The sequence below is a fragment of the Quercus lobata genome, chromosome 1 (genome assembly GCF_001633185.2).
Source record: "Quercus lobata isolate SW786 chromosome 1, ValleyOak3.0 Primary Assembly, whole genome shotgun sequence".
Lineage (NCBI taxonomy): Eukaryota > Viridiplantae > Streptophyta > Magnoliopsida > Fagales > Fagaceae > Quercus > Quercus lobata.
In genome coordinates, this window is record NC_044904.1 from 22,845,859 (window position 1) to 22,915,215 (window position 69,357).

At 35.3% G+C, this 69,357-nt stretch overlaps 3 protein-coding genes across 3 annotated transcripts; 2 read left to right on the forward strand and 1 right to left on the reverse strand.

Annotated features, from left to right (window-relative positions):
- The first annotated feature begins 8,894 nt into the window (after positions 1-8,894).
- Positions 8,895-12,988, forward strand: LOC115951011 (aluminum-activated malate transporter 8-like). Its single transcript, XM_031068323.1, has 6 exons — positions 8,895-9,186; positions 9,279-9,428; positions 9,523-9,792; positions 10,004-10,134; positions 10,278-10,418; positions 12,650-12,988. Exons 1-6 carry the CDS (start codon positions 8,895-8,897, stop codon positions 12,986-12,988), a joined length of 1,323 nt encoding a protein of 440 aa, XP_030924183.1.
- A 40,195-nt stretch (positions 12,989-53,183) lies between these two features.
- On the forward strand, positions 53,184-54,389 carry LOC115988422 (fasciclin-like arabinogalactan protein 11). The gene has a single exon (XM_031112019.1). It carries the CDS (start codon positions 53,406-53,408, stop codon positions 54,078-54,080), a length of 675 nt encoding a protein of 224 aa, XP_030967879.1. The 5' UTR covers positions 53,184-53,405; the 3' UTR covers positions 54,081-54,389.
- Positions 54,390-57,818: 3,429 nt separating this feature from the next.
- Positions 57,819-60,547, reverse strand: LOC115983736 (zinc finger protein BALDIBIS-like). Its single transcript, XM_031106503.1, has 3 exons — positions 60,059-60,547; positions 59,547-59,943; positions 57,819-59,347 (listed from the first exon to the last, which is right to left on the reverse strand). Exons 1-3 carry the CDS (start codon positions 60,186-60,188, stop codon positions 58,315-58,317), a joined length of 1,560 nt encoding a protein of 519 aa, XP_030962363.1. The 5' UTR covers positions 60,189-60,547; the 3' UTR covers positions 57,819-58,314.
- Positions 60,548-69,357: the final 8,810 nt, after the last annotated feature.

Here is a 69,357-nt window from a genome sequence, read left to right on the forward strand (position 1 = left end):
GAGAAATTTTGCACGGAAGTTTAAACATGTATGTGGTGGGCAATATATATTTTACTATATCTACATTATCCATCTAAAAGTTCAGAGAGATTTCCTGTTGAGAAAGTAACTGTGGGGTTGGGTTTATTGGATTAGATCAAGCTCACAGTACATCGATTATTCATTTCACAATGAATTGTATGAATTTTTTTTTATGTGTATATTAATCTATACTATTATCTATATTCTATATCATATCATATACTATATAATAAAATTTTAGCTTAGAAATCATGGTTGCACCAAGTGGTTTCAACAAATTGAAGAATTTTTTTTAGATTTTTAGGGCAGAAATTCTTTTAGATTTTAATATTTTTCTTCTCCTATAATTTCTAAGTTGATAAAAATCTTAATTTAATTACAATCCAAATTCTTCATCTATTCCATCTAATCTTTATTTTTTATTTGTAGTGTATTATAATCCAAAATTTTCATCTAATCCATCTAATCCTTATTTTTTTAGTGTAGTGTATTATAAAAAAAAAAAAAAAAAAAAAAGTGACTTTTTTATTGTTTAATTACTACACTACACGTATTTATTTGGTTTTTTTCTTTGAGAGGTAAATTTAGTTGGTTAGTTCCATACAACTACAACCTACAATTGTGTCTATCTAAATATTATAAACAAAGTCTAAAATAATAGGATAGAAAGAAAAACAAAATTCAAAGCGTAAAATATTAAAATGTGTAGTTGTGTGCGTGGAAGTATAGCTAATCCCAAGAATTAAAAAATAAATACATAAATAAATAAAAATTTCATTGGGAGGATATACACACAGGAAGAATTGATAATAAATTTATTATCTACTTTTTTTTCAAATATTTTTTTTAATTTATTTTTCTGGATAAATATAAAATTTTTGGATTAAAAAAAGAAGCTAATAATGTTAACAACTTGATTTTTACAATATAACAGAAAAAATATTTCTAATTACGTTAACAACTTGATTTTTATATCAACTTTTTCACAACTTAAATTTATTGTTTTAAATAGAAACAACTTTTTATCATTTTTTTTTTGGTTGAAGTTTACCGTGGTTGAAATTTTGTTTGTTAGATAAATATAGGAATGATTATGGATAATAGTTTTATTATACCATGACTCTCATATTCATATTTTCAGGTCACTGTAAATAATAAGGCCAGATTCATGATTTTTCTTATTAATATTTTGAACGTCCAAGTATATATCATCACTTCAAAAAGTAAACTCCCAATTTTTTTTTTCTTTTTTTAGGGAGTTTTCTTAAGGTTTTGAAACACTCAATCAAAAAATTCTATTGTTATTGAGTTTTTCTCAAAAAAAATTCTTGAAGTTTATATTTACATGTTTAGTTTTGATAGGGTGAAATTTGGTGCCTCCTCCCTCACTTTCAAAGACAAAAAATCAATTCTTATGTAAGTGTATCTACTTTTATTTTTTAATGTTTAGTAATTTGGGTTGTTCATAATTCTTAACTATTACATTGAGGTTATCACTTAAATATGCTTAGAATATTTTTTAAAAATTATTGAATTCAAGGTTTTTCATTTAAATATGGGCTTTAATTATGCAAACTACCTTTATAATTTTTTTAGGCATCTTTTTTTTTTAATATTAGTTGCATAGTTATCTACCATATTCCATTCAATTAATTTTGGACTTATATATGATTTTTTTATTAATTAATAAAACCTTAATCTTACAAAATATTCATTCAATATATAACTTAAAGTAAAAGGTTACTTCGTTTAAAAAAGTAGAGTAAAAGATTACTTTATTTTTATTATCTATTTAATTTTAGTTAAAATAAAATTAATTTTTTTTCATTAATTTACACGTGATTCTTTATTAAACCGTGTATCGCACGGACATAATTCCAGTGATAAATATTTTAAACTTGTTGGACAATATTATGTGGTCCTAGATTTTTTTTTTCCTTTTTTTCTTTTAAGTTTGGTTAATGTATGCCCTTAGGCACATATTAATTATCTATTATGGAAATTGAAAAAATTTTCAAAAAAGTTAAGGGAAAACTACATAATTAGTCCTTAACCTTTACACAATATCTCAATTTAATCCTTAACGTTTCAAATGTGTCAATTTAGTCCCTAACCTTTTGGTATTGTGCTAAAATGGTCCCAACCGTTAAGTGATGGGTGGAAAATATTGACGTGGCTAACGGTCAAAATAATTTTTTTTTTTTTTTGTCACATAAATTGCCACATGTAATGCCACGTCAACATAAGCTTAAAAAATTAAAAAATAAAAACCAACCAGTACATGTCCTTCATTTTTCTTATTCTTTTTCCTTTCAGTTTCTTTTGCTTTGCTTTCTTGGGAAACAAACGTGATTAGAAACCCATAACTGAAAATTTATACTTCATTTTCCAAAATCAAACAAGGTAAAAGCAATATTAATGACAAAGCAAAAATTGCGAAACTAACAACAAACCCATTTAGGAAAGAAACTTCAAATACACAATATTTATGTTGATTACAGAAATTTAAAGGCCCTTCACAAAGTCCACTATTATTTTCATCGCTCACAGGCATAATTGTATTGATGCTGATAAAGTCTGATACTAGGCCTAACAACAAATTGTTAGTAAGACTACAGAATTTTATGGACTATTTTGATCTTTGGGTGGGACTCGGATTAAAGAAGAAATATAAAATGATGCTAACAAGCACAACACTTTGACAGTGTGTAGGAAGAGCAAGGGTAAAAGATTTGATCATTAATTGAGATTAATTAAAGAAGAGGAAAATTTTGATTCCAATAAGCACGATAGTGTTTACGGCGAGCAAGAAGAACATGGAAATTGAGTGAATGGCTTAAGCTTCAAAGTTTTGTTTTTCCCTGGTCTGGTTGCTAGGAAAATACAAGAAAAATAAAGTTTAATTTTTCAATTTTGGGTTTATAATCCTATTTGCTTCCCAAGAAAGCAAAGCAAAAGAAAATGAAAGCAAAAAAAAAAAAAAAAAAAAAAAAAAAAAAAAAAAAAAAATATGAAGGACATGTGACACTAGTTTTTTAAAAGCTAATTATACTGACGTAACAATACATGTGGCAGTCTATGTGACAAAAAAAAATATCTTTTATTGACCATTAGCCATCTCAATATTTTTCATCACTTAACAGTTGGGACTATTTTGACACAATATCAAAATATTAGGGACCAAATTGACACATTTAAAACATTAGGGATCTAATTGAGATATAGTATAAAGGTTAAAGACTAATTATGTAGTTTACCCAAAAGTTAATTAATTTTTTGCTTTCTTGTAAAAAATTCCTTAAAATGGTTTACTAACTTATGCCCTAAAGGTATACGTTAGTAAAACCTTTTTTTTCTATGCTTAATGGGTGGAGTCAATAGAGCTTCTTTTCTTTCTTTCTTTTTTCTCATACCGTACTAGCTTTAATATATTTTAACTGAATGCAAATTTTGACAAATTCACTATTAAATTAAATTATATCCGTATATTATCCATATTTGCAAAATTTTAAGGTAATTAAAGTTCAACAACTATATAATCAATCATTTGTTTCAATTGACATGCATATTATGAACATATAGATCATGTAATCCAACTGTTAGATTTTCAAAATATGAATTCAATAACAAGTTATTGGATGGTGGGATGGTGTAATGTTGCTTAAAGTTACATCATGTGTAACTTAAATCCAACCCATAATTTAAACAAATTATTAATGACATAGTTATTGATTCTTGATTACCTTGAAATTTTGGAAACATGGAGAATATACAAAGTTAATGTAATCCAACGATGGATTTATCAATATCCACATCCAATTAAAAAATATTGAGTGGTATAACACAACTTAAAGTTAAACCTAGTGTAACTTGAATTCAACTATATATATATATATATAAATATAAATATATATATAAATATTATATATATATATATATATATATATCACACACACATATTATCACTAGACTTTTTCTTCCCCTATTCACAAATGGCAATTCTATTTCCTTTTCCAACTTTGTAAGAGCATTAGTATTAGTTGTTTTTAAAACAATCTATTTTAACATACAAAAAAGTTATTTTATCTATTTTAACAAAACATTTAGCAATACACTTTGTGAGGGTTTCGAAACACGTTTGAGTTTAAAGTTTGTGTTTTTTTTTTTTTTTTTCCCCAGTGCGTGAACAATAACATCACATGAGTTATTGTGCAGGAGACAAAATGCACTATTCATGCACTATTCACGGGTTCCACTGCATTATTCACACATTAAAAAATTATTTTGCTATAATGTTTTCAGTTTCAACAAAAATAAGTTGTATTCAAATGGACCCTCTATATCTTATCTCTTACTTTTAACACATCACCATTAAACTAACCTAAAATAAAATCAACCTTTCATTAAAAAAAAAAAAAAAAAACTCAACCACAAAATCATAGACATGACATGTGAGAGGAGAGAATAAAATGAAAAGAAAGAATAAAAAAATAATAATAATAATAGCATGTAGTACCATAAACTAGGACATATGATGGAGCTCACTTTTGCTCTATGGTGCACTGAAGTGCTAAAATTTAGAATTTAGCATCAGCTATGCAAACAAAATGCTATTTTGACACATCAAAAAATTACTTTATCTATTTTAATACACTATTTTACAATATATCTTACATCATATCTTCTATTATTTTACTACTTTATGTAAATATTTTTTATATATTATTTTTTTTATTCATTCTTTGTTAATAGATGAGAGAGAAAATAATAAAATAATACATAAATTTTTAGCACATTAGTCTTGTAGTTCTAAAAGTAGAACATCACTATAGCATGTGTCAAAGTTTTTTGGCATTTGGCATGTGTCAAATCTAATTTTATTCCCTCCAATTCTTCCCAATTTAAGAGAGAATTTAAATTTGAGGTTCTGAGGGAATAAAGAGGAAGGAATGTTTCCTGTTACTTATTTCATTCTCTCTCACTTAAATCCTAAACAAGAGAATGACAAGAAAACGAATATTTTAAAATTATTCAATTTATTCCATTCAATTCTTTTCTCTCAAACAAATTGTCTAAAAAAAGTAACTGTGGCATTTACATAAATAAATAATAAATCATTTTTTAAACTTATAATATAAGTAACTCATTAAAAAAATATTTGGCATTTACGCAAAACTGAGGTCTGAATAGGTGATCTGCCATCCAGGGAGATGTTTTAGGAAGTTCTACTGGCACGGATAAGCATTGTAAAAACAGAAGTACAAAGGGTAGTCCTAAAATATCTAAGGAGAAAGCTGCTACCACTGCATTGAATGCACTGCAGTTAACTTTCTAGCTGCATTAATGTGAAGAAGACCCTTGAACAGTGTTGCATTGGCTACCCCAACGCACAGAGGGACTGAGAGGGTGTCCGATAGGACAAACACTCAAGTGGTGGCTTAGATGATCAACAAGTGAAGGGCCAAGATTGCCTAAGGAAAACTATATAATAGAAGAGACCCTCCATGGAGAAGAAACCAAGAAATCAAGAGAGAAACACTGTAGTAATCAAGAACCAACTTTGAAATCAAACTTGTGAGAATCATATAAGAACGGATCTCCTCAGACTATGCCGAGGACGATTTAGTTTAAATCAATCTATCTTTCTGTTCTTGTCATCTGAATCCACTTTATTTGTAATCTAACTCATTTTAACCCAGTTTTCCGATTCACTCTCTACAAATTCATTATTTTGGGCTTTTTGGGCCTAGGTCTATCCATCATCTGGGCTAGGGACCCAAATCTGGTCCTTACAAACATACGTATATATACATTTAAAATTAAACACAATTTTTATCTAAAAAATATAACTAATTAGTCAATATATATATATATATATATATATTTTAAAGTTAACGTAATTAGTCACATATTAAAATTCTTACCTAAATTTAATACTACCTATGATCACTTTTTTTTTCTAATTTTTAAAAAGATAGAATATGTGGTGATCTTTGTTATGTGGTGATTTTTATTAGTAAATGTGATTGTTTTTTTTATTTATTTAATTTTATAGTTCATTAATATTAGATTCTTAGTATTTTGCACTCATTAACTCACTTGACACAAAGATTAAATAACTTAAATGGATAATTATGGTGTGGTCCCCACACAAATTTAAACACATGGCACAAAATTGGATTCTAATTTCAAAATTTAATTGAACTTTTTCTAAGTTTTACCTATTAATATATATATATATATATATATATACACACACATATAGATATGCTTGCAAAATTTCAAGATGATATGAGATCAGCAATTATGTCATTGTTCAAATATTTAAATTTTAAGTTTTTATATTTATAATTGCGCATAAAATATGAGTTTATAGATCGAATAATAAATAACATTTGATTGACATAAAACTTGTTATGCGTGTTACAAACATAGAGAACAAATAATTTAATAGTGAAAAGATTGTTATATTAATCCAATAAAAAGTTATTAGGCAATCTAACATTACTTAAAGTTACACTAGGTGTAACTTAAACTTAATCCATATACATGTAACTATTCTTTGGATTTAATTTTTTTTATATATTAATTAGCCTAGCCCTTTTTAAAAAATTTATGGTTCACCTCTTGGCCTCAAATTGTATTGAACAAATCCTATTCAAAAGTTATCAAATATTAATTAATTGAAAAAATGGTAGGTGATAGCTGATAAGTAAACCTCTTTAATAGAGAAAAACACACTATGTATTGAATATATGAAACCTCCGTCTCCCATTAATGTGGATCCCACATTTGTGGGTTTCACCCTTATGTGAGAAGGAGGATTCATGCACCCAATGATATATCAATATGGGGTTCATTTTCATGTGAAAGGGAGGACTCATGCACTTGATGCATGATATATGTGGATCCAAAGTCCACCACTCATTTGAGAGGGAGGATTCATGCATCCAATGGTATATCAATATGGGGTCCACCCTTATGTGAGAGGGCAGACTCATGCACCTAATGAATGATGTACCTCCTCCTTTTTATTTTATTTTTATTTTTGATAGAGTTTCAACATATGACATCAGTTTCTGATGATTTTATTCTTTATTATCAGACCAAGACAATAATTGGTTTTTAGTGTAGGTGAAAATTGAAATTCAAAATCTCTTATTCAATCATAAAAGACTTTACCAATTGACTTAATTCTAATCCACACCTCCTCCTTTAATAGAAGCTTTCTCAATTTTTCAGAAACAAATGATTAGTAAAGGCAAAATAAAATATTTGGGGTTCAATTCCCGTCTACACCAAAAAAACGATTTGTATCTTAGTCTAATAATAAAGAGTTATCATCAGAAATGAATGTCATAGGTTGAAACTTTCTTTAAAAAAAAAAGTGTAAAGACAAAATAATAATAATAATAATAATAATCTAGCCCAAATATCTCTTCGCCCTCCACACAGAAAAATTATAAGATCCACATTGTAGATAAGTGATGTGGTCCACTATTTCACTAAAAAACTTCCACTTGTTTAAAGTTGTTAGTTAGAAAAAAAAATTTTAAAAGAAATTAATTACCGACTCAACAATTTTAAATAAATAGAAGTTTTTTAGTGAAATGACGGACAAATAACATAATGCACCAGAAAACTTTATAATTTCTTCTCCAAACGAACGTATATCTTTCCTAAGATTTCTTTCTTCGCCCTCCACGTGAATATATATCTTTCCCAAGATTTCTTTCTTCGCCCTCCACGTGAATATATATCTTTCCCAAGATTTCTTGGATCCCACATAAATGTATAACTATTGGCCCCAAGTGAATGTATCTCTAGGCCCAAAAAAAAAAAAAAAAAAAAAAAAACCCTCTGGGGCTAATATGTCATTGGCGATATTTTAATCACTAAATGCGTGAAAAGTGGCTGTTAAGAGCCTTTTTTTTTGGCTGGGTAAATGAGGGGTCCAAAACCCCGAGCTCATGGTATACATTAGACACTAGATGCCACTAGGATACAAGTCCCAGTCACGGCAGTTAAGAACTATGTTATGTACACAAATATTTTTTCAAATTATTAAGATGATAATTATAAGCGGTGGAGAATCGCTTTTACATGGACCCATAGCTAATATCATATTTATTTTTCATTACTTATAAAATGTTATTTTTTCACAAATGTTTAAACTGACAATTATGAACGGTAGAAAATCACTTTTACATTCACCCATTGTTAATATCAATTTATAGCATTCGCTTTTAGAACTTACAATAAATTATAAAAAGTTATAGAACAAATTGCATCACTGAACTTATTCAATTAAGAAATCATCTAATTTTAAATTCACGGATCTCCCTCTCCCAAAAAAAAAAAAAAAAAAACACTTTAATAATAGAATGTTCAAATTAAAAAAAATATATATATAACAGTTTGACTGTAGACTTCCCTCGTTTATTCCGTCCATTAATTAATTGTAGAATATAGAGAGTCAGCTTTTTCTTTTTTGTGGGTTGCATGCAGCATGCGTGCTTGCGTACGAATGCCATGAATTTGGCTTTCTATATCTTAGTAGGTTTTCTTTTCTTTCTTTCTTTTTTTTTTTTTTTTTTTTTTTTTTTTTTTTTTTTAAATGTTATTTTTCAAATAGTTGACACGTCGTGCGTACTTCGTAAACCAATATATAGCGATAGAGAACACGGTCAATAGAATTAAATTTAAGCCTCAATTCCATTTATTTCATTAACAAATGTTCTCTCTACTAGACATTTTCGCTAAACATCATAGCTCCCAAACCCTTCTATCTGCTTACTATTGTTGGCCTCTATCCTTATTATTATTTCTCTTTCAACCATAGAAACCTTGCCCTTTCAACACAAAGAGCAAAGATGATGAGTCCTGAGACTGCTGGACGTATCACTAATTATTATTATGGATTGCCATCGGAGCGCAAGCCATTGCTTCCGCAGTCATGGGATAACAAGGTATACCGGGTGGCAAGGAAGATTAAGAAAGTAGGACAAGATGATCCACGGAGAATAGTCCATGGACTAAAAGTAGGTCTGGCTATCACATTGGCTTCCTTTTTGTTGTTCTACACCAAACCATTCGATCTTGTTGACCAGCAAAATGGAATTTGGGCTATCATGACAATTGCTCTTATCTTTGAGTTTTCTGTTGGTAATTAAGCTTGCAACCTATTTATAGTATAACAGCTAGCTACAGAATTGGAGCTCAACGTTTTTGTTTTGTTTTGTTTTCATCTTCTATAGGAGCAACTCTGGGAAAAGGCTTAAACAGAATGGTGGCAACGTCGTCAGCTGCTGCTCTAGGTGTTGGAATTCATAAAATAGCAATTCGTTCTTCAGGTACTAATAAGGCAGGGAGGGCCACGGTGATTGGATTCTTCGTCTTTACCATGGGTAACATTTTACAAACATACAGATTCTGATATTTTAGTGTTAAAAGTTCGAACTTTTCAAACTCATTTCATTGGTTGAGAGGTGTGATATGCAGGTGCAATTTGTACATTTATGAGATTCGTTCCCGCGCTCAAGCCGTATGATTACGGGCTAATGATATTCATATTGACCTTCTCCATGGTATCTGTATCGGGTTACGAACCAGAAAATTGGTTAAAAGACGTCCAAGACAGGATAGTAACAATCATCATCGGTAGCGTTATCGCTATTGTTGTATGCATCTGTATATGCCCTGTTTGGAATGGAGAGGATTTGCAAAATTTGATTGCTAAGAACATAGAAAAGCTTGGGAATTTCTTAGAAGGTATACTTCTAAAATAATATTGCCATTATACTATTTCATATACAGTAATATATATTCCTAGAATCCTAGTAAAATAAATATGTCTATTCATGCCCCATATTCCTTTTCATTCTCTTTTCTTTTCTTCTTTTTTATTTCAATTTCTCAATGACTTTCTTTTTAATATTTATTTTAAATTTGAGAATCAGTATTGACCAATACAAACTTACAGGATTTAAGGATGAATACTTTCATAAGGGTGAATACTTTCCAAAATCAGAGGATGGGCAGCCATTGGATAATAAACCATTTCTTAAAGGATATAAAAGCGTCCTTACTTCGAAAAGCAGTGAAGAAACTATGGTGGGTATAAAATTGGTCACCCAAACCCTCGTCTGTACCCCAAAAATAAAAAATTATTTGAATTCCATTTTTTTAAAACTTTTATATATTTATATATATATATATATATATATTTAATTCTATATATTTTTTTAAACTTTCAGGCTAATCTAGCTAGATGGGAATGGCAATATCGTTTTGGGTTCAAGCATCACTGGAAACAATATGTTAAAGTTGGAGCTTTAACACGGGAATGTGCCTACAAAATTGAAGCTCTTAATAGCTACTTTAACTTTGAATTCCAAGTAAATCATTACTAAAATTCTAAATAGATAATTTATTTCCACAGGTCATCAAATATAGAACTATTTTTTTTTTTGGCAGATATAAAGTTTACCAAAATTTGTATACTCATGCATATATTTAATTTTTTCTTTCTTTTGGGTTTTTGTCACCAATGTCTTTTACACTAATAATATTAATAACATATACATCCCTTAATTATAAAAATTATTAGTTATTTTACAATATAGTGATGCGGTACTCATTCCTCACATAAATGGTACTATAAATTTAATCGGTGGAACTTACTATCATATGAAAAGAAAAGAAAAGAAAAAAAAGAGTACCACCAAGAATAGATCTACCTTTAGACCAAGGGGGGCCATGCCCATGGCCCCTTGCCCACGCAAAGTTTTATTAAATTTTATATGCTAGTTCGTAAAATTAAAATTTTTAGAGTGTTTAGCCTCCAAAAAAAAATATATATATATATATATATATATATATATATATATATATAAATTGCACTCCCACAAAAAAAGAAAAAAAAGAAAAAAAAAGTCTATTAAGTAATTTTTTTTATATATAAAAATAGCTTTTAAAAATTGTAGTATTTCATAATAAAATAACAATATTACAACTAGAATGTATAAATCGATTACTTTTGTAAAAATAATATTCTAATACAATTAAAAAATAACAAAATTACAAATAGATTATACAAGTTTTTACAAAAACCCACTCAAGTTCATTACTTTTGTCAAAATGATACATGAAAATTCTTTAGTAATTCTAATACAATTATATTTAAGGCAAATGGCTAAAGAAAATTTATTGTTAAATCCAAAAGAAAGTAAGTATTCAGTACGAGAAATAAATGTTTACATAATGAATTTTATGTTTTGTCAACCCAACTCTAACAATACACACTTTTTTGGAATATGTGTTTAATATGATTAGTTTTAATAATTTTTTCGAGTAAAAAAAAAAAAAAAATTATTTGTGGATTCCAATTAAATCAATCGGTGAAGTTTTTGATAGTTAAATAAAATATATGAGGTTTAATCTCCGCTAACATCAAAAACCGATTGCTATATTGGTCTGATGATAAAAAACTATTTTCAGGAACGGACGTCATAAGTTGAAACTCTAAAAAAAAGTCTTCAATTTATATTTATTTTATAGCTTTTAATATTAAAAAAAATTGGGATAGGAAAAAGTGCAAAATCACGTGAGATGTCAGTTGAAAAGAAAATCGAATATTTTTTAAGAGATTGATTAGAATGGTTGTTTACCAAATGATTTTTAATTGGCATATTACTTTGTTAATTATGGGTCAAAGCTTTTTTTATATATTCTAAGCATCTAGCGTATTCAACAAGTTTATTAATATTATGTGTGGTAGCTAAACATATTTTTTAAAAATAAAATTTCAAAAGTTTATAACGTTGAAAGTTTCAAAAAAGTAAAAAATTATCTTGTAACATGATAAAAATATATTACACATGCCATACAATTGACCTAAATTCACTTTTTTTCTATAAAATCTATATTTCAATTACCTTATAATATACTCATCACACGCACTCTGATGTGTGATAAGATTCTTTGAAATTGAGTAAATTGATGGATTTAGTATGTGCTAATTTTTAAGAAATAATGTATCAAACATGCATAAGATATATATTTAAATAAAGAGAGTGTGCTAATTTTTAGGAAAAAGATTTATCTAGTAGTCTTTTTTTGTTTTTGAATTTTGTTGAATTAAAATTTTAACCCATTTTTTATTTTTTTTAAATAAGGATCATCTAATTAGATTAGGGGTACTGTAGACATTTTTTGAAGTCATAACTAACTTTTTAAATCCTTTAATATATAGAGAAGAGATAACTTATTCAATTTTATATGAAATTTTTACATAACCATGATTTTTGGTAATAAAAATCTAACAATAAATTAAAATTTTACCTATAATTTTAGTTTAGTCATTTCTCACAAAATATGAAGAAATTTACTCTTATTTTCAAGCAAAGAATAAATACATACATAACTACATGGAGGGTGTGTGCGTATATGGTGATTTGAGTTTTGTACAATTTCATTTTGTTCCTAGAGGTTACCCTCTAAAGGAAAGATTCTTGGCTTCGTCCTTAAGTACCACATTGTTATACTCGTGCAATATTGAATGATTACCCTTTAACTTTAACTATATCATAAAGTGACTTCACTAACCTATTTTTTGCCGTCCTCACAGGCCTATGAGTTCAGAAGCAAAATTCAAGAGCAATGCAAACAGATTTGCTCAGAAACTGGAAAAGCTCTAAAGGAATTAGCATCAGCAGTTAAAACTATGACCAAACCAACATCGGTCAATATCCACATAGAAAAATCAAAAGTCGCTTCTCGAAAGCTAAAACTTTTACTTGATATAATCCTTTTGGAAGATTATAATCTGCGAGAGATTATACCACCTGCGGCAGTTGCTTTAATCCTAATTGATGTTGTACCATGCATCGAGAAGATTGCCAATGCAGTTCATGAACTAGCCTACCTTGCACATTTCAAGACACCAGACTCTATACTATCACCGTAGTGATATAAACATATTTTCTCCATGGTGAAATTGCTGAGACTTTTCGATGGGAGTTAATAGATTTTTCTGCTTAGTTCTAGTCGACCACAAGAGTATTAGAAGGCTCAACTTTGAGTTATTTTTTTTTAAGAACGAATAATGATTATCACACACTAACTATTGCATATCCACAATACATACACTGCTACTTAGGCTGAAATCTTGTTATGGACATACGATTTCACTAGGAATGTGTTCGATAAAGATTGTGACAGGATGTAACCTATTTTTTAACCTCAAGATAGTGAATAAGCTCTGTACGATGTATATAAGGAGATGCCGCTTGTGAGCCTTAGAAGTTAGATAAAAGAAATGTAAAGGAGATGATAGCATTTATAATATATTATAAAAGTTGGATCCCCAAAAGGATGTACACAACGATGACACATGTTCATTTAAACAAATTATCATGTCATGTCATCTCTTCTTAAAACTAAAAGACTCATAAAGAGATTTTATAAAAAATGACTATTTATGTACTACTAAATCATTTCAATTTCTTTTCTAAAAAAAAAAAAAAAAAAAATTCAGTTTTCTCTAAATTCTTTCATTTTCTTCTTCTTCTTCTCTCTCTCTCTCTCTCTCTCTCTCTCTCTCTCTCTCTCTCTCTCTCTCTCTCTCTCTCTCTCTCTCTCTCTCTCTATATATATATATATATATATTATAAAAGTTAGAACCAAAACTGGTTGACGTATATAATCATTTTGAACAAAATTTATGACTTCATTTTCTACAATAAACTAATTTATGCCCTTTCAAACTTCACTTATTTTTTTACTAAATTATTTTTGTAAGGTTGAATTTATTCAATCAAGTATTGTCTTTATTCCATGCCAAATTTGTTTGTATTTTAGCAATTAGATACCCTATATTTAAGTGGGAATAATGTAAGAGATGTGTGTGAGAAAGTATGAAGAAACTCAAGTTGTGTGTACTCAAGAGGAGTCTTGTGATTGGATCTCGTGACTGACTCATGACTGGCAAGTCGCCAAAGTGGCACACGTGTGAAGTATGCAGGGAACTGAAGGGTCATGACAGCTGGAGCACTACAAGACAAAATGTACAATTTGGCCAGGCAATTAGCTCGCGACTCAAACTTGCAACTCGTTCCAGTTACAAAATTAAGTCGCCAAAATACCCTATTTGGATGAAAACAGACTTTTCGCACTCCTTACATACACTACTATAAATACCCTTATACCCATGAAATGTAGAGAGCTTCCAAAGAGAATTTTGAGAGAGAAACCCTAGAGAAAAACAAGATTGACTCATCCACAATCTTTATCATTTGATTCTCCAAATTCCTCTACTCTTACCCTCTCCATTGACATATCTTGAGAGGTACATTTTACCAAATCCTTATCTCACCATACCCATATTAGTAAGGAGGTATTTTGGTACTTAGGAAGCAGTTCGGAGATGACCAATTTATTTGGTTAATGCAATGAGATTATTGAGGGATCCGGGAAGCTATAGAAGATAAGGTTAGGCATAACCCTGTTGGAGCAAGAAGCTTGGAGGGCTTAGGTGCATTAGGTAGATTAGGCTTGGAAGGTCTTCTGCTATTCATGTATCCCAACTTTATTCTTTAGTGGATCATTTGATCGCTTGGAGGGCAGCGGTGAGGTTTTTCACCGAGTTCTTCGATAACACGTGCCAATATTATCTTTGTGTTTGCATCTCTCTTCCTTTACTATTTACCTTTTATTTGCTACTATGTTTGTAATTAATTATGGTTTAGTGTGTTTTACCTATTTGGTTATAGCTTATATTCATCATTCCGCACATATATTGTTTGCGTATAAGCTTGTGTTGGTATTATTAAAATTTGGGGTCTAAACATTCATTAGTATTTTACACACTAATAGAACTTTCAGTTCTTTTTTTTTTAAGGGGGGATTTTAAAAGTTTTATACTCATGATTAAATTTATTGTCTAAGAAGAGATACAATGGATGTGTCTCTTCTTCTCTCATTCATCCTTCCTTGATCTATAAAAAACACAGAAACAAAATTAATTCTCACTCTCTATCATGAGCCTTCCAATAAACAATCCCTCAAGTACACCATGAAATGCACTTGCCTCATAATAAGGTGTGTGTGGGTGTGCGTGTGTATACACTTTTTCACATGTACAACACCTTTTCTTCTTCTTTAAAAAAAATAAAAAATAAAATAAAAAAACCTTTAGATATTGTAGACACCACATTTTATACCCTTTACGGCTCATGGTCGATTTCGGGCCTAATCAAGAAAAATTGACTTGAGGAAAGTGTTTATGGAAAATATAATTTATTTTTGGACCAAATAAAATATTTTTGGAAAAGAAAGACCACAAAAACCTTAGGGCATGCGTACGCATACATGTGCATGCGCACACATGCGTGCGTATGCCAAGGTTCTAGAAACTATGAAAGGAAAGGTTTTCTACATTAAAACTTAGTTTGGAACGAATTCCACATCGTTTGGGAGCCACCCCAAACCCCTATTTTTCGACTATATAAAGCCATAAAGGGTACATTTTCAAGAAGGACAAATTCTAATGGTAAAATACATAAGATTCACTAGAAAATAGTGAATCAAAGAGAGTTTTTCACAAAACATGCTCAAATCAAATTTTATTTTATTGGGACCTTTTCTGGTCTTAATCTTTAAGTTCTAAGTTTACTAACTTGTTTTTGAATTGGTTGTGACTAGATTGACTAAGAAGAATGGTCAAAATCAAACTCTTGAGAGTTCTTATGTTGAAGTAAAGTTTCTAACTTTGTCTCTTCGCTTTTGATTTTCTTGTTATATGCATGTTTTTTATTTATGTTTATATGTTTGTGATATATTTCTTTAGTCTAGGTTTACTTTGTGTTTGTGTTTTTAAGCATGTTAGGTTGTTAGATTCTTGGGTTTTTTTTTTTTTTTTTTTTTTTTTTTTTTTTTTTTCTAGGTTTTAGTGTTTTAGGTGTGTATGCATATGCATGTTTCATGCATGCGCATGCATACTCATGATATGCATACGCATTCAACTGAGTTGCGTACACATGCTCTATGTATGCACACACATATCCCAGCCTAAAGTACCCTAATTCTTTTTGCCTGTTTTCCTTTTATTTTATTCACATGTTTTAGTCTCGGTTTAACCTTTTTTGCCTGTCTTTGAGTCTCTATCTCTCTATCTTATTTTGTTTGTTTTACTCCTTTTATGCTTATTGGGGTTTTAGTTTGTTTGAATACCATGAACATGTATATGAATATGAACATGCATTAATACATAGGTGATGTGATGCAATGAGGTAAGCAAGATAAGCCATGCATTATCACATGAACATGCATTTGGTTTATGAGTATGATATGGATGATGAACATGATATGCTTAATCAAATGCTATGCCCTTGATGTCTAGATGCTTTAACATGTTTGTTTGATTCTGCCAAGCGATGTTTTTGCCCTAGGAGTTTTGTGTTTAAATGCCATGATAGATGAATGATTAGGTTTGGAATGATTATGCCATGTTGTGTGTTTTAGATGCATGCTAGTGTGTGTGTGTGTGTGTTAGAATAACATATTAAATTTGCCTTTAATAAGATTAAGATTTGGAACACAATAAGAGGAAGCCAACCTATGTGTCAAGTGAGGTTGGATGCCTAACATCTTCCTATCCCCATACCTAAACTTCGGACACGTGCTTTAGTAAAAGATCGGTCCTTCCATGAAGGGCATTATATTTATGGCTACTAGATTTAAACTATGTGGTGACTTCATTTACACCCTCTGCCATGGTCCACACTAGGCCAAGGCGTACTTCCCAATCGTGAGGATGACACCACGTCATGGGCACTTGTGCCCATAGTGGCAACTCTGCTGGGGATAAAGAGTTTGATTCCAATGTGTTCCATTTCTTAATCTTGATAAAGGCTTTCTTAATATTGTTTACGCACACTTTCATTTGATTCTTTTGTCCCTTGCCATGGTTGGTGATGAGTGGGAAGGTGAAGGCTCCATTCGGGCCAAAATCTTCTGAAGTTCATCCCACCAACTCACAATCCGTGTCATCACCTATAATGGGCATTGAGTACATTAATGGTTTACCACCAATCCATTACGGTCCATTTAGGCCTAAGGTTGGAATCATGGTCCACCTAGTTATGACTGGCCTATTGATCTATCCCTTTAGCTTTAAGGAGCTTACCCACATTTAGAGAGATCGTAGATCCTATCAAAAGAGGGTACCCTTTATATCTCCTATTTGTGCAACCATATACCTTGTGTTCACCTAATTCTAAAGGACAAATAAAAGATGTAAAAAATCTGAAAGGATTACCCAAAAGTTATGGTGAAGTAGAGCATGTACTGCTGCAATTTACGCGAAGCCCATGCTAGGGCGCAACATGTCTTTTCAATGGCAATGTAATTGATCTCACAACTGGTGAACTTCTTACTGAGGTAATAATCGCCTTCTCCTTTTGATTGGGTTCATTTAGCTGGCCTAACATGCAACCCTTGGACGTCTCTTGCACCGCTATGTAGAGAATCAACGGATGTCCCGGTGTTGGGGGAACCAGAATAGAAGGGTTCAATAAATACTGCTTAATCCTGTCAAAGGCCACTTGACACTCATCTGTCCATTCTATCCTCGTATCCTTCTTCAAGAGCTTGAATAAAGGATTGCACGTGGTGGTCAAATGCGCTATGAAGCGAGCATGCGTCGAACTCCAAAGCAACTTGTAAGCCTACTATGCACGCCTCATACTTCGTGACATCATTCATGCAATCAAAATTCAGCTTGACTAAAACTAGGATTTGCTGGCCCTTAAAGGATACTAGAACTGCTCCCACTCCATTTCCAATGCTATTGGCGACTCCTTCAAAATAAAGCTTCCAACGCCATGGTTCAACACTGCTTGGTTCCGGCTCTATTGCCAAAACATCCTTATCTGAGAAAAGGGATTCTGAGAAATCTAGATCATTCAATGGCTGATCTGCTAGGTAATCGGCTATGGCTTGGCATTTGATAGCCTTTCATACTACAAACACAATATTGAGTTTAGGGCAAGCTTCTCAAATCGATACTTCAATGGGTCCACTCTGGCCACTATCCATATTTGGAAAGGTAGGATAATATGTCTCAATTTCTGCATGGCCCACATAAAGACAAAGCATGACTTCTCTATGGGTGTGTATCTAGTCTCATAATTATGGAACCTCTTGCTCAATAGTATACAACTCTTTCATTCTTATCATCATCCTCTTGTGCAAGCATACTTCCAACTGCATTTGATAGGCCAAAAACGAATTGACCCCTTGTGATGAATTAATTGATTAATTAGCTAAGTTTATTAATTAATCAAATTAACATGCAACTATACATGGCCAACACAAACAAATCACCAATTAACTAAAGTATGCAGTGGAAAATAAATTGACACGGTGATTTATTTACGAATGGGGGAAAACCTACATGGCAAAAAATCTTACTGGGTGATTTTAAGGTCACCACTCCCAAGAATTTACTATTATCAAAACAAGTGGTAACAAGTAAAGGAATCCCAGTACCTTATATCAACCTACAGTTGAATCCTTACCCCAATACCCAATTGGACTTATTCTGTAGTGATAATCTCTCCTTTTCAATGCACGACTCCCAATACGTGACTAACCAATTGCACGGATCCCAGTACACGACTTCAATCACCAACTAGAGAAGGATGTTGGCTACAAAGTTCTTCAGTTCATCCAAACAATGAAGATCATGAAGTTGCTTTGTCATAAAACCTTATGGTATACAAACACAACAGCTTCTTCAAGAACTAAGACAAATTAGGTTTCCGGTCACAATCTTCTTCACTTTTGTGAAATTTGCTCTTATGCAACTTGTGTCACCTTTTATGGCCCTTAAAATAATCCTTACATATGTTTAGGGTTGTGAGAAAAGAATGCTCAAATATACATCCACGGATTGGATGAAAAACAGTCTTGAAAAACTGAATTTCATAAATCTCAATAGATATCTTATCTGTCGAGAAGCTGTCGAGCCACGGGATTTAGACAGCTCTCTAAGCCTCGATAGATACCAGCTATCGAGCTAGCTGTCGAGCTTTAATGAGCAGCACTTTCACACGGGATTTAGACTTGCATGGCTTTAACACTTGAACTTGAAACCTTGTTTCTTGAAGCATTAAACATATTCTAGATCTACTCAAATACAAGTAAAATGCGTTTTGTCAAAGGATTAGCCGATTACATAAAATAGTGACTTATGTTCCTAACATGTGAAACACATATTTCCTAATAATCTCCCATTTTGGCAATCCGTGACAAAACCAAAACAAACAAATGAACATATGAGAGAAGTCATAAATTACTCAACTCATACTCACTTGTTGAATACAATAAAATCTATCCTAACACAAACTTTTGAAAAATTTTGCAAGAAGAGAGTTTATGGCAAGTAGACTTTGACAACCTGTATTTCTAAAACACTTTAAATAAAACTCATCACGACATCTTAGTATGAAACAGAAGTAAAAGATTGCATACAATTAATAAGAAACATGTACATAAAGAGAGAAAAGAAACAACACATGTAAGATAAGTGAAAAAACATACATCAATATATAACGAATATAAGTACAATGTATGTCAAAATGGTCACAAGACCCTTGTACAAAAGATAAATGTATCTAAAGTAGAAAGAAAAGAAAAGGATACATGAAATCCTCACTACATCCCTCAAAATCAACACTCCCCCTAACAAAAATATCCTATACTAACCCTCCCCCTACAAGTATGACTATTCTCATATCCAAAACTACTTCCCTTTTTTGTCACAAGTGACAAAGGCTAAAAGTATCAAGTAGACATCTCATTAGCACTGGAAGAGCTAGCATCTCCAACCTCATCATCATCATCATCATCATCCTCAAATGCCTAATCGTCCTTAGATGCCTTGTTGTCCCTGGATGCCTCGGGAGGAGGAGAGGGAGACTCCACAAAGCCACCAAGGCGTGCCTGTCATCTAGCAATACGGCTGACACGGGTGTTCACCTGATACATCTCAGTAGTGAGTGTATCAAGGCGAGCACTGAAGCTATACCATGATTGCATCAAGGGTCAGACCTCCCGTAGAAGAAGAGAGAGCAGAGGTGGATGGAGCTGAAAGAGTGGGAGGAGTTGTCGATCCGGACCGCCTCGAATGAAACTGCGCCTTGCTTCATTTAACAATAACGACATCTATAGCACCCATAACATGGAAGTGGTCGAACATGGGAATGGGAACAGAAAAATGGCATAAAATCCTCGCGATAGCTGAAGGGAAGATGTGCTTATCACGAGTCGCCGAATCCCTATGTACATCTATGATAGAAAGAATGAAATGAGAGGGAAAGTCTACGAGAGATGCTCTAAAAGTGAAAGCAAAAACCAAGCACGGGGCTCTAAATAGAGTTATAGTAAGAAAGAGGATGTAAAACAAATGTCATGACCATGTTAAGAAATCTACGGTCTTTACCAAAGGCCGTACAATAGGTGAACTGACGATCACCCCAATCAAAGGGACACTCACAAAAAGAGGAAATGAGCTCATCTTTGGACATAGTCCTCAGACGATCACGACCAGGGTAGTCAGGATGCTCTACCCTCGGGACACAGAGTACATCAAATACAATATTCGGTGTGACCACAATGTGCGTACCTCGAACGCGAGTAACAAAAAGAGGTACTAAATAATCAAATCCATGCATGTTGGAGTAAAACTCTTAGATAAGCATAGATGGAAAAGTGACCAGGACGTCACACAGTGACTCACAACCCCTACTGTGAATGACAGTGGGTAGGTCAATGTCAAAGAAGTCCGATAAAATAAATTGGCATTCCAAATGAACGCCTCGTCAAGAGAAGTTCTCAAAGAAGTCCGATTTGGCCTTCTCATCACGGAACCAGATAGAAAAAGGTGTAGGATCAGAAGAAGAGGATGCCCCGGAATGAAGAGGGTTCTGGGACGGAGTAGATTTGCGTTTAGGTGCCATAAAAGCAGACTAATGCAAACAGAAGAGAGAGACAGAGAAAGAGACAATCAAAAAAGTCCCAAGCAGCAAAATATATCACAATGTATTGAATAGAAAGTATGTATGCATGGGAATGCATGAACATGTGACATGCAAAAGTAATTGCATCATGGGCTCAGCCCAATCCAATCCTACCAGCACATAAGTTTGCAACAAGGTAAACACATATCTAGGAATGCATGAAACATTGTTATAATGCAAATGAAATGTAATGCATGAAGTTTTAAGATTAAAAACACAAAACCCATCCCAAAAATTTTGCAAAAACCTCTTTGATTTTGAAAAACCCAAAATTTTTCATCAAACCCCAAAAGTTAGGTCATAAAAGATGAATGCATGAAAAAGAAGGATTAGGACCTTTACCAAGTGAAGAAAAACTTGATCTAGGTCGAAATATCCTTGAGAAAGAGGTTCGGAGTGAGTGAGAGAGGTTTTGGGAGGTGAAGAGTCAAGAAAGATCGAGAGAGATCGAGCGAAATGAGTCTGAGATCATGAGGACCCTTTATATACAAGCTTAGTAATTCTCGACAGATCGAGAAGTGTTGAGAGGTGCCAAGCTTTAAAGGGTTCGACAGATGCAGCTATCGAGTAGGTGTCTAAGGAAAAAAGAAGTTCGATGGATCAAGGATCTGTCGAGGAGCTATCGAGGGGACAGAAACTTTCTCGATCGATCGACCTAGCTATCGAGAGGTGTCGAGATTGTGATAAAAAGCAACTAAAGAGCTCGATAGATAAGCTAGGTATCGAGAGATGTCGAGTAGCTGTTGAGATTGCTTAAAAACAGTTTTTCAAGGATCCAAACAACATTTTGAACTCTCAAAATCATCTCTCAACAGAAAATAAAATAAAATAAAATAAAATGTTAAGCACATAGATCTCAAAACACACACACACTAAACAAGTCTAACCAATTTTATATTTCAAAAAAAAGTCAAGACAGTTTAGTGAGCATACATTAACACAAGTATTCCTTGTGATGGCCAAATCACATTGCACCTACACAGGTATCAAAAGTAGCAAAAAATATTGCGTGTTGTGTGCAAAATTTATCGCAAGATTGCATAAGCGTCAACATGTTATGACAATTTGAGATATGAGAAAATCACTTTAACTCACACACAATCATAACTGTTTGATGGGGACTATCACCTTCGAGGTACATCTTATAACTCCCACATCTTCTAGAATACACGCTTGCAATCATATATAAAGCATTTTTATTCTTTTTGCTTTTATTTTCTTTGCATATTTTTTTCTTTTAAACAAACCATGCATGGGCATATAAGAGAGAGAAAAGAAATACCCAATTATGTTAAGCATTTGACATTCCACTTTTACTATGCCGAAGCATACAAATGTCTTTTCATGATTGGCGGGCAGTAGTGGTGAAATGGTTATTTATGCCTTTCTCTTAGAATTTTCTAGTCCTTCTCATCAAAAAGAGTGATACGAGTGTTAAGTACAAAAGATTACTTAATTTCACTCATCACAAACACGAGCCACAAAGCTCACTTTCTTAGTTGTGCATAGAGATTCTTATCTAAGTTACAAAAGATACAAAGTTTAGAAAACTTTATTTCAATGGCCATCCAAGGTACACAAGTACCAATGTACACAAAACACACACTATTTTTGTATTTTTCTGATTTTTCAATTGTTATATGAAAAACAAAATAAACAAAACTGAAAACAAACAAAAACATGTTAAACAAAGCAAAATATAAAACTAGACTGACTCAAAACTTGAAAGTAAAACACACAAGTAATGCAAACACAAAAACAAGAAGAGAGAAAGAGAAGTAATAGAATCACTTAGAGCCCTTTTCCTTCCACACCTTGGAAGAACATTTCCTTTGAGTGAACCCTTGAACCGGCGGTAAGGGGGAAGAATCGAAATCGTTGAAGTTCGAAAGGAACATGAAGGCTTTGAGAAGATCTCCAAGGGAAGCAAAAGAGGATGGAAACTGATTCTGGTTTCCCAATGCGATCAAGCCGTTGCTCTGTTGAGTGGCTAACCACTTATAGCAATTAGGTCGAGTATGACCAGCTACTCCATAATGATGACAGATATGCTACTTCATCTGTTTAGGCTTTTGAGAGTTAGCCTTCTTAGCCCTAGGGTTTTTAATCTCTTTCTTATCAAATTTAGGGGGTGCTTCTAAGATAGATTTACCCTTATTTATGTTCTCACTAGCTAATTAATTTTTAACAACATTGTTCTTAGTTTTAATATTATTAGCAGGAGGAACAAAAACAGTAGTACTAGTAGAAGCAATACTAGGAGAAGAAAAATCATACCCTAAACCGATTCAATTGGAAGCTAATTTCTGAAGACTAAGCATCTCATCGAGCTTAGCGCTTGAAATTCTTTCTAGCTGAGCTCTGACTTGGAACAATTCTGGCTCAAGCTTTTTGGTTTTCTCAGCCAAGAAATTATTCTCAAACCTCAGTTCTCCAATAGTCTGATTTGCTTTATTAAACTTTGTAGAGATTTCTTCTTACTCAAGCTCCACATCACTAAGCTTCTTGGTGGCCAACCTATACATCTTCTCATACTTTTCTGAGACCTTGTATAACTTTGCATAGGCTGTATGGATATCATCTTGTTCATCCATCTTCTCAAACTTAGACTCTACCAATTCCTCTTATTCATCCACATCTTCAACAATCCCCTCAGTAGGATTGACAATGGTAGTAAAGGCATTTAGGATTCCATCATCCTCATTATCAGAATCATCCTCAGGCTCAATGTCACTTAACGTAGCAGCAAGTGCCTTGCTCTTCCCAATGGTCTTGAGATATGTAGGATACTTTTGTTTCATATGTCCAAAGCCTTGACACTCGAAGCACTTTGGTCCTGAGAGAACAGTGTACTGACTGCCATCCCTAGCATCCTTCTTCCCTTTGTCTTGGCTCTTGAACTGTGAGGAGCTAGATTGCCTACTGTCCTTGTCGAAACCCTTCCCATTGGCATTCTTCATGAACTTCTTGAATTGCCTTATAATAAAAGAATTCATCTTAGAATATTCATTGTCTAAAGACTCATCAATATCACCACTCTTGGCCTTCAATGCCATACTCTTGCTTGATTTCCCGATCCTTGTCAAACCCAACTCATAGGTCTGTAGATTTCTAACCGACTTTGTCAAAAGGATTTTGTCAATATCTTTTGATTCCTCAATCGCAGTGATCTTGGCATGGAATCTCTCGAGTAGAGATCTGAGCATCTTTCTCACAATCTTAGGTTTAGGAATGGTTTCCCCAAGATCGAAAGCTCCTCCCTTTTTCATAAATTTCCTGTTGAGGGTACCAAGATTCCTTTTGATTTCGCCGCAGCTTTCAAAGAATCATAAACCTTCCTTGGTCAGTTGAGTCTTAGAGTCGAGGAATTCAGCCACCCCTCTTCCTTCTTTTTCAAGACCCATACTAGGCATATACCCCATTTTCCTTATCATTGCAATTACCTCATGACTATAATACAGGAAAAGATCCATAGTGAACTTCTCATCCTTTAATCCATAATTAGCCATGTTCACGAACTTAAAGCCACTCATTTGAAGCTCATTCCCTCCCTCTTCAAGTCCATAAACGGGAGCTAGAATCTCACCATCTCCAAGTACTATAGCAATTCCTCATTTCCATGGGATCTTCATCTTTTGGTGCAAAGTAGAGGGCATAGCCCCAACAGGATGAAGCCATGCCCTTTCCAAGAGAAGGCTATAGTTGGGAGTGATGTCCATCATACGAAATTCCACAATTTTTTTCCAACGGACCAATATTGTAAGGAGCCTTGAAAGTTCCCATAACCTTTCTTGAAGTGTTTTCATATGCTATAATAGTCAAAGGAGAGGGGATGATTGTCTCCACATCCAAGGCAATTTTGAGAGTGGATGGTGATTTGCTAAAATCTAGTCTGAATGGCCCCTTCAGGAGAAATTTCTTCATCAGAAAAGGTGAGGAAAGGGTGAGATGGAGCCTTAACCCCCATGAGAGATAGCACTTCTTGAGGAGTAGTTTCGATAGGCACTTCTTTTCCATTCAAAGCATCCAAGAAACCGCTACAATGCTTGTGAGAAGCCATTAGCAAACCCCACACGGATACATGAGCTTGAGTCTTCTTCAATTGAGTCAAAACTCTATCTTCCTCTTCTTTTTCTTCCTTCCCTTTGAGTTCAACGAGCTTGGACCCTTCTTCCCTTTTTCTTCCTGCTCCTAGTGATGTTTGCCACATTGTCTTCTAAGATCCTCTTCTTCAATTCAATCATTCCTTTGGGGAGTATCCCCTATACAGCCACCACACTTTCAACATTTCATCTTCCTAAACCCACATTCCTTGGACTTCCACCGCACCTCCAAGGTTTCTATCAATTTTGAACAATCCTAATCAATCTCTTCCACTTGCACCCAATTTTGATATGGAGGAAGAGCTTGATGAAAATCAAGCAAAGGGTTCTTCCTAATGTTAGGCTTGGTGATAATGTTTTGATTTGGAAAGGTTCCATTGTCTATAGGGTCCTGTCTCTCATGCTTGAGGTGGAAACAATTGTCGGTTTTATGGCCAGATTTCTTATGGAAGTGGCAATATTCATTGAGGTTCCAAGTAGGACGTACATGATTAGACATAGGTGTAGGGTCTAAAGGTTTGATGAATCCATTGGAAGTTAAGTTCTCATATGCTTGGGCAAAGGTCATTCCTAGGTCGGAAAATTCTCAACGGGCCTTCTTGGTGAAGCTTGGGTAGGCTAAGGGTTGTTGAGGTATGATGACACTTATGTTTATAGGATTAGGTGCTTTAGAAGTGGCAACTCCTCCCCCATATGTCTTCTTGATTGGAGGCTTGCCCTTACCTTTCTCCAATTGCCCATTATTGATGGCATCCTCGATTCTAGTTCCACAATCACACAACTCTCCAAAAGAGCTAATAGGTGATGATAGAAGCCTACTATTATATGTTGGAAGAAAATTTTTGATAATCATGTTGATTTGGTCTTTCTCCATTTGGCTTATTAACCATCCTAGATGCCTTTCCTTTCCACCTTCTTATGTATTCGGAAAATGTCTCCTTAGTAGTCTCTAAATCCCTTAGAGCCACATTAATCATGGTATTGAAGATGAATTGATCCATAAACAACTCTACTAGCTCATTCCACACCTTGGTCTTAGTTGGGTCCAACCTATAGTACCACCTCGACGCACCTCTCATAAGTGAGAGGGGAAAGGCATGCAAAGTTTGCTTATCATCCAATCCTTTCATTTCAACAATGCTTAAATATCTCCTAACATGTTGTTTAGGATCTTTAGTCCCATCAAATTTGTCGGCATCCGAGATTTTAAACTTGGGAGGCAATGCAATGGGAGTTTTGGAGCCCACTCCACCCATGTTGTAAAGACAATCATCCATTCCTCAAGCCTTGTGAAAGGCTAGTTGTATCTTGTCCATCTTTTCCTTCATGGCCATGGTATCCACCTTCTCAAATTGCTTGTTTCTTTCATATTTGGCCTTATCTTTTTCATCCTAATCTTCCCCTTCCTCGTCATCATGTATCTCCACATGTATGGGTTTTTGGTTCTTGCTCTCCTCTAGCTAGGTGAGATGACCCCCCATTTTCTTGAGAACATCGCTTTGTTCTTCTATTGCCTTGAATATCTTTTGTGCAGTCGCATCATCAATTGGAGCAGCCATTACTTCTTGAGATGTTTCCTCTTGCAATGTCTCTTCTTAGGAAACTTCTTCTTGATATGTTTTCTCAATTTTGACCAAATGCCTTCCATTCTTTTCTCGGACCTAAATTGGAGTGGGGACATGCTTTCTTGATCTTGGTGGTGTAATGGTGTCTGAAAAAGAAGTCCCATTTTATTAAGCCCATGTCCCAATTAAAAGGTTCTTCATATTAACTTAGATGTTCTTAGAAAATCTTTAAGTCCATTTTAATGAAGGTTCAATTACAAAATCACTCACTTTCCTCTCATGAACCTTGCCCCTTGTTTCATTAGGCTTTAGTTCATTTACAATAAAGCTCTCATCTTACTCTCGTGGGCTTTCATTAGAATATGCTTAGAGGTTTTCAACCCTTTTTCTCAAGTATGGGCTTACAATGTATCTATCACCTTTGAGCTTTTCTTTTTTCCATTCATTATCATCATTTTTTTTTTTTTTTTGAAGTAGCCTTCCTTTCAAAGTCCATGAATTTCTCTTCATTTTGGACCTAGGCATGCAACAAGGAAGCCCAAGATTAGGGAATTTGTTATTGGCTTTATAGGATGTTGGATGTTAAGTCCATAGCATACTTGCTACCCTAGGCCCAAGGTTCATCTTTTCAAGAGGACTTTTAATTTGGGCTTATGGTAGTAATTAGGCTATGGTCTTATAAACCTTTCAAGTTAAGATATACCTTTTAGACTTTGGAATAAGCCTCTTACATGTAGAACTTCTTTTCTTTTATCCTAACATCTTAGGACATGCCATAACTTTTGGGCAATCCTCAAATTCTTTACATCTTTTATTTGTCCTTTACAATTAGGTGAACACAAGATATATGGTTGAACAAACAAGAGACATAAAAGGGTACTCTCTTATTGATAGGATCTAGGATCTCTCTAAGTATGGGTAACCACCCTAGAGCTAAAATGAAAAATGAGTAGGTCACTTACAACTGGGTGGGCCATGATTCCAACCTTAGGCCTAAATGGACCATTGTGGATTGGTGGCAAACCATTAACATACTCAAAGCTCATCATAGGAAATGGCACAAATTGTTAGTTAGTGGGATGAACTTCGAAAAACTTTGGCCCGAATAAAGCATACTCATCTTCCTACTCATCACCAACCAGGGTGAAAAGGAAAAAAGAACTAAGTGAAGTGTGTGCAAACAAATATTGAACAAGCCTTTATCAAGATTAAGAAATAAGATACATTGAAATCAAACTCTCTATCCCCAATGGAGTCGCCACTGTGGGCGTAACACTTTTGGAGGGGAGTACGTCTCGGCCGAGTGGACTGGGGCGGAGAAAAGATATTGGAGTCGCCACCTAGTTTAGGTCTAGGAACCATATATATAGCGCCATTTCATGGAATGACTAATCTTACTACCAGAGTATGGGTTCGGAGTTTATGTACGGCTTGGGAAGGTCACTACAAGAAACTTGGCCTTTTTTTACCCTTTTTTTTTCAAGGTTTCACTGAAGTTTGTCCAAAAAAATACTAATATGACACTATTACTAGACTTATCATAGCTATTTCATCTCATGTTTGTATTTTATAATAATGATTTCTAGTGTTTGATACAAATTTGAAGCTTGTGAGTTTTCAAGATTTCTCATTGGACTTGTTTTTTAGGTACAGGCAAATTCGGATTTTCAATTGATTATTGATTTAGAAGGATGATTAAGTGTTCCCTTGGTACTCTTTGTTCGTCATTGCCAGCTAGTTTTGTGTTTTGTCCAGACGACAATATGCTCATCCACCACTATCTTCATCCGAAGGTAATCAGTGAACCATTTGTTGTAGCCATACCAGAGTTAGATGTGTCTAAGGTGAAAGAGCTTAACAAAATTTGGAATATGATTTGGTGAATTGTGGCTTACAAAACTGTTAATCCAGTTCTTTAGCTAAATGAATTCATCTTCTATATTTGTATTTGGTTATAGTACATTGGAGTGTTGATGTGTTTGGTTGTATAAATTGGACTTTTAATGTTTTTTGTTGTATACATTGGACTTTTAATGAGCATGGTTGTGGTTTTTTTTTTTTTTTTTTTTTTTTTAAGAAACTCTTATTTTGAGGGTCAAGAGATCCTTAAATAACACCTTATTTATCAAGGGTTATACATGTAAATCTTTTAACCCTTGGTAAATAAGGTCATTTAAGGGTCTCTTGACCCTTAAAATAAGATAGAGCACTTGTTTTGAGGGCCATAAAGGCCTTCAAAATTTCATTTTTGATGATATAAGTTTCGAAGGATATCAAGGGTCGATTAGACTCTTAAAATAATTTTTCTCAAGGTTTTTTTAATACCTTTTAAAAGGATTTTGACCCTTGAAAAAAGTCAACTTTGTTGTAGTGGGTGTTAGGCACCCAAGATCATCCGACTTGTGGGTCGACTTCCACTCATTGTGTCTTACGTCTTAATCTCATTAAAGGCATACTCAACATTGTCATTCTATACTCATGCACACACTAGCATACATTTAAGTAGGGGTGTGCATGGGTCAGGTTGGGTCGGGTTGAGGGAATTTTTTGACCCAACCCACCATGGTGGGTCAAAAAAAATTCAACCCAACCCAACCCAACCCATATGGGTCGGGTTGGGTCGGGTTGAACCCATGGGTTTGACAATTTTTTATCTATTATTAAATTGAGTAGAAAAAAAAATATAAATATTAATATATTAAAAAAACCTAAAGATTAGTATCAATGTAACTTCTTGAAGGCTCAACACTAATGACTAAACAACAATAGTAATTTATTAGAATTTGTGTGAACTAATTGGCTTTTATATAGGATAGGAAAAATTGGTTATTTAAAAAAATTTATTAATTATATAATATATTATATATATATATATATTAAATTAGTATTAGTAAAAGGAATTGAGGAAATGCAAATTATTAAATATATAATATATATTTAAATATATATGTATATATATATATATATATATATAAAAGTGCCCTACAATTGATTTTTTTAAAAAAAAAATTATTAAATATAAAATATATTTTAAATATATATTAAATATGGGTGGGTCGGGTCGGGTTTGGCGGGTTTGTAATTTTATAACCCAAACCCAACCCGACCCACTATAATAATTTTTTTTGTAACCCAACCCAACCCAACCCACCAAGCCTTAAAAACTGGCCCAACCCGGTGGGTCGGGTCGGGTTGGGTTGGGTTTGGCGGGTCGGTGGGTTTTCTGCACACCCCTACATTTAAGCATACAACACGGCATTTTCATCCCTGAAAGCTTGAAAATGTGTTAAAACACCAGAGTTGTTTAGACCCCTAAATTAAAGATTACGACTCAATTGATTTTACTCTAACTTATACAAAGTGCGGAAAAGAGTAAATGCGAGCGGATAAATAAACAAACTATTCTAACCCATAATCATTATAACACAACAATAAAATCAAAGGTAAAAGAGTAGGGAAGAAGAATGCAAACACAAGATAACACATCGATATGTTATCGAAGAGGAAACCGAAGTACTCGGTGTAAAACCTCACCGCCGCCCTCCAAGCGGTAATCGATCCACTAGACAATCAGTTGGGATACACGAATAGCAAAAAACCCTCCATGTCTAGTCTACCCAATGCACCTAAGCCCTCCAAGCTCCTACTCCAACAAGGCTTCTCAAAACCGTGTCTTATCTAGCTCTTCGGATCCTGCAATATGCCCGATTGCATCCGCCAAAGCCTGACTTCCTCCAATGCTTCCCAACAGCACCAAAATCTCACTTGACACTCTGAAAAGGTGTGGTAAGTGTTTGGGTTATCAACCTCTCAATGGTATGGAAATGGAAAGGTACGAGTTGAGGAAAATCCATAAGTAATTGTGTAGAGAATTGTGGGTACAACAATCTCTAACTCTTAATGTTTGTGGCTAAGGTTTCTACTCAGAAGCACTCCTCAACATATGTAGGTAATGGGGGTATATATAGTGTGGGTAAGGATAGAGTGTATCAGAAATGACAATCTAGAAAAGCAGAATGTTCTGCGGGTGTCTCGCGGGAAGGCCTTACCCGCGAAAACCAACTGTCTCCATCCTGTCCTGACTCTTCGCATTTTAGTCATGTGCAGGGCACATTCATCACTTCGCGGGAAGCTTACTCGCGATCTACCTGCAAAAATAGCTTCAATCTTCAAGTAGCCTTGAGTCTTCACACTCTTTTTCTCTCACACACAACCCTTACAAATAAAACCCACATGATATACAGGGTACATAAGATTGAACAAAATTACAATCAAATTTGGCACAGAATAAAAGCCAACAAATACATAGTTATAAATTACAACTTTACAATCTCCCCCTTTAGCTATTCCATGACAAAACCCCTAAAACAGACTCTAAACTTAAACGTGAGTTTGGAAATAGTGGCAAAACTCACTCACACCTAATCTAGAAACTGTGAAACACTTGCATGTATATACTTGTAACCTAAAACACTCGCATACAAACAAAACTTTCATTAAGCTTATGACAAGTTGAATACATGGTACGTATATGAGCATATCTTGATCAAACATGTGCGATCAAGTTTGTAAACAAGTGTGATCAAGTTTGTAAACACTATATAACATGTAAGCATATCTTAATCAAACAATGTCAATCATTAAAGAATGATTACAATGAACATTTAGCTAGGAAATGCTCATCCGGACACGCAATGCAATAAAGACTAATCACAATGATCAATTGCATGTCCAACACACAACCAATGCAAAATACACAAAGTATTTACATCTAGGATATAAAATCCTATGAAGGTACAAGTATGAGGTACTTAAGATAGTTTTGCAACATCTAAAAATACTAAAGAAATGCTACAAAGCAGTGAGATAAACACAAGTACTAAATATTAAACAAAAAATTAAATCCAAAGTACTTAAGCATTAAAAGAAAGCAATAAAACTATCCAAGAGTTATAAAAACTAAAAGATTTTAAACCAAACATAAACAATGCTAAACCACCAATAATGGATCAATATATATGTCTAAGCTCTGCTCCCCCTCAACTGTGAAAGCTACCCCTCAAAATTTTCTCCCCCTTTTTGACCGGAATGGCCAAAGAGGCTAGAACTACTCGGACTCTGAATTAGATCCCTGCTCCATCAACATGTCCTCAATCTGTGAGGATAATGCAGTAATCTGGCCCTGGATGTATGCAAACTGGTCCGCAATGTGCTGCACATGGGAGTCTAGCATGGTATACATCTGCTCTACTTTGGCAATGAGGCGATCAAGTCTATCAGGTCCCGGTGCTAATACTTAAGATGATGGTTGAGCAGAAGTCTCTAGTGTAGAGGTGAATCTCTCAATCTCCTCCTCTGTATCTCCTCCCTCTTTCTCAACACGATCCCTTGGTATTTGAGACACACCGGTTTTGGATCCTTTAATGTGAGCTGTGCTTCGAATCACTGTGTGTGCACTAATGGAATAGTCTCTTTGTACTACGATGAGACCGCTCGAAAGTTTGAGCCTTGTCTTTGCAATGAGGCCGATAATGAGAGAGGGGAATGGCATGATAGTTCTGGAGTTCCTCTTTTCAAAGCTCTTGGTCAAGAGATGGCAGATGTGTCCACAAATGTCAATCTCCTTATGAGTGAAGAGATCATAAGAAAATTTTCCTTGGAGTGGACAATGTTGTCAGGTTGGTGACTGCATATAGATTGTGGATCATCACATAAGCTAGAGTCCTCATCTCCGGATTGAACGGAATTGTGTTCATGGACTTCTTGTTTAGTGTACCACTAAGAATCCATACCATCTCCTCAATAGATTCCAAACGATCATCATATTGCATAATGATTGGCTGAGAAGGAGGACGAACTTCAAGGAATTCTTGGATTGATTCCCTTGTATTCACAAATTCCTTGTGTCTCACCCAGCAATTAATATTGTAAGGTTGAATTTAATCAACCATCTTATTAGCTTTATTCCGTGCCAAATTTACTTGTATTTCAGCATTTAGTAACCCTGTATTTAGGTGGGTTTTGTTGTAAGGGTAGTGAGTGAGATAGAGTGTCGAATGCTCAAGAGTGTGTAGGAAAACAGAGACTCGCGGCTGGATCTTGCGGGTGACTCGCGGCTGTAAGCCACCAGATGCAGCACACGTACCAAGCATGCCAGAAGGTGAACAGTCATGCTAGTTGGAGCACTACAGGACAAAACAGGACAACTGGTTATACGGTTATCTCGCAACTGGATCTCGCGACTCAGTCAAGTCGCGAGGCCAAGCCGCAAGCCAGCCCTGTTTTGAAAAACCTGACGTTTCACATTCCTCTCTCACCCTAGTATATATACCCTTTATACCCAATAAAGAAAGAAAGCTTCTAGAGAGAATTTTGAGAGAGAAACCCTAGAGTAAAACAAGATTGATTCACCTACAATCTATACATTAGAGTCTCTTCAAATTCCTCAACTCTCTTCCTCGCCATTGTCAAACCCTTGAGAGGCATTTTACCAAAACCTTGTTCTCACCATATTCATTACTGTGAGAGGACTGTTTGGTGTTCTAGGAAGCAGTTAGGAAGGAACCAATCTACATTGGTTGATGCTATGGTCTAGTAGTGGAATCCGGGAAGCTAGAAAAGAAAAAGGTTCGGCACAACCTTGTTAGAGTAAGAAGCTTGAAAGGCTTAGATGCACTAGGTAGATTAGGCTTGGAGGGTCTATTGCTGTCCATGTATCCCAACTATATTTTCTAGTGGATTGTTTACCACTTGGAGGGCGGCGGAGAGGTTTTACGCCGAGGGCTTCGGTTTCCTCTTCGATAACACATCGCGTGTTGTCTTTGTGTTTGCATCTTCCTTCCCTTTTTATCTTTGCTTTTTATTATCTACTGTGGATTGTGATTTTAATTTGGCTTAGATTATTTTTCCAATTCTATATTATAGCTTTTGTTCATTTTCTGCACACTAGTTGTTTGACATAAAGCTTGAATTGGTTAATTTGTAAATTGGGGATCTAAACGTTCAAGGGTGTTTTTACACTATTGGAACTTTCAATTGGTATCAGAGCGGGTACACTTCTAGTGGTTTCATTACCATTGCGTGATCCTTGACTCCCTATTAAGATGGATTAGTCTCAATCCTTAAATCCACCTCTATATTTTGATGGTAGTAATTATGCTTTTTAGAAGGTTCGCATGAGAGCTTTTCTGTGTTCCATTGATGAATCTGTTTGGGATGCTGTTGAGATAGGTTGGACCAGGCCTGAGGAAGCCAAATCCTCATGGGATAAGGCAGCACTCACTGCATCTAATGCTAACAGTAAAGCACTCAATGCGATTTTCTGTGGTGTGTCTCCAGATGAATTTCATAGGATCTCTCACATTACCGTTTCTAAAGAAGCATGAGAGATATTGGAGACCACTTATGAAGGCACAAAGAAAGTAAAAGACACCAAGCTGCAGATGCTAACCACTCGGTTTGAGGAGTTAAAAATGAGTGAGGATGAGTCCTTTGACTCTTTCTATAGCAAGTTGAATGAGGTGATTGTAAGCAAGTTCAATTTGGGAGAGAAAACGGAGGATTCTAAAATTGTAAGGAAGATCCTTCGATCATTGCCGGAATGTTTTCGTGCTAAAGTGACAGTGATTGAAGAGAGCAAGGACCTTGATGACATCAAAATCCAGGAGCTAGTTGGTTCTCTTCAGACTTATGAGATGTCGCTGCCCAATCAACGGAAGAGTAAATCTCTTGCTCTTAAGACCATTAATGAGAAGGTGGAAGACCATGACTCATTGGGAGAAGATGTGGTTGATAAAGATGTTGCATACCTTGTAAAAAATTTTCGAAAATTCTTGAAATTCAAAAATAATGGCAAATTTGGTGATAAAGGAAAATTCCAAAGTTCAGGAAGGGAGAAAAGGGAATTCAAAAAGAAAGATGGAAAAGAATCCTAATCTACACAAGGTGTCACTTGTTTCGAATGTAACAGGCATGGACACTTTAAGAAAGAATGTCCAAATTATTTGAAATCGAAAGGCAAAGTGTATGCCACGACATTCAGTGACTCGGATTCATCCGACTCAGATTCTGAAGAAAACTGTGATGGAGAGGGGAACTATTCAGTTTTTATGACTATTGCCCATGTTGAGTCTTTAGACGAGTTGAATCTGCTTGTACAAGACCTTGGAGAACATAGTGATAAAGAATCACTAGGAGTTGTTGAAGAATCAGATACTAAAGAAGATGAAAGCACAGCCAATCTTCAAGAGAATTATAACTCACTCCTGGAGAAGTCGGGTGAGTACACAAGGGTGGCGAAGACAGTTGTAAGAAAAATGAAGAAGGCAGAGGAGGACTATAAAAGTCTCCTAATCCGATATAGGGAGGCCAAATGTGAGATAGAAATACTGAATAGTGAGCTGTCAGAAGCTTACACAAAAGTGAGATTTCTTGAGCAAGAGGTTGTGCAAGCGAATGCTAAAATAGAGAGGGTCACCACCAAGAAGCTAGATGATGTTATTTCGTCTCAAAAGAGCTTTTCAGATAAATCCTGATTGGGATATACTAGAGGAAGTAGCTCATCTGGAAATGTCACTAAAGAAGTGAAGTTTATAAAGGCCAAAGAATCAACTGATGTTGGTCCTACTGCTGAGAAGCCTAAGATAGAGGAGAAGAGAAATGTGGGGAACGAACGGTTGTTGAATTCACGTAATCAATCTGTGGGCAGGTCTGAATCTCGAGCCAAGTCTCGTCCACGACCACAAAGAGGTCCTAGATCAAATTATGTGTGTCATCATTGCGGACTTTAAGGGCATACTCGACCAAATTGTCAAAAGCTGAGAGTAATGAATAGTGCAACTCCTCAAAGGTCATGAGGACCTAGAAATGATAGAAGAAATTGGTCTGGTGAACCATCAAGAGATCAAAACGGTGATCCCGGAATGATGAACGTGATGAAGATGATTGGTGCATTCACCAACTGCTTGGAAAGCTTCACACGAAGGTTTGAAAGCCCTAACTCCCGTACCCAATTCTATAAGGAAATCACCCCAAACGCAAGTGACGTGTGGGTGAAAAAGGGTACTCATGCATAAGCATTACAACATGTCCATGCATTAATACTTCCTATGCTTTGTGACGATGTTTGATTGTTTGCTTGTTGTTTATGTTGAAGGTTGTTTGTTTGTCTTTTTGTGCATAATTTTGGTTCTCTTTTTGTTTTTTTGATCAATCTTTTTCTTCTTGTGTCAAAAATCCAAAAATCACATAAAAATTAGAAAATCAAAAAGTTTGATTGACATAGTTGAGTTTTGTCTCTAAACTTGTTTTGCCTTGTACCTTTGTGCTAATAGTTTTGTGCATTTTCGAGCATAGCTTGTTTCTTTGCACTTTTATCACTGTGGGAGAAATCTTGAAATCTATGTGATTGTTGTAAATAGATCTTCAAACTTGTCATGAATGATTAGTGTATGGTTTTGTTGATCTTGAGACATGCATAGACTTGTGTCTATATATCTTCCCACTCTTTATTTTTGTCTTTGCTAAAAAGAGCTCACCAAATGTAAATCTCCAAATGTAAAGAGATATTGAGCTGCAAAAGCCTGTCGCGCATACTAGTATTCGACTGGGAAAAAGGAAAAGCGACCAAAAATTAAAGTGAAAGTTTATTCAAAAAGCCAAAGGCTATCTCATCAAGGTGAAATATCAAATATCACTCTCACAATGAGAGGTGATTGTCTTGAAAGGATTTAAAAAGATCAAATGCAATGATTGAAAGTGGAGTCAAATGTAAATCTCCAAATTATGTTATCAAGTTTTGTGGGAGGTCATATATGCATATTTCTATAATTGAGATGGGTCACATGATCTAGTGCTAATTGTGTATGCCTTGGTTGAATTGATCATTGAAACTTCACATTAGACTAAGGACTATCTCATTGTTGATATCCACACACAACACACAAGTTTATGTTCAATAAATGCTATATTCATTTGTGTGATTGTACTTGATGAAATATGTTTTCACATGCTCAATCTCTGTTGAGTCAAGCACAAAAAGATTTTTGAGTGTTTTAGGTGTTTTTGGAAAGTATTTTGTTCCTAAAATCTGAAAATTTCAAAAAATCATTTTTGCCCTGTTTTGGCGACTCAGCGGGTTAGTCAAGTCGCAGGCCTTAGTCGCGAGTTCGCGAGTCATTTTTGGCGACTTGTTTGCGAGTGGAAGGTCCAGTCGTAAGGATTACTCAGAGATTTTCGCGGCTCAGCTCGCGACTCCCTCGCGGGTAGACCTTCCAGTCGCGAAAAACACTTAGAAAATTTTTCAATATTGTGTCTTTGAGTGTTTTGGCGGCTTGACCTGGCTTCTTGTTGGCGACTCATTTAAGTCGCGAAAATCGCGTGTTCTGCAAAATGAGCTCATTTTCAACACTTTTCTTAAAAAGGGGTTCTCATTTGCTTGTCTTGCACTCTGTGTCTGTTCATTTTTTGATCTTACTTTCACTTATTCATCATCACTGTGGTAATCTTCAAATTCTTTCTCCAACTTGTTACCATTCAATCTATCTTCAAGGAAAGGTATGGGTTTTGTTCTCTACTCTTTGTGTTCTCCTTGGTATTAATATTTCTCTTACCTGTGTTTGATCACTTGAGTGTATGATGTTCTCATTTTTGTGTGGTTTTAATCTGATCCACTCTATTGTGTAGCTACATTTGGGTCATTTTTGTCCCTCATTGTTATTTTCTGGACATTTCCATCTAGCTTTTAGGGTTTCTTCATTATCCCTAATTTGAAACTAACTCATTGCTAATAATGTCTGTTGGATTGTGTTCTTTCTTTTCCTCTATTCATGAATCAAACTGGAAATGTCACCATTCAAGAAAGCAGCTGTGAAAGGAGGCAGTTCCAAAGGGAAGGAATATGTCATTGATGTTGATGACTACTCACCTCAAACAAAAGGGACTCGTTCTTCATCAAAAAGGTTCGATCCCAACAAGTTCAGATCATATGTTGCCTTTCAGTCTCATGAGAATTATTTCCGAAATGCTACACCATTACTAGAAAGACCTGTTGATCAATCATCACTTCACGACACTGACATTCCGAAATGGTTTGCTCACAAGGATTGGAATTACCTTCTCTCTGATCTGGATGACGCGTATGAAGATTTGGTAAAGGAATTTTATGCCAACGCAATTGTGGAAGAAGATGAACTTAAGTGCTGGGTTAGGAAAAAGAGTTTTTCAGTCTCTCCTGCATATTTGGCAGAGATCCTTCACATCAACCGACCAATGCTTCGACACTCACCGGTTTATGATGATCTTTGTCCTAAGGAGGAACTTCTTAAGGAGGGTCTTGGTCAAGACTTGGAATTCTCATCCAATGGAAACTCCGCCAGTGTTTCCTCTCTTCCTCCAAAACTGAGAGTACTTACAATTGTGATGTTTCACAATTTGTACCCCTTATCAAGCACTGGGTATATGAACCTCGGACGTGCTTTGTTTCTTCATGACCTAATCTCTGATGTAGAAATTGATATATGTGCTCATATCTTTCATGTTCTGTGCAAAACGGTTCTACGAACTGAGTCCCGAACACGTATTCCTTTCTACTGTCTCATTTCAAGGATCTTGAAGCTCAAAGGAATTTATCCAACGGTAGATGAATCTCCTCACTCAAAACCAAGTCCAATCAACATGCGTACATTCAACGCAAGCATTGGACATAGTCGGAAGAGAACCAAACCAGAAACTTCCACATCTCACAGTGGCTCTCATTTCAGCACTCTCTCTCTCTTGATGAAAAACTTGATCACATTGTATCCTCTGTACACGAGTTGAATACAAAGATGTCTGGACTCACTTCTACTCTACACCATCACAGCACTCAATGGGATATGAAGTTTACCTCAATCCAAACTCAATTGGATCAGATTCAAAGAAGGCTAGAAGAGAATGTATGGCCTATTCCATGACAAAAAGGGGGAGTGATAGCTTGATCAGAGGGGGAGGATATTACCTAAGGCGGAGTGTTTCTGCATTCTTCTTCAATTTAAGCTGTTATATTGTGTTTTGTACCCATGTTGCTTATGTAAGCTTTTAGGGTTATGTTTTTATGCATTTTTGTAGGTTTTATGGTTTGTACCATGCTTTATGCAGCCTTTTATGCTTTGTTTAAATCAGTACTTCTATCTAAATGTCTTGCATTTTCTTTTAAGTACTGTCACTCTTATGCCCTTATAGGATTGTTCCTAGATGCATATATTTAGTGTATTATGCATTGGTTGAGTGTTAGGCATACAAGTAACTTGTTTCGTTCTTGTTAACTTGTATGTTCAAGTGTTCATTCCAAGTGTGAATGAGCACTGTGATCACTACCTTGTGGTGATTACTTGGTTGATCAAGCCATGATTTGATACTTCACTTCATCTTTGCTTGATCACCTTAAGCCTGTTTCATATGCATTTCATACTTTTCTACATACAATGATCATGGTGTATTGTTGTGTTTTAGGAGTTTCATATTCTTATGATTCAAGTGCTTCATAGCTTTCTGAGTTAGGTGTGAGTGAGTTTTGCTCAACTGTTCCCAACTCACATGTTAAGTCTAGAGTCTGTTTTAGGGTTTTGTCATGGAATAGCCAAAGGGGGAGATTGTAAGGTTGAATTTAATCAACCATCTTATTGGCATTATTCCGTGCCAAATTTGCTTGTATTTCAGCATTTAGTAACCCTGTATTTAAGTGGGTTTTGTTGTAAGGGTAGTGAGTGAGATAGAGTGTCGAATGCTCAAGAGTGTGCAGGAAAATAGAGACTCGCGGCTGGATCTCACGAGTGACTCGCAGCTGCAAGCTGCCAGATGCAGTACACGTGCCAAGCATGCCAGAAGGTGAACAATCATGCTAGCTGGAGCACTACAGGACAAAATAGGACAACTGGCCATACGGTTATCTCGCAACTGGATCTCGCGACTCAGTCAAGTCGCGAGCCAGCCCTATTTTGAAAAACCTGACGTTTCACATTCCTTTCTCACCCTAGTATATATACCCCTTATACCCACAAAAGAAAGAGAGCTTCCAGAGAGAATTTTGAGAGAGAAACCCTAGAGTAAAACAAGATTGATTCACCTACAATCTATATATTAGAGTCTCTTCAAATTCCTCAACTCTCTTCCTCTCCATTGTCAAACCCTTGAGAGGCATTTTACCAAAACCTTGTTCTCACCATATTCATTACTGTGAGAGGGCTGTTTGGTGTTCTGGGAAGCAGTTAGGAAGGAACCAATCTACATTGGTTGATGCTATGGTCTAGTAGCGGAATTCGGGAAGTTAGAAAAGAAAAAGGTTCGGCGCAACCTCATTGGAGTAAGAAGCTTGGAGGGCTTAGGTGCACTGGGTAGATTAGGCTTGGAAGGTCTATTGCTGTCCATGTATCCCAACTATATTTTCTAGTGGATTGTTTACCGCTTGGAGGGCGGCGGAGAGGTTTTACGCCGAGGGCTTCGGTTTCCTCTTCGATAACACATCGCATGTTGTCTTTGTATTTACATCTTCCTTCCCTTTTTATCTTTGCCTTTTATTATCTACTGTGGGTTGTGATTTTAATTTGGCTTAGATTGTTTTTCCAATTCTATATTATAGCTTTTGTTCATTTTCCGCACACTAGTTGTTTGACATAAAGTTTGAATTGCTTAATTTGTAAATTGGGGGTCTAAACGTTCAAGGGTGTTTTTACACTATTTGAACTTTCAAATATGATCTCCATCCACACTAGCATTCGAGAAGAACTCTTTGATGATTTCCGAGTACACAACTCCACTCAGATTCAGCAGCTTCGTCCATGTCCTCTCCTTGAACACTTCAGGTATGCAAGTGTCCTCAAGGGTATCCAATTTAACAACTTTTTCCATAATTATTGTGGCTTGTTTGTAGCAATCATTGTGAGCCATGTCTACATCAACTGATATAAAATTATCAGAATTTGTTCACGGATGCTTGGAGGATCTCTTGAAAGCTGAATGTTTAGTGGGAGACATTTGCACAAGGAAACACAAAACAAGACAAAACAGGTGCAAAAACACAAAAACAAAGCACAAACTTGATTAGATTCAAGTTAGTCCAAAAACATAAGTATAAAAACTTAGCATAGAACATAACAAAGTTAAAATAACATGCTTAAAGTGCTAAACTATGTGAACAATAGCAAAATGCAGGAAATTAGCAACTATGCATGTGTGTGCATCTTCTGAGCATGAGGTGTGCATGGTGTGTGCCTAGTGGGTGCCTAGTGTGATACATGGCAAGGCATGGTGAGGCACAAGTTGGGCAAAGTGTGTAAAACACACACCCAATGATCAAAACATGTCAAGCAAGTTCAATCAAGGGTAAACCCAAACAACGAAACTCAATTGAGTCCAAAACACCACAAAAATGTCACTTGAGCATTTTGTCAAACACATAGCATGCAACACTACAATATACCTATAGGCAATGCATGAATACATGGAAATATGCCTAAATATAGGTTTAAAATGCCACAAGGGGCCAACACAGATACACACAAAACAAATGGGACACAGCCCAATCAAAATTTTGAAAAAAATTTACCTAAAAACAACGTTCCCAACCCCTTTTTCAAAAAATCCCCAATTTTAGAACCCTAAGTTAATTTCTACATAATCTAGAAAAAAAAAAAAAAATGGGAAGAATGTTGAGAAAAACATACCTTTAAGTTGATTGTGTAGAAATCAAGCTTGAAAATGATGGGGTTTGATTAAAAATCAGTTTTGGGTTGAGAGAGGTTTGAGTGAAGCAATGAGAGGGAAATAGAGAGTTTTTTTTTTTTTAATCTGTCACATCAACCCTATAAAACTAAAAACACGCGTTTTTCATAGGTTAGATAGTCGCGAAATTACTTGCAAAAAACACCGTTGAAGCACAAGAACTTTCGTGGGAAGTGCTTGGTCGCGAAATAGTCGCGAGATAGTCGCGATACTCTCTGTATGAATTTTGAGATTTTTAGTTTTCCCTTAAACTCTTTTCACGGGAAGCTCTTAGTCGCGAGCTTCTCACGAAAATGCCTTTGAACAAGTTTTTTAAGAACAACACAAAAATGCATTTTGAACAAAAACTTAAAGCACGAAAGTATAAAATCACTTTCAAAAACATATAAAATACTCAAAAATATTTTTGGGTTTTATTGGTAAGCAATTGAGCATACACATCACATTTGAGCATGTACAATCACACAAATGAGATAAGAATTAATTGAACTAAACTTGTGTGTTGTGGGTGAGTATCAAATGTGGAATAATCCTTAGACCAGAGTGAAGCTTCAATGATCAATTCAATCAAGTCATACACAACTGGTACTAAGTCAAGTGGTTTATCTCAATTATAGAAATAAATATATATGACTTCCCACAAGAAAATGATGACAAATCTTAAAAGCTTTTCATTTGGCTTCTACACAAATCATAACATTTGATCATTTTTAAACAATACATCTCATTTTGAGTTCGGTGCTTGAAATTTTTGATATTTCAATATTGAGAGTGAGCCTTTGGCTTTTTGAGCACCATACATTTCAATTTAAAAGTTGTTTTCCCTTTTTCCTAGTCAAATACTAGTATGTGCGACGGCTTTTGCAGCTCATAATCTCTTTTTCATTTTGAGATTTACATTTGGTGAGCTCTAATAAAAAAACATAAAAGTAAAGGTAGGAAGAGATATAGGCACAAGTCTATGCAAGTATCAAGACTATTGACCAATCGTTCATGACAAGCTTAAAGACCTATTTACAACAATCATACATAGTTTTCAAGATTTCTACCACACAGATAGATGTGCATACATAACAAGGTAAGCTCATAAATGCACTATGCCAGTAGTACGAAGGTACTAGGCCAAACTCTCATGTGACATACACAACATAAGTGATCAAACTTTTTGAAGATTTTTCAATTTTTATAGGTTTTTGAATTTTTGAACACACTCAAAAATAGGATAAGTAAAGTAAGATCAACAAAACAACAAGTACAAAGCAAAACTTGGAAAAGAAACATGCTATAAACTGGAAGTAATGACACAAGAAAATTATGTATGACATGATGTATGAACCTATAACCCTAAACATCGGAAGTATTAATGCATGGGCATAGAGAGTAATCATGTGTAGGTACCTTTCTTCACCCACTCTTTATGAGTATTTTGGGTGAGAGCCTTAGATGGCGGGGTACAACCATCATAACTTTCAAACCTCGGAGTGAAGCTAGCAAGGCATAGTGATATATTCTTCAGCATTTCCATAACGTCTCCAATGAGATGTCCTTCACTATCTCCTTTAGCTTGTGCTCCCTTTGGTCTTCTCTTTGAACTTTCTTGACCACGCATAGAGTCAACCCTCTTGAGTGCATGAAGCTTGAAACAATTCGGCCTTGTGTGCCCTTGTATGCCACAATGATGACACACATGCTTCACGTGAGGCCCCCTTTGATTTTTGGATAATGACTTCCCTTTTTCCTTTGGTCTTGCACCAATGGTTCTTTTTACAGCAGTAGGGGTCTCAATCTCAGGCTTCACTTCTTTGAGTTTCTCATCATTCTTGGCTAACACGAATCTTACTTCCTTCTTGGGTTCGCTGCTAGAACTTTCTTCTCCTGTATAGCCCAAACTGGTCTTATCATGAGAAGATTTTTAGGAGGACAGCACATTGTCAAGTTTCTTGGTAGAGATGCGCTCAACCTTGACATTAGCTTAAATAATTTCAAGTTCAAGAAACTTGATCTTAGAGTAAGTTTCAACCTACTCTCCCTTGAGTCTTTCTACTTCACACTTTGCTTCCTTGTATTGCACAAGTGTACACTTATGCTCTTCCTCAACCTTTTTCATCTTTTTCACAGCAAGGTTTGCAATTTTGGCATACTTTCCACAATCTTCCAGCAGAGAATCATATGCTTCTTGAAGGTTGATCTCCCCTTCATTTTGGCACACGTCTTCATCTTCCAATTCTTCAATTTGCTCATCCTCAGAAATATTACCAAGTTCATCAACCAAATTGCTCAAATCATTCTTTGAGTCAGCGGAGGCAATTATCATGAAGGCTCTGTAGTTTCCTTCACTATCACATTCTCTTTCCGTGTTTGAATTCAAGCTGTCAAAATCATTAAGGGTAGAGGCAAACAATTTACCCTTCCCTCTCAAATAGTTGGGACACTCCTTCTTGAGATGTCCATAGCCATTGCATTCGTAACACACAATTCCTTAAGGAGATTGAAACTCCTTTCCATCTTCAGAAATTTTTGAAAGTTCTTTGTAAGGAATGTTACCTCTTTCTTCACATCATCTTTTTCGAAGGAGTCATCCCAGCTCATATGTTTGGAGAGATCCAATGAGTTCTTGGATTTTGATCTCATCCAAATCCTTACTTTCCTCTATAGCTGTGACCTTCGCACGGAAGCTCTCCGGTAAGGACCTCAAAATCTTTCTCACCACCTTAGCATCCTCAATCTTCTCTTCGACATTGAGCTTAGCAATTATGATTTCATTAAGCTTCACATAGAATGAATTGAAAGACTCATTGTCACCCATCTTGAGCTCTTCAAATCTAGTGGCAAGCATTTGGAGTTTCGTGTCCTTGACTTTCTTGGTACCCTTCTAGGTAGTCTCAAGAATCGTCCAAGCTTCCTTGGCTGTCTCCACACGCAATATCCAGTGAAATTTATCAGTAGACACACCACATAATATAGCGTTAATAGCTTTATTGTTTGTATTAGCCAAAGCAAGAGATGCCTTGTTCCATTCGGACTTGACTGTCATGGATTTAACATACCCATTCTCGACGGAGTCCCATACCGACTCATCTATAGCACACAAGAAAGTCCTCATGTGGACTTTCCAAAACGCATAGTTGCTCCCATCAACGATTGGTGGAGCATTGAGTGATTGTGATCGATCCATCACAAAAGGGTTAAGGATCACACTTAAGTAATAAAACCACAACAAGTGTACCCGCTCTGATACCAATTAAAAGCTTGAAAATGTGTTAAAACACAAGAGCTGTTTAGACCCCCAAATTAAAGATTACGACTTGATTGATTTTACTCTAACTTATATAAAGTGCGGAAAAGAATAAATGCGAGCGGATAAACAAACGAACTACTCTAACCCATAATCATTATAACACAACAGTAAAATGAAAGGTAAAAGAGTAGGAAAGAAGAATGCAAACACAAGATAACACGCAGATGTGTTATCGAAGAGGAAACCGAAGTACTTGGCGTAAAACCTCTCCGCCACCCTCCAAGCAATAATCGATCCACTAGACAATCAGTTGGGATACACGAATAACAAAAGACCTTCCAAGCCTAGTCTACCCAATGCACCTAAGCCCTCCAATCTCCTATTCCAACAAGGCTTCTCGGAACAATGTCTTGTCTAGCTCTCCGGATCCCGCAATACGCCCGATTGTATCTACCAAAGCCTGGCTTCTTCCAATGCTTCCCAGCAACACCAAAACCTCACTTGACACTCTGAAAGGGTGTGGTAAGTATTTGGGCTATCAACCTCTCAATGGTATGGAAATGGAGAGGTAGGAGTTGAGGAAAATCCACAAATAATTTTGTAGAGAATTATAGGTATAACAATCTTTAACTCTCAATGTTTGTGGCTAGAGTTTTCTCTTAGAAGCACTCCTTAACATATGTGGGTAATGGGGGTATATATAGTGTGCGTAAGGATAGAGTGTATCAGAAATGACAATCTGGCAAAACAAAATGCTTCGTGGGTGTCTCGCGGGAAGGCTTTACCTGTGAGACACTCGCGAAAACCAACTGTCTCCATCCTGTCCTGACTCTTCGCATTCCAGTCATGTGCAGGGCACATGCATCACTTTGCAGGAAGCTTACTCGCGAGCTACTCGTGAAAATAGCTTCAATCTTCAATTAGCCTTGAGTCTTCACACTCTCTTTCTCTCACACACAACCCTTACAAATAAAACCCATATGAAATACAAGGTACATAAGATTGAACAAAATTACAATCAAATTTGGCATGGAATAAAAGCCAACAAATACATAGTTGTAAATTACAACTTTACAATCCCAAACCCTAACATACATCTATCATGGCAACTCACATCAAACCTAATATACATCTATCATGCATCTCATATTATTTCATCCAAAGTAGCAAACACATATATCAAATCAAGGCAGAAACATAGGCATGGCATCAAAGAAACATGTGATAGGCATCGAAGAATCCAACCAAGCATGTTCATTCTTATTATCAAGGTAAACCAAAATGCATGTCCATGTGAATGCATTACTTACCTTACTTACCTTACTGCACCGTAGCTCCTATGCATTAATGCATGGTCATAACATATGCATGTTCATGACATCTCAAAGAAAGCATTGAAAAAAAAAACCCTAATCTAACATGTTAAAGACAAATAAGCAAACAAACAGAGAAATAGAGACTTACAAACATAAGGAAGAACAAGGCAGAGGCAAATTATATGAGAGAATTGAAGAAACAAAAGCAAAATGGTTGAATTAGGATTTCTAGGCATAAGTATGCGTGTGTATACATAAGGCCTGCGAATGCAGCCCAGTTGTATGCGTACACATACTTCGACTATGCGTTTGCATGTAGAGAGCATGCATACGCATAACGCCCTAAAACACTAACCCAAAAAAGCAAGAATAGCAAAATAAAGTAGAAATTAAACTAACAAATCTAACAACCTAACATGCTTCATATAAAAAGTTAACAAAAACCTAAACTAAGAAGACATATTATAGCATAGCTAACTAAAAAAAAAAAAAAAAAAAAACCTAAAATCAAAACAAGAAAATGCTAAGAAAAGAAAAAGAAGGTTTAGAACTTATACCTCAAAAACAAAAGCTCTTTGGCTTGATTTTGACCATTCCCCTTAGTCAAATCTATCACAAAAAAACAAAGTAGTGATTAGTAATCTTAAAACTCCAAGATCAAGGTCAGAAAAATATTGACTTGAGGATGTTTTGTGAAAAACTCCCTCTTTGATTCTCTATTTCTAGTGAATCTTATGTTTTCTCTTAAGATTTTCTGTGTGTTTTGAAAAGCTACTATGTATGGCTTTATATAGTTGAAAAAATGAGGTTTAGAACAACTCCCAGACAATATGGGATTCATTCCAAACCTCGCACTTAATGCTGAAAAACTTGTCTTTCATAATTTCTAGAACCCTAGCATGCATGTGCAAGCCTGTGTATGCATACGCATGCATAAGGCCTATGTATGTAGCTTAGAGACATGCGTGCGTATACGCGTGTATGAGTACACATGCCTTAGGGTTTCTTGGTCTTAAGTTTCCAAAAATAGATTTATTTTATTCATAAAAGAGTTATATTTTCCAAAAATACTTTTCTCAAGTCAATTTCAAACTGATTGGGCCTTAAACCAACATTGGGCTTTAAAATTTTAACATCATTAGAAAACAAGGGCTCGGGTTGTAAGAGGTATAAAATGCAGTGTCTATAGTGATTTCAAGCACGCTTGAGAATCCAAAAAGTCCATAGCAGTCTATTCTACATCAAAAAGACCCATATCTCACCCCTTTAGCACCTTACCAGGATGTAGATTAATTGACCAGTCCCTCGGCTGAAATCGACTACCACAACTTGGATAAAGGTGAATATTTGGGGTTTTGATGAAGAAACCTAAGACTAGTGAAATGGTTTCTATAGGATCACAAAAATGTTAGTGTGATTAAGAAATCATGAGACAAATATTAGTTTTCTAATAACCAATGGGTTTGAAAACTCAATCAAGTGCTCATAAAAACTGTCTTCACACTCTTAGAAACTCAATAAGTATTTTGGAGTGGTTTTCACTGAGCTTCCACTATGGGTCCAAGTTGGGATCTCTTTGGTGGTGAAAAGTAGGGGTATTCATAGACTTAGTGGAGGCTAGGGTTTTGTATTATAGGATGTTTTAATCAATCAACGGCCAGATCAATTGACCAAAAATCAAGGGAGTTAATACCGTAACAGAGGCTGTACCGGTTTGGCCAGTGGTACGATATATTTCGGATACCGGTCAATACCGGTGTACCGTTTCAAGTTTACCGCTATTTTTTTATATTTATAAATATATATATATATATATATATATATATGTATGTATGTATGTATGTATGTGTGTGTGTATATATATATTATAATAAATATAAAAGTTTACCATAAAACATTTCCTTATTTCAGAACTAATTATTCATGGTTTTAGACTTTTGTATCAATTAAAAAAAAAAACACAATATAAAAAATAGAAACCTTAAAAGTTACAATTGCATACTAAGAAAACAAATAATACTAATAAGTTAATGCAAATAAGTTACCATTCTGCCCCAACAAAAATTCAAAAATTACAAAACAAAAAAAAAAAAAAAAAAAAAAAAAAAAAATCTGTACTGGCCAGTATTGCCCAAAATTGGCCGGTACATGGCTGGTACGGCCGGTATTTAAACCGGTACGAAATGTTGATGTTTCAATATTAGAATACATATCGGTACAGTACATACTAGCCGGTACGGCCGGTACCGGTATGGTATTGACTACTTTGCCAAAAATCCCACCAAAAAAGGAAAAAGCCAATTTTTAGGCTTTTGACCAAAATAGTGCGTACACATTAAATTAATTGCATATGCATCCATACATGTATGTATGTACTCTTTGTAAGCCTTTTTAAAATTAGCTTACAAAAGGCACGCACGCCTTTATAAGAATGAGTATGAACTTTTTGTAAGCTTCTAGAAATTGGGCTTAAAAAAGGGTTTTGGGCTTAAAATTTGAATTTTGGGCTTCAGACTTGGTTTTTTGGATCACATTTTGGGCTCTATTAAATCAGTGGACTCCACACATGGTGTCGATCATTTTGGTAGCGAATTTAATTTCTCATTGTTGGAAGGGCTTGGATATAGGTCGGAACGAAATGAGGTGTCTACACATTTAATTTTCTGCATCATCATGTTTGTACAATTGCAATGGGTATCAGTGTTTAATAAATTCACTATAAAATGAGTATTGGCTGGTTCTTTCATAACAGCTCTATCAACTCTAGCCTGCGAACACAGGCTCAATATCCTATACACACAACCTTTAGGCTGTTTATGCAAGAAGCCAATACTACATGCGCAAAGCTAAGGTTTAAGTGGGTTTTGGTTCAGTTTTTGAGTTCTTCTAGTCAAAGGGTTTGCTTGGCTATGAACTATTAGGAATAGACCCTCTAGGACTTTGTTATTAAGGAACATGGGCTTAAGTCATAAGGGGTATAAAACGGAGTGTCTGGTCTTAAAAACTCATGAGTACAAACCCCATGTTTACAAACAAAAACTACTAAACTAGCATATGAATGAAGATCAAAACGTAAATAAAAAAAACTCTCCCCTTGTCACTATGCCCTACAATTACATTCCTCATTTTTGTCATGTTAGAAAAAGGGTCTTAATCATCAGCACCTGTAAAGGCATTAGAATCTAGATCAATAGCAAAGACAGAACTTTAAGCACCATCCAGAGGATGATAAACCTCTTCTTCAGTCATCGAAGATAGACACTAAGCTCATCAATTTTGCCTCAAAATCAATTAATGATAATTGAGACCTTTGACATCACGCCTCGTGAGATTATTTTTTGAGAAATCGTAGGGATTCAAATTGTAGTCCTTACAATGAGCCCCCCTCCCTTTTACAATGATGCTCCCACAACTCAAACTCATGACCATGGCTTTAATACCAAATGTTGGGAAAATTTTAACCCTTTGTTGTTGCTAAAATACAATTTTAAAGTCAAGATGAATTAATTAACCAATTTATGCTTAAAGATTCAGTTTTGGTTAATCGTTCAAGCACCAAATTTCAAAAACCTAAACAACAAAAATAAAATAAGACGACAATATAGTGGCAAAGAAAAAACCCTATCCGAGAAAAACACTCTGGAAGGCTTAATCACCAACTTCAAAAAAAAAACATAATCAATAAAAAGAGAATGGAAGTTTATAAAAGATTTAACCCTGATTACATTGATACCACATGTAGACTTTATTGATAACCCCATATAGTTCCAAATCATTAGACTCTTCTATTTGTGGATTTGTTGAAAGTGAACACGTACTCGCTTATGAATTCACGAACCTCTTGAAGATTCTCCATTGTAGCTAGTATGTAATTTATGGCAATAACTTCAAAGAATAATTGGAAGCTTGAGTTGTCAATCTTGAATCACCGATTGACACTTTGAGAGAATTCGGTTAACCTTCACCTGAGGTGTACAATCCATAGCTCTAAAAAAATTACTTTTTTTTTACGTCACCTAGGTTTTCTTTAATAGCTTCGCTTTAGAGGCATGAAACCCTAGAAGCTTAGCTGACTAATTGAGCGGGATCTGAATTCTATTAGTACGATTCTCAATCTATCGAGTTACGTGATATGTATCTAGATTTTGGATCTATCAAACATGTATTGATACATATATCAAGAATGCTAAACTTGTAGTTTTTATTGAGCAGTCTTGGGCACTTGTCTTGGACCTCAAATTTTTACAAAAACACATGCAAGACACTTATTTGTTCACGGTTTGACAATCTAACACATTGGATTCAACAAAAAGGAACCTAGCTCCACTCACCATTACGACTGTGATCTCCACCCCCTCACAATTAGGAACATGTATTGATCCAAAGGACAGCTTGCAGTCGTACGATATTTGTTGTTGGGAAGGAGAGAGAGAGAGGAGTTGATGAGGTAAGAAAATGCCAGCCATGGTCATGGGAGACATAATTGTGGGTTGTCCTTCCCTCAAGCCATTGAGGATGCTACACGTATGTACTGTGCTACCTAAGCAAACTACTGACCAATGAAGATGCTTGGTGCAACACAATTTTAGGGTTGGACTGATACAAATCAAGGTAGTGCTCGGGATATTGCACAGTACATCAGAGAGTGTCCCCCTTATCTTTATGACCTTGCAGTTGTATCTGTTGTATCCCTAGTATACTTCGCTGGTGTGCCTTGGAATGCAGCGCCTCTCACCTAGCCTTGCCATTTCCTTGACCCTTACATGCATACATGTAAAGTCAAGTGTTATAAGGATCTGACTTGGTAAAAACCCATGCACCTTCAATTCTATTTCTTGGTGACTATACAGTAGGCTTAGGTTGGATAGCCCCCAAGAGTTATGCAGAAAGGTCTAATCCAAATTAGCCTAATCCTTCTAGCCCAATCCAATGAAGCCAAGGCCCAAAACTAAGAGCACATGTCAGCGAGTCGGGTCCAACTATCCTTGCATAGCTTTGACCAAGTCTCAAGCTATCCTAATCGACCACAGAAAAAGCTCTAGTTACAACATTGGTCAACTTGGCCCCTAAACTAAGGCATTTTGTGCCAGGTCAAATCTAGGAAGGCCTACGGTAGGTTCGATGTCTAACCTTCTGCCCCATTAGGTAGAAGCCTAGCAGGAGGGTATCTAGCTCCCTTCCCCACCCCCGACCCCCACACCATCTAATTTGTCAATAATTAATAGATACTTATCACCGTCAACATTAAATGCATAAAGACAGGAAAAGGTCTATCCCCCATAATAAAGGGTAATGTCCATGGGTAATGTCCACAAGTATGTGATTTACTTAGCATTACTCATAGAATAGTATAAAGAGGTATGCATTCTTTGCTGAAATTTTATCATTTTTGGTTTTAGCCTTTTTGAAAAAGTGAAAGTATAGAAAATTAAGAGGGGATAGAAAAGTAGGAGAATAAAAGGGATTTAGTTTTCTCTTATTTGTGCTTGGTTGAGAGAATGGAAAAGTGGAAATATGGAAAATTTATTTATTTGATTGAGAGGAAAAATAAAAGGATGGAAAAGTGAAATTGGTATAAATTTATAATTATGTTTCTATTAAATGAAACAAAGAAATCAACACATTTTTTTAGCAAAAAAAATTGTGTATGTGCAAACAAAAAGGTAACACATTTTTTTAACAAAAAAAAAAAAATTATGTATGTGCAAGGGGATAATAATTAAAAAAATAAAAATAAAAATAAAAAAACACGCAATTCGGCGTGGACAAAATGCGCACTTGCACATGGGCATTTTCGTCCCACCAAGTGCTTCATTTTCTCCCTCTAGCTTTCTCCCAATTTTGGGGAGAAAACACCTAGGCCCCACTACCTCTTTTCCCTTTCTCTCTCTCTCCCAACCAAATACCCTCCAAAAAGTTTCTAATCCTCATTTTCTCACTTTTTTTTTTTTTTTTTTTCTATCCTCTCTAAAATCTACTGTACCAAACACTTGAGTGCCTCAGACTAACCCACTAATTGGTCTATGATCTAGTGAGTTGCTCATTCTTAATTTATAGCTAGGACATCCGACCTCTGTGCTTATTTGAATCTTTGCAGCAACACGTACGCATGCTTCTTTGTTCTCCCCACCTACATGGCTATATTCAATTTATGTTGCCCGTAAATCAAATCTAACATGTAGCTTTAATAGGATTTTAAAAAAAAAAAATTAAAAAAATTTTAAAAATTTGAATGGAAGTTCTACCTGGTTGATGCAATGTTAGTGAAAATGAACTTGAGGTCGTTATCAAGAAGAAATGAACCTAAAACAAATAACATCTGCGCACTTCTGTCCGTAGATGCGAACAATATCTTACTAAAAATCAGAAATATATATATATATATATATATATATGATACTCTTGTGGCACAATAAAGTATAGTGAGTTCTCATTAAGACTCAATTCCATGAATATTATTGGTCTGGTGAGGCTAATACAGGAACGAACCTCCTTGTTCCACTTTCAAGTCCTGTTTATTGAGACGAGCCTAAATCTTCTTTTTTAGAAAAAATTAATGTACCAAATAATTGTAAGAATGGATATCAGTGCCTGCTCCACGCAACCTAAAGTTAGTTGAAAGGACAAAGCATTATCTTAAACACTAATCAACGTCAATTTATATAATATATAGTAAGATGGGCCTTATTATCATTAGAATTCGAATATTTTTAGATCTAATATACTGTAGGCTTCATTATCACTTCATAATAAGCTGAAATGATTATGTGAAGATAATAGCAAGTATAGTATATAGGTTAAAAAGGTCAAAATAAAAAATTAAAGAAGAGGGAAATTTTTTTTATAAAAAAATAAAAAATAAAAAAGGAAAAGAAAAAAGAATTGCCATTGCATGTATGGAATTTATAGGCTGTGATTGTCAAGTCCCTTTTCTTGTGCCCCATTTACTATCTTTTTGTTTAGTCTGTGAAAGCAAAGCAATCATATACATCTTTATTTGCCTACAAACAAACTCAATTAATTGAGATCAACTCTCTTTTTCCTGTCTTTCCAAGCAATCTAGTTGCTAAAATAGCAAAATCTCACTCTATATCCATTCATTCCTCCACCTTTCCGGGACAGATAAGCTGCAAACAACTAAGGATTTGCAACTAGAATTGTACCCTCTCACCTAAATTCACTCTCTCCCAGCCCTAATAAAAACCCCCCTCTCCTCCCTTTCACACATATCAAGTACTCTTTCAACTTCAAGCACCACTATCACTATTGCATTTCCAGATTTCCAGAGAGAATAAAAAGTCCACCTCTCAACATAAACTACAAAGATGACTAAACAGACTGTCTTTTCCTTCTCACTTGTACTTATTTTTCTCTTCCATTGCACCAAAACTATAGCCCAGACTCCCGATATTCTCAAAATCCTCGACAAGCCGGGTGAGTTCACCGTCTTTATCCGCCTCTTAAAGAGCACTGGAATGTCTGACCAAATCAACGGGGAGGTCCAGAAATCAACCAGTGGCTATACTGTTTTTGCTCCAAACGATAAGGCATTTTCAGACCTTCGATCGGGCACTATAAATTCTCTCACTGACCTACAAAAGGTCCAACTTATACAGTTTCATATCTTAGCAACTGGTGTTACTCTGTCAAACTTCCAAACTTTGAGCAATCCAGTGCCGACCCAAGCCGGAGGTATAGGCAAAGGTGAGTTCCCACTGAATGTGACTTCTTCCGGCAAGCAAGTTCAGCTTGCCACTGGCGTTGTCAAGGCCACACTAGGCAAAACATTATACTCAGATGATAACTTGATTGTTTATCAAGTGGACAAAGTGCTTCTTCCACTGGATATTTTTAGTGGTTATGAGCCTACAGTATCGGCACCGGCAGAAAGTCCTCCTGTTGCTACTAAAGTGAATGAGTCCGGTGCAGAGAGTCTCATCCTGAATGGAATGTGGTTGTACATTGGAATGGCTGTGAATATTGCAGCATTTTCTTTGTGACCAAAGGAATACTTTTTTTTTGGTTTATTTTTGTTTTTTACCTTTTCTTTTTTGGTCGGTAGCGAAGTTGATGGTATGTACACCAAGGTGGGCATACTGTTGGTGGGGTTCACTTGTCTTGTTCTGTGTGGTTTTACTGAGTTGGATTGACTGGTCGTGATGCACTAAGTGCTTTCCATCTTTCCCTGTTCCATTTGTACCATGCCATGCCAGTTTCTGAAGGCAAACCAATGCTTTTTTTTGTTTTTGAACCAATGCTGGTACTGTTGAACTTTATGGTCTCTTGTGAGAAAATATGGCCATCTTTTTCTCAAATTTCTTTTCATTTTTCTCACTGAACTTTACACAAAAACAACTTAATTACTTTAGATCAAAGGCATACTCTCCCCTCTCTTATAACTCTGTAGATTTCACTAATTAAATTTATGGTAGGATCCATAATTCATATGAAAGTGAGGAGTACGTATTTATGATATTTTTGAAATATTCAATAATTTTCCATTAAAATGATATGTAATTGAAGTAATTTTATCAGGTTTGAAAGGACACTTTAAATTAACAATTATTATTAACTCTAATGATTCAAATCGTTACAATTGAGTCAGAGAATTAATATTGCATGCAAAAAGGAGTTAGAAAAGGACATTGGTGTGGTCTCTCGATACCACTTGTACTCTGATGCTTAAATCAGCTGCTAAGCGTATTAAAGGAGAAATTAATATAATTTTCGTTAAATTTTTTGGTGACATACCCGTTTCTTGGTTCCTCCATTCCTTTTTATGGTGTGTTCCTTGTGATTAAAGTGGACTCAATTTTGCTTAATTTTTTGTTTTCGTGGGTAATGGTAAATAATGATTTGAGTAATTCTAGTACCACATCATTTACCACATTTTTTTCACAACTATTCTAAGTGGCAGATTATGATTTACTGGTTATTACTTTCACATGAATCCATTATTTTTTCTCCACTTATCACATTAGAATTTTTGTACAAAAGAGTGTGATCCAAGATTTTTTTCTAATGGTTTGGATGGTCTACATTAACTAGTTAGATAATTTGACAAGCAGACCTCGCAATGGTCGAACAAAATAGATGATGTGGCATTGTTCTAAGTGAGCTGGGTAGATGACGTGGCCATACACATGCATATAAGTATGGATATTAATATTAAACTCCAATGATTAAATTAAAGAAATTAAAATTAAGAGTAAATATAAATTTTGGAGGGACCAAAATGTAGTTTGGCCAACAAAGTATCTTTAAGCATACCATAACCATTTGATCAAGATCCAAATGACTCCAGTAAGCCCAGTTGGAGTATCTTCATTCCGTTCATGGCATTTCCAGCTCCTATATCTGCGTTTTGTGAAGTTTCTATAATATATCTGTCATTAAACTTAGAGCATTCATTTTGGGAAAAAATTCCTTGAATACTTTGGATAAGAATTACATTATAAATAAATGCCTAGCGAATATGGTGGGTAAGTGTGTTGCCTATAATGCAATTGTTCTTTATCATCAAGTCAAGATATTAATTGGTTTTTGGTGTAGTAATGGATTAAACCCAAGATCTTTTATTCAACAATAAGAGATTTTACCAGTTAAACTAATTAGAACATACAAAATTCGATAGAAATTGAATTTACAATGAGACCAATATATATATATATATATATATATATATATATAGGCTAAGTTCAAGTTACACCTGGTATAACTTTAAGCAATGTTACACCACTTAATATTTTTTTAATTTTATGCGCATTTTGACAAATCCACTATTAGATTATATTACCTTTGTATATTCTCCATACTTACAAAATTTAAAGATGATCAAAGATAGATAGTCATGTCATCAATCAATTGTTTAAATTCAAGTTTTTGTAGTTTAAAATAATGCATAAAAGATAAGTTTATAGATTGAATGGTAAATAAAATCCAATTGACATGAAAATTGGCCTGAATGTTAAGAACATATATAACATGTAATTCAACGGTGAGATTTTCAAAATATGAATTCTATAACAAGTTATTAGGTAGTGAAACATTGCTTAAAGTTACACCAGATATAACTTGAACCCAATTTTATATATATAAACTAACATTCTAATGAATACAATTGATGTGTCACGTTAACAATATAATAAACAATTTTTTCAAAGACATTTTCCTTAAAAAAAAAAAAAAAAAAAATTTGGCATGTCAATTTGTAATAAAATGTATAATATTTGTGTTTTTTCTAACGAATCATTATGTCATAGTAACAATCCCTCCCCCCCCCCCCCCTCCCTTTAGAGTAATGAGTGTGACACCCTTAAAAAAAGGTTTTGAAGATAGGTGTCTTACCCCCTCCAAATATCTCATTTTTAACTCCCACAAATTGGGAGAATTTGGAGGGCGTGGAGAAGGAAAATTTATATATATATAGACACATACAACAACAACATAGTCTTTGTCCCAAAATTTTGGGATTAGTTATGAATTCTCAACAGGTTAGTCAAGGTCAACCATATATATTTTTTTACTCCATTTTATTTTCTCTAAAGTCATATTCTCTATTACTTCTTTAATTGACATGAATTATTTTTTATTACCTCTAATAATGTGATTTTTGGTCTTTCTCTACATTTTGTTCCCTTAATAACTTGGATCAATTCACTCTTCTTCTTTTTTTCAATGCATTAGTCACTCTCCTCTAGACATGACCAAACCATATTAAGACTCTCTCTCATCTTTTTATCAATAGGAGCTAGCCCTTATTTTTAAGCAAATATCCTTATTTCAAATCATATCTTTCCTTCTATTTCCACATATCCATCTTAACATTTGCATTTCAACTACACTCATTTTATGAATATGTTACCTCTTAATAATCCAACATTTGGTACCATAGACTAGCAAGATTATATGTATTTAGTTTTTTTTTTTTTAAAAAAAAACTTAAATTATTAATTTTTCCCCTATGTCTATTTTCATAAACTAGCAAGATTATAATTTTCAATTTATATGACCATTTTCCTCAACCACTCTATTTCTCTTAATTTTTAAAGCATCCTTACAAAAGAGAGAGGTATATCAAAAGTTTTTAAAACATCAAACAAGGGAAAGGTTAACCATTTCCATCCTCTCTACTCTTCTTCTCTTCCTTACCCTCCATTCTTCTCTCTCTCCAAATTTTCTCACTGTCAAACTCTACCTAATTAAAAACTCTATTTTATAATGTAAAACCAAGTGAACATTTTGACAGTTACATATGTACGTAAAGGAAGAGTCCAATGTAATTTCTTCTCGGACACATGAATGAATAGATTGTCCTTATTATTTTAAGTCAAATTAAAGTTGTACTAGGTTACTTTTGAAATAATAATAATAATAATAATTTCTCAGTGTTTTCTAGAAATTCCAAATACAGTTATAACATTTTTAACAATTTGGCCAAGCATAAACATCATTAAATTTTTAACATTATAATTTTTTTTTTTTTGAGAAAATAACATTATAATATTTGAACGTAAGTGTGCATATATAGAATTTCCTAAACCAAACATCACAGAGACTAAAAATGGCAGTAATTATCGTTTTTGCAAAAGCCAACTTGACATTATTAGTTTGGCCTTCCCACTGACATTATTATAGATTATAGTTAAAAAAAGCCAAAAGCCATCTCAGAGATCAAATTAGTCTTCTCCATCATGATTGTCAATTATTTTCGACTCAACGTGGGAGCAAATGAAACGAGTGAAAAAGCTAGAAGTGACCTGTAACCCTTTATTTAAAATTCAAATCCACAGTGGAAAAATGTTCACAGCCGTCACAGTTGGAAGGAATAGCAACTGGCAGGCATAGACGTACAGGAAAAGGAAAACAGTCACGAGCAATTTCGTCTCACAACGTTTTTATCAAACGTTTGTGGGAAAAAGATAAAAGAGAAAAGTGGTACTACTACATGCATGGAGGGCCCCGACTACTCTCTTGCCCTCTGAATCTCTGATTGCCATCTCCCTATTTTTTGTTCAGTCTCTTCATTGTGGCCCTCTTCTTCTTCCCTGACTACTCACAAGACTTCACTATCTCTCTCTTTCTCTCACTCTCTCCCAAGTTGACTCGCTTGCTTCCACGGATATTCAACTCAGGATCGATCACCTACTCTAATTTCTCAGTGTATGTGCTATCATAAACTAGCTAGTGTCATGAAATCATATAGTACATCAAGGGGCTTACCTTCATTGGAGTTCAATGATGCCCACTAGTGTAGTGGCTCAAGTCCATTGCTGAACCCATTGAAGCAAACTTAGCTAGCTCTTGCTGCAAGAAGGGCCTGCTTGCATCACCACCAACACCAAGAAAATCTCTAGTTAGACTGCGCTCAACTTCATTTGAACTGGCATGGTGCTTTCCAGCTGGAACGTGTTGGTCATGCTTTCCATTGTTTGACATTAGCCAATGCTCCAAATTCTTGGTATTCTGCAAGAATGAGCTTGAGTTTGAATTAACCAACATTGACCCATCTCCAACTGTGGTGTTTGGAGTTGAAGAAGGGAAAGAATTTAACAATTCGTTCATGTTCCCAGCTTGATTTTGTTGCCTGAAAATTTTCTGAACTTCATTTCTACTGTTTGACACATGTGAATGAGATGTACTCATCAACCCAAAAGCTGTGCCGTTGAATGATGGATTGCTCCTTGTAGATCCTATTTGGGCTGCTTTTTGTAAAAGTGCAGTGGCTGACATGTGACCTGGTCCTGTTTGCTGATTCTGGTTATTATTAGGATACAAAGTAACTCCACTTTCCGACAAATTTCCTTTGTTTTCTTGTTCCTCCTTTAGTACCCTTGGCAATGATGATATAGTGAGATCGGCACTTGTAAAGGATGCTTCTGGGTACTTATTAAGCCATTGCATCTGAGAGGTCGATCCAAACATATTACTCATAGATGCATTTGGAACCAATTCAGGCAAGCTTGCTAAGTAGGCATTAGAATTATTTGTAATTCCAATTTGTCTGAGCTGAGCAGCATTGTCTAGCCACAGTGGTAGCTTTGGCTTTTGCCCATCTGCTATAAGATTGCTCACTGATTCGGAGCCAGCAAATTCTGGATGAAAGGCTGAGGGTAATTGGGGGATTCCAGCTAGTTGAGGATTCGATATTGTTCCATTAATCAAATCGTGTTTAAAGTTTTGATTGACAGCTGAAACTGAAGTGAACCTTGCATTTTCTTCAGCCAAAGCATCACAGAATGCTCTATGAGTTATGAAGCTATCCTTCCTGTATTTATTATACCCACAAACCCCAGTTCAACTTCGTTAAATATATAACTATATAAACTTACAGATCCTTTTAGTCAAACCGCAATAAATTCTAATAGAAAAAGCCCATGAAAGCATCTACGTGAGTGTATTAAATTCTTCAACAAACAAATCATATAAAGTAAAGAATTTCAAGGAACAAAATATAGAAGTAATACCTGGAGAAAAGTGTGCCGCAGTCACATTTGTACTCTCTAGTCCCACAAATCTTGCTATGGGCCTTCCAATCTGACTGCACCGCATACTTCTTAGAACATTTCTCGCACTTCCATTTCTTCTCGCCGTGCTTTCGGCTGAAGTGCTTCTTTATTCCAGTGAGATCTCCTAGCGCCCTTGACGGATCGTGGTGCACGCAGCTCTTCTCTGGACAAACATACACCTTTTTGCGAACTTCTTTGTTTGTTCTTTGCTTTAGCTTCCATGGAAGATTGTGGCCGCGTCGGTGAAGCTGCAAGTTCTGGTCCCTCTGGAAACCCTTGTTGCAAATTTCACATAAGAATCGGTTTGTTGCCATTAAGGATTTTGGTGACAAAGCTATGACCTCTGCATCTGGATCTGCTTCAACAAAAAATAATTTTACTTAAGAAAAGATGTGAATAAATTTTGTTAACATAAACACAAAGAACAGAAAAGAGTTGGGTATGAAGCAGATAGAGGAATAGATGCTTGCCTGGTGTTCCTGGTAAGCTTCTCTTTCTCTTCAATGGAATTGAATTTGGATTAGGGTTAGGGTTTGAGTTCAGTTCTTGAACAAACCCTCCGACAGTGGAGGGAACAGGAATCCCATCTTCAGACATCATTTGGAGCTGAATTCTAAGAAACTTTTTGTATCCTAAACTAGCTAAACCAGAAGAACAATTTCACTGGAGCTACAAAGTACACTACCAAAATAAAGAAAAAACCAAAAAGCTGAACTGCAAATCTAATCCGAGAAATCAGAGTATACGCAATCCTTTCCTTTCACTGAAAACAAAGAAAATTGGTTTTAAGAATCTTAATCAGGCTCATATTGCAAACCATCTTCTTCACTCTAGCTACTTGAAACTTGAAAGGAAAAGCCAAAGAGAAAATGAAAGCTAGCTAGAGAGAATATTTCAATTCCTCTCTCTATCTCTCTCTCTCTCTATCTATATCTCCTTATCTTACACGGCTTCCTCAAAGTCGGTCAGCCATAGACTAAGCTGGACCACTGTCCCTATCTTTATATCTATTTATCAACACAATATCTTTGGTAAGTATGTTATTAAGAAATTTAAAATAAATAAAAAATCTATATATACATATTATAAAGAGAGTTATGTTTGTTTGTGTCTTTTCAGGGTTATCTGTTTCAACTTGTATTATTTTAATATAAGGAAGCAAGAAAATTTTGAAAGAAACCAAAGTGAAAAAGCAAATAAATAAAGTGTTAAAAATCGTATCTAAGTGTGAAAAAGGCCAGGGGGGAGTAGAGAAAAGTCCCTGGCCTTTACAGCCATTCATGAGGTAAAAATGATTATGCTATAATTGTAATAAGGACCGTGAAGAAAGAAAGATTGAAAAGAAAGAGAGAGAGAGAGAGAGAGACAAGTTGAGAGGGTGGTGCCGTCCGTGAGACCTGACTGGGTAGGTGGGGGACCCATTCTGGCATTGTCAGTGGCAGTAGTAAGAGAGAGAGAAGAGTAAAAGTTGATATAACAAAGACAAGAGATGACTCGTACCGCTCTCTATGTCCACCAATCCACGAGACACACTAAGCCAACTTCCCTTTCTCTCTCTCTCTCTCTCACATTTTCTTTTGAATTTCTCTCCCACGGATGGTGAGATGAAACAATTGGAGAATCTTTTTCCGAGTTCACTCGGTCATCTTTTTCTGTTTATCTCGCAGAATCCTTGATTCAATAAATAATTCTGTTCATACAAGGATTTTTATCCCTAATATTTTTTCAAGAGTTCGGTTAATGTATTTTCTCAAAACACATATTAATTATTTATTTTTAAAATTATTTTATAAAAAAATAAAAGAATTGTCAAAAAGTAAAAATTTTCCAAAATGATTTATTAATATATGTCTTAAAAGTACGCATTAGTAAAACCATTTTTTTCATTTATCATTAACAATGTGTTATGTTAGAGGATGTAATATGTTTGTTAGGATTTGAGTTTGTAGTGTTGGCAAACTGTAACAAAAAGGAAGTCTCATTGAGTTAGAATAGTATACTTTCAAGTCCAAGACAAAAAACTCAAGTTCAGTATGAAAAAGGTGATATGCAATCTGGTTCTTTTGATTGTTGTTCGATTGCTCTTGATTGTTGTTCGATTACTGTTCGATTGGTCGAAAGTCGCAGATCAGCAAAAATCAGCAAGCATAAAAAGTCCATAACTTGTCCATTTAAATCTTAAATCGCGATCCCCTTTTTTGCAGTATATAAAGGATATTATAAACTAACTCTACGGATGGTTTTTAGAGAGAAAATAGTGCATATTGTGCCTCCAATTGTAGATCTAGGGTTTTTGTACCCAAAACTCTCTCAAATCTTCTACCAGTGTTATTCTTTGAAGAAACTCAAAATCTGCTGCTGTAAAAGTTGCTACTATAAGATTTACTATTGTTAATGATTTGAAACCTTTGAGTGGGATCTCAAAGTCACAAACATGGGTGTTTATGTTCAACAAATTCAGATAGAAGAGTCTGTAGAGTCGAAATTGCACGTGGTCATGTGAGTAAGTTCTACAAGAGGTAGTTTTAGATTTTAGGGAGAAAATCTATTGTAAACTTTCATTCTATCATAGTGAATTTTTTTACCTTGAGGATAGTTAGGTTAAATCCTCCCCAGGCTTTCACCTTGAAACTATTGGTTCCATTGGTTTTCCTAGGTCATCATATTACTGTCTTCTTTACTTTTCCACACCAAGTAATATGATAGCATGAGTTTAACTTAGAATAATTAATCTAAGTAAACAGTTGGTTAATTCATTAGGCTATACTAATATGGTTTAAAAGGGGTCTAACCAGAACAAACAATTCTTAACAATTCGTTATCTGTATTGGTCATTTTCAGAATATAATAGAGCATTCACAAGTAGCATTGCTACTTGATCGGCAAGGAGGAGCATCTTAAAGTATGGGCAAAAGATTAAGTGCTTTAACTTTGTCTCCCGAGATCCACCACAAGTTGGTTTTGAGAACCATGTGAAGGGTTACCATCTAGCACAGCTCTATTGGGTTAAGATAACTTGACCCCGATTAATTAATTCAATTACCCAAGTTGATTAATTAGGTTCAATTGTATGCAAATCGTGAAGGCACCAATAAATCATCAAAAAATAAGAAATGCAGCGGAAAATAAATTTGACACAGTGATTTGTTGACAAATAGGGAAAACCTTGCAAGGCAAAAACCCCACCAGGTGATTTTAAAGTCACCACTCCTAAGAATTCACTAATCAACAATCAAGCGGTTACAAGTATAAGGAAACTTACCAACTACCTTAGTTTATCTCGAAATATCAACCTACAGTTGAACCTTTGCTCCAATACCCAATTGGACTTAATCTTGTAGTAGCCTTCTTTTCTTTAATGCACAAATCTCCAATTTGTGACTAACCCTTTGCATGGATCCTAGTACATGACTAACTCCAGCAATTTGAACAAATATTGTTGGCTATAAAATTCTTCACTTCATCAACAATGAAGGTCTAGAAGCACTTGGTTATAAAGGCTTATGGCATACAAATATAGTAGCTTCTCACAAAGAAAATAAGTTTCTTGGTTTTTGTATCCATGTGTGATGGCTTTTAAAATAAGTTTTATATATGTCTAGGGTTGTGAGAAAAGAAACCCTAAACAATTACACAAGCTAGGCCGAATTTCAGATCGAGAAAATTGAAAATCTTAAGTCTCGATAGATCGAGCTGCTGTCGAGCTATCTATCGAGTTTCACATTAAGTCTAGATAGTAGGAATCTGTCGAGCTATCTATTGAGACTTAATGAACAACATTTCTTCACTTGTTTCTTGGACCAATCTTCATATCTTTAATACTTAACTTAAACAACGTGTTTCTTGAAGTACTAAACCTATCTTAGATCTACCCAATTACAAGTAAAGTGCATTTTGTCAAAAGATTAGCCAATTACAAAAAAATATGACCCTAACAATCTTCCCCTTTGGCAATCTGTGACAAAACCACAAACAACAATTATGAGAGAAGTCTAACACAACTATCCCATAACTTACAAAAGCACATAAGTCTAACCCTATTACGAACTCTTGAAAAACTTTGCAGGAAGAGAGATCATGGCATGGTAGACTTGCAACATCTCTTAACTGAAACACTTAAACAAGATTCATCAAGGCATCAAGTGTGAAACATAGACAAGTTGTATAAAAGAAGAAACATGTGTATAAAGAGGGAAAAGAAACAACACATGTGAGACAAAGGTGAAGAAAACATACATCATCATATATATCAAAGAATACAATGTATGTAAAAAGTGGTCACAAGACCATGGTACATGAAGTGAGAAAAGATACACCAAAACCTTACTACATCCCTCAAAGCACTCTCCCCCTATCTAGTATATCTTATGCTAGCTCTCCCCCTAACAAAAAGACTACTCTTATGTACAAAACTACTCTCCATTTTTATCACAAGTGACAAAAGGTGCATCACTAAGAGGTCATCATCTCATCATCACTAGAAGACTTAGAACCATCAGCATTATCATCATTATCTCCGCCAGAAGAGGACTCCTCAAGAGGCTCGAGTAAAGGTGAGGGCGCGGAACCACCAAGGCAAGACTAGTAGCAAGCAATGTGACCAATTATGGTGTTCATTTGACACATCTCATTAGACAAATGGTCAAGATGACTACCAAAATCAACACGCATGTGCTGAAGCTACTCCATGATGTCAACAAAAGAGACATCTACCCTAGAGGAGAAAGGAGGGGTAGATGAGGAAGAGGGTCGAGAGGTAGGGGCTGCATCTGTCGTCTCCACACGTGGCCACTTCGCAGCAAGCTGCGCTACACTCCTTTAGATAGACTCCTTACTAATGGCACCCATGACATGGAAGAGAGGAGAAGGAGGAATGGTGACATGCATGTGTGTAAGGATGCGTGTGATGGCTAAAGGAAAAATAAGCTTATCACATGTAGCAGTTTCTTGATAGCAATCTATAATAGATACTATCATGTGTGATGGAAAATCTATAGAAAGATTTTCCATGAGAGAAAGAAGGAAACAAGCACGAGGCTCGGTGATGGTGTTATATTGGTACCGTGAAGTGAGTACAAAAGTCATCACCATATTAAGGATCATTGGACTTGTAGCAAACTTGGTTATGAAGAAATTTAGGGTACCTCCCCATAACATGGCCTTCTCACGGAAGAGTGAGGTCAATTCATTTCTAGAGATGGAAGAGAGACATCAATGGCTAGGGTAATCCAGACGATCCACCCTAGGGACACATAGTACCTCAGAAATGAGCTCCGGGATATCTACAATACATGTCCTCAAAATACCATAGTAAACCTAGGTACAAAGGTATCAATGGTGTGCATGTTGGAGTAAAACTCTTGTATGAACACATCGGGACACCTCGAGATTTTCTCACATAGAGAAGACCATCCCCAAGAGCTAAACGCATCGAGTAAAGGAGTTTCTGTTTCAGACAGAATGACCTAACGTTCCAAATGAATAGCTCAGTCAGAAAAGTTCTTAAAGAAGTCATCTTGTGCCTTCTCATCACAGAATTGAATAGAATCAAAAGGTGCAGAAGAAAAGGAAGAGGAACCATGATGTATCAGGTTTTTAGAAGGAACAAATTTCTTAGGTGCCATGACAAGGAGACTAAACAAGAGAGAGAGAGAGAGAGAGAGAGAGAGAACAACTAAAGATAAGGCATAGGAAAGAAGAAAAACAATGAGTAATGCATGAGAATGCATGAACATGTTACGTGTTAAAGAAATTGCATTATAGATAGAAACCCAATCCAACCTAATAGTACTCACAAGATATAGTCAGTCACCCAACCTAAAATACATGAAACAGTATTATAATAGAATGCAATGCATGAGCATGTGAGATCAAATTAACAATACCCAACCAAAAATTTTGACAAAAACACAAAACCCCCAAAGTTTTCCCAAAAACTTGAAAATCTAGGTCTAAATGCATGAAATACATGAAGATAGGGAAAAAGAAAAGATTTAGAGCACTTACCAAGTGAAAGAAGCTTGGATTATGCCGAAATCTTGAAGGAAGGAAGGTTTTTGGTGAAAAGAAAAGGCTTGGATAAAGAGAGAAGAGAGAGAGAGATCAAAATATTTGAAATGGAGCAAGACAAGGTCGGACCTTAGATAGAGAGATATATATATATATATATATATATGTATGTATGTATGTATGTATGTATGTACGTATGTATATAGAAAACGTAGCTCAATAGATCGAGAAGGTATCGAGCTTCTATTGAGAACAAAATCTTGATAGATCGAGACGTATCAAGAAGATATCAACAGCAAAAAATCTCGATAGATCGAGGAGGTATTGAGCATCTATAGAGCAGATAGAGACTTTAAAGAATTTGGCTCGATGGATCGGGCTATCTATTCAGAGGTATCAAGAACAGACCTAGAAATCTTGATAGAAGAGGCATGTATCGAGGAGGTATCGAGAAGCTATTGAGGAGGTTTCGAGTTGCTATCGAGATGCTTGAAAGAAGGTTTTCAAGGAGGAGAAGCAACACAAGTTGAATGCAAACACGATACACACCAAAACAAACAATCAAAGAGCTTGTTAAGCATGAAACAGAACTTCAACTCTAGATGCAAAACATTCCTAGATCAAAAATACACTAAACAAATCTAACCAATTTTATTGCAAAACATGTTTAGACAGCTTAGAGAGCATATACTACCACATGTATCTCTTGTGATGGCCAAATCATATTGTACCTATACAATGGTATTAAGAGTAGTAAAGACTGTGCGTGTTGTGTGTGAAACTTTTGCAAGAGAGCACAAGTAAATTATTATATGAAAAGTAATGATATAGGAAAATCAAATAAATTCACACACAATCCTAACTGTTTGATGGGGACCATCACCTTCAAGTATAACTTCCACATATCCTAGTAACATGCTTGCAACCATATTAAAAGTATTTTGATGCTTTTTACTTTTCATGTTCTTTGCATATTTTTCTTTTTAAGCATATCATAAATGGGCATATAGGAGAGAAAAAAGAAAATATCCAATTATGTTAGCTTGAACATCCTAATTTTGCTATGCAAATACTACACCTTACCAAGTATGGCTTTTATGAATTGCACATAGATGTTTTATGATTGACAAGTTTTAATGGTAAGATGGTTATTTATGCCTTTCTCTTAGGATTTTCTAGTCATTCCCATCAAAATGGGTGATTTAAGATATGAAAGATAAGAGATCAACCAAATCATATGAATCACATACAAGAGCCACAAAGCTCACATTGCTTACTTGTGCATGAAGATGCTCATCTAAGGTATACAAAGTTGGAAACTTTGTTTCAAAGGCCATCCAAGGTACAGAAGTACCAATATACACAAACACACACTATTTTTGTATTTTTTTTTTTATTAAAAAAAAAAAACTTAAAACAAAACAAAAACAAACAAACAAAGCATCAAAACTAGACTGACTCAAACCATAACATGAACCATGTAAGAGGTCAGAAAAGAGAAGAAATCACTTAGAATTTTTTTCCTTCCAGATGGGAGACCTAGATGGGGATCCTTTCTTTTGCATGAACCTTGGTTCAGATGGACAAGGAAGAGAGTTGAAACCATTGAAGTTCAAGAGAAGCATGACCACCTTAAGAAGTTCTCCAAGAGGGGCTAAAGTAAGTTGAAGTTGATTTTGGTTCTCCAAAGATGACACACTATTGCTTAATTGAGTGGCTAACCACTTATAACAATTTGGACGAGTGTGCCCAGATGCTCCACAATAGTGACAGAAGTGGGGCTTCTTTGGTAGAGACTTCTTGTTGGTGAAGCTATGATTATTTTGCTTAGTCTCTTTCTTACCAACCTTAGGGGGTGCTCCTAGAATAGAGTTTCCCTTATCACTTTTATCCTCACTCACATTTTCAGTTTTAGGATCAGTTACCTCAAAGTTATCATTATTAGCAGGGGGAACAAAAATAACTCTATTTAAAGCATTAAAAGAGGTACTTTAAGAGGAGAGAGAGTGATCATACTCGAGACCTATTCTGTTAGATGCAAACTTCTGGAATAGCATTTCATCCAGCTTGGCACTTAAAATCCTTTCCAGTTGTGCTCTAGCCTGAAACAGTTCAGCATCCAGTTTCTTGGTCTTTTCAACAAGAAGGTTGTTCTCAAATCTCAGTGCTCCAATGGTCTGATTAGTTTCATCAACCTTGGTGGAGAGTTCCTCACGTTCCAACTCCACTTCACTGAGCTTTCTCGTAGCCAACCTATAAAGCTTCTCATGCTTCTCAGAGACCTTATACAATGTAGTGTAGGCAATGTGAATGTCATCCTGATCATCCATCTTCTCAAACTTTGATTCTATCAACTCTTCTTCCTCATCAATTAGGTCTACTACGTCCTCAAAAGGCTCAGCAATAGCTATGAAAGCACTCACTATCCCATCTTGGTCACTCTCATCAGAATCTACTTCTAATTCCATATCACTCAAGGTGGCAACTATTGCCTTGGCCAGCATCCTTGAATTCTCTCTTGCGTTTGTCTTGAGACTTGAATTAAGAGAATGCAAACTGTTTGCAATCCTTATCACCTACTTTGACATTTGCATTTTTGATAAACTTCTTGACTTGTCTGGTGATATAAGATTTTAACTTGGTATCCTCATCTTCAGACGACTCATCGTTATCATCATTCTTAATCTTCAAAGCCATGTTCTTGCCTTTACCACCCCTGCCAACCCTTGCTAACCCTAGTTCATAGGTTTGCAAGTTTCCAATCAGCTTTGTCAAAGGAGTAGAGTCAAGATCCTTTGATTCTTCGATGGTAGTGATCTTGGCATGGAATCTCTTTGGAAGAGATCTGAGGATCTTCCTAACAATCTTGGGCTCCAAAACAGAATCTGTTCTCCAAAGATTGAAGGTTGAATTCACTATGTCCTTGATCTTGGCATAGAATTCATTGAATGACTCGTCTTCATCCATCCTTATTACCTCAAAACTGGTAGCAAGCCTTTGGAGCTTGGAGTTTTTAATAGCTTTTGTGCCTTCGTATGTATTCTGAAGAATAGTCCATGCTTCCTTCGCATTGTCAGTGGAAGAGATCTTCTTGAATTCTTGATTGGTCATAGCATTAAACAAAGCATTTAGTGGTCTACTGTTTAAATTTGCAGCTTTGATCTTGGTATCATCCCACGTTGCTGGTGGCTTTTCATGTTTCTTCCAATATACTTCAACTACAAGCCATACTTTCTCATCTAAAGACTGTAAAAAGACTCTCATGCGTACTTTCCAGTATGCATAGTTAGTATCATCAAATAAAGGAGGAATAATCAAGGATTGGCCACAATCCATAACAACAGGGGTCAAAGGATTACACAGCAAATATTAAAACCTAATCAGAGTATGCCCGCTCTAATCAGACTCCAATTGATTAATTCAATTATCCAAGTTGATTAATTAGGTTCAATTGCATGCAAATTGTGAATGCACCAACAATTCACCAAAAAATACTAAATGCAATAGAAAATAAATTTAATATGGTGATTTATTGACAAATGAGAAAAACCTCGCAAGGCAAAATCCCACTGGGTGATTTTAAGGTCACCACTTCCAATAATCCACTAATCAACAATCAAGCGATTACAAGAATAATGAATCTTACCAACTACCCTGGCCTATCCCAAAATTCCAACTTACAGTTGAACCTTTACTCTAATACCCAATTGGACTTGATCTTGTAGTAGCCCTCTTTCCTTTGATGCACAAACATTCAATT

Bases quoted from the DNA above. Each gene is read 5' to 3' on its own strand.
- LOC115983736 (XM_031106503.1), bottom strand. From the start codon at position 60,188: ATGATGTCTGAAGATGGGATTCCTGTTCCCTCCACTGTCGGAGGGTTT. The intron at 59,944-60,058 runs GCAAGCATCTAT...TTGTTGAAGCAG, and splicing joins AAGCTTACCAGGAACACCAG to ATCCAGATGCAGAGGTCATA. The intron at 59,348-59,546 runs GTATTACTTCTA...TAATAAATACAG, and splicing joins TGCGGCACACTTTTCTCCAG to GAAGGATAGCTTCATAACTC.
- LOC115988422 (XM_031112019.1), top strand. From the start codon at position 53,406: ATGACTAAACAGACTGTCTTTTCCTTCTCACTTGTACTTATTTTTCTC.
- LOC115951011 (XM_031068323.1), top strand. From the start codon at position 8,895: ATGATGAGTCCTGAGACTGCTGGACGTATCACTAATTATTATTATGGA. The intron at 9,187-9,278 runs GTAATTAAGCTT...CATCTTCTATAG, and splicing joins TATCTTTGAGTTTTCTGTTG to GAGCAACTCTGGGAAAAGGC. The intron at 10,135-10,277 runs GTGGGTATAAAA...TTAAACTTTCAG, and splicing joins AAAGCAGTGAAGAAACTATG to GCTAATCTAGCTAGATGGGA.